This window comes from Lampetra fluviatilis, chromosome 20 (assembly GCF_964198595.1).
Source record: "Lampetra fluviatilis chromosome 20, kcLamFluv1.1, whole genome shotgun sequence".
NCBI lineage: Eukaryota > Metazoa > Chordata > Hyperoartia > Petromyzontiformes > Petromyzontidae > Lampetra > Lampetra fluviatilis.
Window position 1 is genome coordinate 4,357,599 of NC_136294.1, and position 66,241 is coordinate 4,423,839.

At 49.2% G+C, this 66,241-nt stretch overlaps 2 protein-coding genes across 2 annotated transcripts; one reads left to right on the forward strand and one right to left on the reverse strand.

Annotated features, from left to right (window-relative positions):
• Positions 1-23,826: 23,826 nt before the first annotated feature.
• MYOC (myocilin) lies at positions 23,827-38,079 on the reverse strand. Its single transcript, XM_078865714.1, has 4 exons — positions 37,395-38,079; positions 33,472-33,648; positions 32,106-32,303; positions 23,827-27,536 (listed from the first exon to the last, which is right to left on the reverse strand). The coding sequence occupies exons 1-4, from the start codon at positions 38,077-38,079 to the stop codon at positions 26,953-26,955; spliced, it is 1,644 nt and encodes a 547-aa protein (XP_078721840.1). The 3' UTR covers positions 23,827-26,952.
• Positions 38,080-48,341: 10,262 nt separating this feature from the next.
• On the forward strand, positions 48,342-60,725 carry LOC144937743 (allograft inflammatory factor 1-like). Its single transcript, XM_078865182.1, has 6 exons — positions 48,342-48,810; positions 49,878-49,939; positions 52,969-53,035; positions 53,165-53,206; positions 54,236-54,398; positions 59,105-60,725. Exons 1-6 carry the CDS (start codon positions 48,765-48,767, stop codon positions 59,190-59,192), a joined length of 468 nt encoding a protein of 155 aa, XP_078721308.1. The 5' UTR covers positions 48,342-48,764; the 3' UTR covers positions 59,193-60,725.
• The last annotated feature ends 5,516 nt before the right edge of the window (positions 60,726-66,241 follow it).

Below are 66,241 nucleotides of genomic sequence, written 5' to 3' on the forward strand. Positions count from 1 at the left end.
ATCCCACTCCACTGAATCCCACTGACAGTGAATCCCACTCCACTGAATCCCACTGACAGTGAATCCCACTCCACTGAATCCCACTGACAGTGAATCCCACTCCACTGAGTCCCACTGCGCTGCGCGTCACAACACGGTCCACAAAGCCCGTGCTTTGTCTCTCACCTCGGCACGGCCATCCTCGCCACCGACGCCCTCCCACGCAAACCTCCTCCCGACCTCATGGTCCCCATCTATCCATGCCCCCCACCCCCCACACCCCCACGGAGAAAATAATAATTCCCTGTTATCCTTGACAATTTTCTTACAAGTCTCGGCGAGGCTTGCAACTCAATAACGAATGGGTACGAATGTAAGCGTGCTTTTTTATTTGCAGAACTGCCGGTCAAAGCGTACGCTTATACAATATACTGTGTATATATGTACGTCGTCACCGCAGGGCATCCGTATTTCGCTTTGAAGTTTGCGATGGGGAGATGCCATAGTCGCACACCAGCGCTGTCGATAGGTCGGGGCGTAAAGTGTGCGCGCGTGTGCGTGTGTGCGTAAGTGTGTGTGTGTGTGTGCGTAAGTGTGTGTGTGCGTATGTGGGTGCCTTCCATCGGATGACATTAGCTGAGAGCGGCTATTTTTGGAAAACAACCAATGGAAAGGGCTCACACAATGATCGTCACACAGGGCTCGAGCTTGCTGCCCGGATTGTAAAATAGAAAGCGAGCAGCGGCATGGCGTATGAATGTAAAGTACCAGTCGGGGGATACACGGGGAGGGGGAGGGAGGAAAGATGCAAGTGCAGAGTCAATTGAAAAAAGTCCACCCACGCTCAGCTTACAAAGACAAAGATTCCCCTATAGCCTTAACATACTGGTGGGGCAAGTGCTGTTGGCAAGCACCTATGAAGGCCAGAACGGCGCACAAGGGGGTAGGTGGCCAACACCACACCCGGCCGCCTTTGTCTCCCTGGTGGCGATGTTGACACATCGCGCCAGGCACTCATTTCAGGCTGAGTCGACCTAGGGGAGGCCCAGGACCGGTTCAGATAATCGTCACTGGTGTTGGCCGTCAGCGGGAATCGAACCGGGGTCGCCAGGCTCGTAGCGCTAACCGCTACACTACCGCTTCACAGTTTTACGCGCCCACCCTGCACACACTCTCGCTTTCTCTCACCCCAGTGCAGTTCGTGGCATTACGTTGGGCACTGCTCGTCTCAGTGCAAAGCCCCATCTGGTGGATCAGCCGTACAAGGGCAAGGAGTGTGATCAATTATTAAACGGTTGTCATTTTGTGCTATTAACACACGCGCGCGCACACGTACACATATACAAAGAACCCCGTCCAGTGGGCGAGCCTGAAGTAGACAAAGGGATGTACGGGACAGCTGTGAATCGGCCAGACGCACGGTGTCTCCCTTGAAAAGAGGCGAGTCCCACCAACGCATGCAATATTAAGCGACGTTACACATGACAATGGGGCGGGGGGGGGTTGTCTGAGTCGGAGGGAGGGAAGGGGGAGGGGTTGCAGCCGTGGTGTTAATGGGTTAGGGTGCAACCCAGAGGTCGACGGCTCGATTCAACGCACGTGAAATGACAGCGTAAGTTTGTTTACCTACTACTAAACTAGTTTTTATTTTACCAGGTAAGGCCTACTGAGCTATGTAGCTATTCTTCAGAAGCGACCACCTGGCCATCACATGATAGCTCAACGAAGTGCGCTCATCGTGTGGAAATGTAGAGCGGCCAAATCATTAGAATTACACGTTTCTAAATGTGGAGAAACAAATCGGAGGATCCGGAGAAAAATGCACGCGACCACGGGAGAAGAGACACGCACACTCCAAATATACAGCAGCAGGCGTCAGGGTCTGGATCAAACCCACGACCTCCTGCACACCAGGCGAGGTAGTTAACATCTCCTAGCCACCGTGATGATGATGTGAGAGAGACACGCAAACTCCAAATATACAGCAGCAGGCGTCAGGATCTGGATCAAACCCACGACCTCCTGCACACCGGGCGAGGTAGTTAACATCTCCTAGCCACCGTGATGATGATGTGAGAGAGAGAGACACGCAAACTCCAAATATACAGCAGCAGGCGTCAGGGTCTGGATCAAACCCACGACCTCCTGCACACCGGGCGAGGTAGTTAACATCTCCTAGCCACCGTGATGATGATGTGAAAGAGAGACACGCAAACTCCAAATATACAGCAGCAGGCGTCAGGGTCTGGATCAAACCCACGAACCTCCTGCACACCAAGCGAGGTAGTTAACATCTCCTAGCCACCGTGATGATGATGTGAGAGAGAGACACGCAAACTCCAAATATACAGCAGCAGGCGTCAGGGTCTGGATCAAACCCACGACCTCCTGCACACCGGGCGAGGTAGTTAACATCTCCTAGCCACCGTGATGATGATGTGAGAGAGACACGCAAACTCCAAATATACAGCAGCAGGCGTCAGGGTCTGGATCAAACCCACGACCTCCTGCACACCAGGCGAGGTAGTTAACATCTCCTAGCCACCGTGATGATGATGTGAAAGAGAGACACGCAAACTCCAAATATACAGCAGCAGGCGTCAGGGTCTGGATCAAACCCACGACCTCCTGTACACCAGGCAAGGTAGTTAACATCTCAAAGCCACCGCGATGATGATGTGAGAGAGAAACACACAAACTCCAAATATACAGCAGCAGGCGTCAGGGTCTGGATCAAACCCACGACCTCCTGCACACCAGGCGAGGTAGTTAACATCTCCTAACCACCGTGATCCCCACCTCACCCGTCCCGATCTCCCCCACCGCCGGCCTGTAAGTTAGTCTACATGTCGCGTATGGTGGGGTAAGATGCGGGTGGTCCCACCCTCGAACCAAAACGCCAGTCCTGCATAGAATAGTGGACCCATGTAGCGAGTCGGAGCGCGGCGGAGAGACCCCCCCTCGACCAGCAAGTGGCGTGGGCAAGCGATGGCGTGGCTGCACTTTCACCTTTACTTTTATACCTTAGGGAATGTGGGCAAAGTGGTCCGGCTTGGGCCATCACCATTCTGCCAACGATCCTGTGTTTACAGCAAAAGCAAGAGGCTCTTGGCTAATAAAATACATATATATAAACATTTGTATGGATTGCAATTCTCTTCTGCAAGGGACAACACCCCCCCTCGCCCCCCCGCCGCCGACTCGGGGAATCTTAAACAGTTTTCTTTATTCACACTCCGCTAGCGAAAGTGCCGCCACGTGAGGACACCGAAGATCCGCGCGCCGATTGCGCGCAGGGAAATTTATTCCGACCGCCGCTCACCGCCGCGAGTCGCCCTTTGTTGTGGGCCGGTGCGACCGTCACTCCTTTGGAACTGTCATCCATTGCATTCCCCACCACTACGGGGCAATATTTAACATTCGAATGAATTATGCATGTTTCGCTCTCTTGTATGACGAAGAAACAAAAACGAGACAGGTAGGGGGGGGGTGCAGGGGAGTAAAGCTGCGGGGCAGATTATGGGGAAATCGAGAGACAAAGTGAGAGATTTCTGAGACACTTGGCAAAGCGGAGCCAATGAATGCTCAGAACATGCAGTAGAGTCCGTAAATCAGAGGTTCGTTTTCTTTTTTGTATTAAATACGTTGGAATGAAATGCAACCTTTCTGAGACTCTTAGGTTTTTTCGGTGAAGTCACGTAGGTAAAAAATGAAATTAAAAGTTAATAAAAGTAATAATGGAAATAAAATAAAATAATAAATCACGACGTTTCGGAGGCAACACAAGTCTCCGTCATCAGGTGGGACCGTCACAGCTAAATTTACTGCATCACTTAATGCAGTCGTGATTTATTATTATATTTTATTTCCATTATTACTTTTATTAACTTTTAATTTTATTTTTTACCTACGTGACTTTACCGAAAAAACCTAAGAGTATGAATCCTTGCAGTCACGAAAAGCTTCAAATGTAGAATTTCTGAGACACTTGGCAAAGCCGAGCCAATGAATGCTCAGAACATGCAGTAGAGTCCGTAAATCAGAAGTTCGTTTTCTTTTTTGTATTAAATACGTTGGAATGAAATGCAACCTTTCTCCCGCCGTTTTGCTGCAGCTAAGAAAGCAGGAGGAGGGTGGCGAGATGGACGTTGAGAATATCTCGAAGGGACAACAGGAGGAGGAATGGATCAAGTTGTGGCGTTCGCGGGGGTCTAACTAATGTTCTTAAAAAGACAAGGGCGGCCAGACTTACGTGGTTTGGGCATGCGATGAGACGGGACAAAGACGACGAAGCAATCGAGTCACATAGAGATCCATCGCCTCGCATAGAGACCCATAGACTCACAGAGAGTTCCATCGACTCACAGAAATCCATAGACTCACATAGAGACCCATAGACTCACATAGAGATGCATGGGCTGTCACAGAGATCCATAGACTCACACAGAGACCCATAGACTCATACAGAGACCCATAGACTCACAGAGAGTTCCATCGACTCACAGAAATCCATAGACTCACATAGAGACCCATAGACTCACATAGAGATGCATGGGCTGTCACAGAGATCCATAGACTCACACAGAGACCCATAGACTCATACAGAGACCCATAGACTCATACAGAGACCCATAGACTCATAGAGACCCATAGACTCATACAGAGACCCACAGCCTGACACAGAGACCCACAAACTCTCACAGAGATCCATAGACTCACATAGAGACCCATATAACCTTACGTAGAAACCCATAGACTTACACAGAGACCCATAGACTCATACAGAGACCCACAGCCTGACACAGAGACCCACAAACTCACACAGAGACCCACATACACAGAGACCCACAGAGTCACACAGAGACCCACAGCCTGACACAGAGACCCACATACTCTCACAGAGACCCACAGACTCACACAGAGACCCACAGACTCGAACAGAGACCCATAAACTGACACAGAGACCCATATAACCTCACATAGAGACCCATAGACTCACACAGAGACCCATAGACTCATACAGAGACCCATAATATAACACAGAGAACCACAGACTCACAGAGACCCCACACACAGAGACCCATAATCTCACATAGAGACCCATAGACTCATACAGAGACCCATATACTCATACAGAGACCCACAGACTCACACAGAGACCCACAGACTGACACAGAGACCCACATACTCACAGAGAGACCCACAGACTCACACAGAGACCCACAGACTCACACAGAGACCCACAGACTCACACGGAGACCCACAGACTGACACAGAGACCCACAGACTCACACAGAGACCCACAGACTCACACAGAGACCCACAGACTGACGACACAGAGACCCACAGACTCACACAGAGACCCACATACTCACACAGAGACCCACAGACTGACGACACAGAGACCCACAGACTCACACAGAGACCCACATACTCACACAGAGACCCACAGACTGACGACACAGAGACCCACAGACTCACACAGAGACCCACAGACTGACGACACAGAGACCCACAGACTCACACAGAGACCCACATACTCACACAGAGACCAATACTATCGACTAGAATGGATATAGAGATGCCACTGCTGCAGGGCACAGGGAGCATAGAGGGCAGACGGAGGGTGATGTGGGAGGATTGCGGTGGAACAGGATACGAAGACAGGGGGCTGGGACTGTGGAAGAGGCACGGAATAGAAGGACATGGAGAAAGAACATCTGAGTAGCAGCCCATCGTGTGGGCGTAAGTGATCCCACGGGTGTGTATGCACGTCTGTAGATCGCAATACAATAACAATAGTGGGTGCCCATCATAGAGGAGGGTTTATATTCTTTGGTTTTTTCGGTAAAGTCACGTCGGTAAAAAATGTTTTCATAGAAGTAAAATAAAAATAAAAAATCACGACGTTTCGGAGGCAACACAAGCTTCTGTCTTCGGGTGGAACCGTCACAGCACGATAGCTGTATCACTTGATAGACGGAAGCTTGTGTTGCCTCCGAAACGTCGTGATTTTTATTTTATTTTTTAATTTACTTTTATTAATTTAAAAAAAATGTACCTACGTGACTTTACCGAAAAAACCTAAGAATATACATACCTGCATTTCCCATATCCCCTCCCTTTGATGCTGCTAATCCTGCATAATGCACGGGCATAAGTAGTACTAATCACATGCCTGCATTTCCCATATCCCCTCCCTTTGATGCTGCTATTCCTGCATAATGCACGGGCATGAGTAGTACTAATCACATACCTGCATTTCCCATAAATATGCTAAATTCCTCTTGGTATGAAAATTATTTTGTCAAGGCGCCCTTTCCCCCCCTTCCAACCCAGATTAAATATACGCTCCAAGCATGGTGCTGTTTCATTCAGACGCTATCTCCCCGACAGACCTGGTCTTCACCTGAGGACGGCTGCTTGCGTTGTGGCCGAAACGTCGTGAGAATTATTTTATGTTTTATTTTTATTATTTTATTATTTACATTCTACGTGACTTTACCGAAAGAACCAAGAAGATGAATCCCTGCAGTCACGAAAGCTTTAAATCGAAAAATGAATAAAGCGCTCTAACTAGCATTTATCGTAAAAAAAAAAATTCCATATTTTTTACCCCAGTAATTACCCTGTAATCGCGAAATTTGTATGGGATGAGGGTAAAAGGTAAGGTAAAGGTAGGCTCGTTCTTTTTTACCTTTTACCTTACCTGCTAAAGGGTAAAAGGAAGGGTAGCGCGATTGTATTGTGGTAAGGTAAAAAGTAGGGTAAAGTTTCTCTTGTTTTTTTACCGTTTAACTTTTACCTTACCTTGCCGAGGCCTAGGCTGATGTCAAGGTGCGTGTAAATGGGGCTGTTTTTAAAGGTTTAAAAAGTAGGCGTGGCACAAGCATCCGGGCCACTGCGCTCTGGGCGGGGCATTTGTGCCCTGGGGTCAGAAAACGAAAGGTGACAAGCGTGCTTCACCTTGATGTGCTTCACCTTGGTGAGACCTCCCCGAGGCACAAATCCGACTGTGGTGTTGCAGCGATTTCTAATATGAACAACTAAAAATGTTATATTGCCAGAAAGGGTGAAACCTATTGCTATATTTTGACACTGGCAAGAAAGGACCCCGAGCTATAAATTCAATGATAGTGGCGTTGCCTTTGTGCTGTTCGCCTTTTGGCGTTGTCCGGTCTAACACTTTGAAAACTAGGCTCTAAAGAAAGCTGTCTTTGGTGTGGACCAATCAGTTGCAAAGACAATGCCATATATTATTAGCGCATGTTTTTTGTTTGCATGTTCACCACAAGTATATGTGGTTAATGCAGACGGGATTCATTGAGAAAACGATTCTGCGTGGTGTTTTAACATCTGAACACAACTGTTTAATTGCCAAAAAGCCTATTGTTATAACGTCAAATGTTATCTTCATTAGATAATTCACGTTGAAAGAATCATCATATATATTTTAAACACAACAAAACTATTTAGAGAAAAGTATTTTTATTAGATAAATAATTTCTCATCTCCAGCTGCTTGGTGGGGTGGCGCCCCAAGGCCCCTTCGTGAACGAACCGCGCCTGATGCCGAGCTGGATATTTTTGGCCAAACCGAATCATGCCTTTGATAACATTCCTTTCGTTCGCATTTTCCGTCGTTAACAGACGGTCGCCACGTTCCATTCAAATGAGGACGTGAATGCACATTAAAAGGGCTAAATTAAGATGTGTTTGGCAGGAGCATATTGCGTTCGTATCGATGTCTAAGGCTTCTCGATAAAGCCGAGCAATTGGGAGAGTGAGAGATTTTTTTTTTACAAAAATTCCAATTAACGCTGTCGTGCGTTTATGCCACTTTGTCACCCAGCCGCCGCGTGCCGACAGCCTCCCTAGCAACGGTGAGACTTCACGAGCACTCGGGACTATTGCGTTGTTGTTTTTTTTTCTTCTTAAAAATATTTATTTTTGGCTTTACGTGCCATAATCTCTCCCGGCACTTGCACCGCCAGTGCTCTCGCCCGTTTGCGCGACCCCATCGGCTCTCCGACGCGTGGCTCTGCGGTTTGTGCGCCGACGGTGTCACCAAAACGTTTGGGCCCCACGCTGCTTTGGGCAGAATTTCAGTTCCCGAAGAAGCCACCGGCGCGCGCCGTGGATGGATGGGTGGGGAGATTCATCGTCGCCCATCCCGCAGTAGGAAGGTAACGTGGAGTTTCCACCACTGGCTGAAGGCTGTTAACCAGACATGAGCATCGTCTCAATGCTCAATTGAGCAAGGAATCACTTCTAGACTTTTTTTAAAGATAGTTGCGATACATCAGCCACGGATGATGTCTCTCTCCCGCAGCCTGTGTCGAGTATCGCCGCGTGACACCCAGCGTGATGACACCCACGTGATACCCACGTGACACCCAGCGTGTTGACACCCAGTGTGATGACACCCAGCGTGATGATACCCACGTGACACCCACGTGACACCCAGCGTGATGACACCCAGCGTGATGACACCCACGTGGTACCCACGTGACACCCAGCGTGCTAGTGGCACGTGCAGCGATGAGCCCCTCCTCGATCGTCGCTCGCTCAGCAGCTCCGTTGTGAACGACGCGCCCCCCCCCCAATCAGCTCCCACCCAGCACTCTCGCGAAAGAGCGAGTCTTAGTTTCCCTCTTCTACTTCCCCCGTCGTGTGGGTTTAGCGGCGCATCGTGCAAAGGCTGCATCGACTTTAGACATTCGGTCAAGGACGAAAGTCATCGGACGGCGCAATGAAGTCACGTCGTTCCCGGCTGATCACGATGATTCATTGGATGGGTGAGCGAATGTTCCCATGTGCAGGCATCGTTACATCTAAATAACGCATTCGTCATCTTTGCCATCGCCGTTATCATCATCAGCCAGGGTATTATCCACTGCTGGATCGAGGCCTCCCCAAGTCGTCACAATCGCGAGCTGCACGCCGGTGGTCCTCTCAGACAGGATCCATCCTTTGGCTGCCAGTCAGTTACCGTGCTCGGCCATTAGCCATCATTCGCGTCTAGCGACGCGTCCTGCCCAATCCTGAACGGTCCATGTGGCGTCTGTAATTCGCAATTGTTCCCTGATCCGTGCGTTCCTCCTTCCAATCATGGACCTGTCCACGCTTGTCTGAGTACATTTCATGTTTCTGCTCCATTTTCTTTGCCAAGTGGCCACGTTTCTGATCGATATGTCACGGCAGGTAACTGACTGAATGAAAGCCAATCGACTGACTGACAGTGAACTCTGTTAGATTCATCAATATGTTGTTATTCATTATCAGGGTTTTGAAAAACACTATAAAAAACATCAACTCGCTCAACTCCTTATGTTACCTTTTTTATCCCGATCTACCTTTCATAATTGTCATATCGGTTTCCAATTGTGTCCCTCCAGCAAATCTACATATGTATTAAACGAAAACATGTTTGTTTTTTTGTATTTACATATATAGTTTTTCCCCCCTGCAACGTTAATCACGACTCGACACCCAGGGTCACGAGACGGCACAACTCACTCGGTATCCCGCGCGAGAGCAGTGCGACCTTTTCCTTCCTGAGAACAGCCCCCCACAGAAGCGGACAGCACAGAACTACATCTGAGATCCCTTCCAGTGACATCCGGTCTACGCGGTAGCGTTGTGGTGTCGCAGCGCTCCCCCACCCACCCACCCACCCCCCATCTTCTTCCACCCACCACGTGGAAAAACATTGGACGCACGATGGTCAAAACCGATGTTTTAAGTCTGCTCGAATTTAGCCAAAGTCGAGAGTAGCGAAGTCTGCAGATTTCCAACGCAGCGAGACTGCCCCGAGGACAGGGAGAAGCGCTACGTGGGGAAGTGCGGCGGAAAAATGAAAATGCCATGAGCGGCGTCCGCTGCGTTGTGCGCGCAGTCATGGTGATGTTTTCCTTTTGTTTGGCACACGTATTATGCATTTATGTAATTCCCAGTTACAAAAACTATCTGCCTCCAGTTGTTGTCCTTTGTTTTGTTGTTTCAGACACACGCACACAGTACGAAGAAAAAGATCCCCCGTATAGCCTTAAGATACGTTTGGGGCAAGTGCTGTTAGCGAACAGCTAGGAAGTTCGGCAGGGTACACGTGGGGGTGGGTGGCCAGCACCACGCCCAACCGTCTTTGTCTCCCCAGTGGCGATGTTTACACACCGCACCGGCTACTCATTTGAGGCCGAGTCGACCGAGATGAGGCCCGGGACCGGTCGAGATAAATCGTCACCGCGTGTTGTCCACGGGCTGGAATCGAACGCTGGGTCGCCGGCTCCGGTAACGCGACGTGCCAAACTGCTGCGCCACCGCTCCACAAGTCCTTGTTGTTGTCGTTGTTGTTGCGTAGGGTGATGACGGGGAAGGGGGAGCTCAAGGTCTCCGATCCCGGGGGTTCCGCGTCTCCCCGCTCGCAACTCCGCTTCCGACGCAGCTGCGCAGTCACCGAGACAAACATCGCCGGCTCGCCGTGGGAGCGCGGAGGAGTTCCTCGGCTGTGCGCAGCGGCTCTGCCTGGCAGGAGCGAGGGTTGAGTCACCCACGCTGCGTCCCCCCCCCACACACACCCCCACACTCACGGGAAACAAAGCAAGCGTCACCATCCTCTCGAAACCACGCGTCAAACGTCCCGGCTAAAGTGAGATCTGGTGACTGCACGCCGTGAACGTTGTGCCGGTCTACGTGGTTCTTCTCGACCTGGGAAGCACGCAATGGCCCTGGGGGTGCGAGACGTCCTTCTTTCTGGGGCTGCGGGACATGGCTAGAAAAGTTTTTGTTGTTGAAGCTAAATCATAGAAGCATATTGAGCACGGGCAAGTAAGTGCAACTGCTTTGTTTCACAAAATACGTGTGTTTATTAACAGTGTTCATTTTTATTTTTCCGATTGAGAACCAAAGGGGCGCAAAAACTGCAGTGAAGGTGAAGAACCACTGGGCTAGATCCATGCGTCTTCACCACAACACGTTGCATTGCTCCCTGAATAGCGCTGCCTGGCTCAATAGATTCCTGTGACTACACTACAACAATTTGCGTTAAGCTCTTGAAACAGAATAAAGCGGTGCTTTTGCCTGGGTTTTCGCGATGTTTTTTTTCTGGTCTTACCGTGCCATGTTGCTCTGCGTGCACGTTGCTCCTGAATACACGGACACACGGCACCCACAGACTGTCCCCCCGTGTCTTCCCATTCATCATCATCATCATCACGATCCATGGGCAGATAGCCCTTAGTATGCGTCCACTGCATAGTTCGTCGTTTGTTTCCACTTTCCTCTCTTGTCTTGTGCCAATCCGCTCAAGCAGTGGTCCAAATCTTTCTGGCACCAATCTCTGATTGTCGTCATCAAGCCGTTCTCTGCGAGGTCTTCCTCTCTTTCCGTTTCCTTACATTTTTCCCGAACAACAATACTTGAAATGTTCCTGTTGTTGACCATCCTACACGTGTTTGTCCAAATAGTGGCAGTTTCCTACTCACCACTGCCGCCCGCATTCTATGTGCAACCTTTTTCTTACTTCTTCTTCAAGTTCACCGCAACGGAACTTCCCAAAGAGGGCGACTTTAATGGGATCGCGCGAACGTGACGACACGTCAATCAGAGCGCAGACTAATCAAAAAAGGAATTTAAACTAAAAGACATTGGCTTTGTGTAGCCTCTATCGATTGAAGTTTTTCAATGCCATTTCAAGATGTACAATGACTAAATAATAATAATGATCTTCTTGGTTCTTTCGGTAAAGTCACGAAAGAACCAAGAAGATGAATCCCTGCAGTCACGAAAGCTTTAAATCGAAATTTAATAATAATAATGATAAGTGTGGAACGCTCCGATTGATTTTCATTTGGAATTAAACCAAACCATTCCTTCCATTTTTGCCGTGAAAGACTAAGTGGCCGTCGAATGCATTTTTTTGCCAAACTCGATCTCATTGGCCACGTTCCAGAATGTCAACGTCTCCCATTCGTGATCAATACGATTGGCTTTCGCAACTGACAGTGAAGCCGAACAATGTCATTACAGGCAAAACCACGGCGAGTGAAAGGCCACATGCACTACTTGTATCATCATCAGCAGCAGCTGCGGCAGCAGCAACAGTAGCACATCATTATTATCATCATCATCAAGATGACGATAGCGCCGCTCCAGCTGGCTGATGACACCACCTGCTCCCATCGTTACCAACATACCACGACCCAGTGCCGGATTATCCTAGTAGCGCAAGTAGCTGCACATGTGTAGTGGGTTCACGGAGAGCGGAGACGACTCGTAGAGGCAACGCGTTTATTCCAATAAACGCGAACAGCAACAGTCACAGCCTTTACTAGGGCAACGGCCCTTTTCACCCACTGACTGGGGAGGTACGGCCTCTGGAGTAGCGTGCCCTAACACGGGGCTACGGACTCGAAGTCCTCCAGCTACAAGTGACCTACGCTGCCCCAAGGTACGGGTCTCGAACCACTGACCCACTCGGACCCGGCCCTTACAAGGACGTCGGGCCGGGGGGGGTTCCCAGGGTCTCACCACTGGTGGGGCTAGGCGTCCCAGGGTCTTAGGCTGGCTGGTCTTCTGGCTTCTGTCTTGGACTGGCCACGGACCCGTCCAGAGGTCCGGCTTTTATACACCGCCCAGGTGTGTCAGCCTCTGGCCACGCCTCCCTTCCAGAGAATTCCGGGGGGGGGGGGGGGTCTCGGGGGATCCTTGGACACCCCGCAGCCCCCTCCGGCTTTAGGGCTGGGGAATGTAGCGACCCCCATGCGGTGCAAGGTACTGCCCCTAATGGGCCCTGTCTGCCACTGCAGGTAAGTGCACGCAGCCCGTTTACAGCGCTACACGTGCTACGGGCCCCGCACTTTCAAGTGCCCCGCGCTAAATACTTTCAAGCTCTCAATTCCGGTTCAGTGATTCTGCACTTGCTCTCCTATACTGCCTTCAACTTTTATGAACGACTGGGTGTTTACGGTTAGCGATTTGTCATATTATCTGGCCGTATAGCGAATTAAAAAATACAATTACTTTACTATGCAAGTAAAAAATGTGGGTTTTAATATTTGTGTGTTTTTTTTTATTTAGGGCCCCTTTAAAGCATATGCTATAGGCCCCGCACTGGCTTCATCCGGCACTGCTACCACCTCTCGCACCTTCTGCACCTCTCTACTCACCCTCCGGCTTTCTCCTTCCCCGTTTGCCCCGAGTGTACCGCCCTCAGCTTGTGCTGTAAAGTGCCCTGGAAAGGACGCTCTATGAATCCTAAATAGAAGAGAATAGAATCACGTGCAAAGTTGGAGAAAAAAATTACCTCCAAATTAATGAAAATGGAATTACACGCAGCAAATCATCGCCCTTCCAGCACCTTACTGCGAAGACATGGCAGGACCCTCCTGAATAAAAGTCATGAGACTCAGAGGAGGCTTTCCTGGGATAAATAAGCGTGATAATAATAATAATAAAAACTGGCAATACAAATAAAACTATTTTATCCCTCCCCCCTCCCAAATAATTGAAATTTGCCCTGACGCTGTTACATCACTCGGAGGACAAAAATTCCGGATCAGAATCGTTTTTTTTTTATTTTTTTACGGAGGATGGCTTGCTTGGACACACATTTCTGGTGAAGAAAATGCCGACAGATTGTGTGTATTTGTCGTAAGCGCTTCGACGGTGCATTGTGGACGGAGAAAAAAGACGGGAATTGCTCATGTTCTTGTTCTTTCGGTAAAGTCACGTAGAAGGGAAATAATAAAATAATAAAAATAGAACATAATAAAATAAAACATTCTCACGACGTTTCGGCCACAACACAAGCAGCGGTCCTTCGTGAGAATTTTTATTTTATTATGTTTTCTTTTCATTAATTAATTATTTCCCTTCTACGCGACTTTACCGAAAGAACCAAGAAGGTAAATCCCTGCAGTCACGAAAGCTTTAAATCGAAATTGCTCATGTCACGAAGATTAAAAACAAAAAGGTAAGCTCTTCGCGCATCGCGCTTAATGGGCCGTGGGTTGCGTCAATGGCTGTCAAACTCTGCTGCAACCCGCAAATGGTATCATCATCACCATCATATTCCTGCCAGTTATGAGACGCAATAAGCTTACGCCCTCTGCCAAACAGGATTCATCATTCGGATGTGTTTGACCCCCAGTTTGGTTTTTTTGCATTATCATTCACAACTGTTTCACATCGGTCGTATACGCACGGTGGGAATTAACTACGTCAACATCGCACGTCCTGGTATCCCCAAAACTTTTGTGAAATATCAGGATTTTGTGCCCGACTTAAGATAATCTGGCCTTAAACTCGACTCGTGATTTCGGCAAAGAGCGTGCCTACCTGAGTAGTGGGTGGGGTTAGCAGAGAAGTGGGACCCGGTGTAACAGGCTAAAATAACCCCGGCCCCGAATAAACCCGGGTATAGTTTGGCCCAGGCCAGAGTATACCCGGGGGGATAAAGTGTCCTCGGCTAAACTATACCCCCCGGGGGTTTAAACTAGACTGGGCCAGACCATACCCCTCCAGGCCAGAAGATGCCCCATGTGAAAGTTCAAACGAATTTCAATCGATATCTAAAAAGCGTATAAATGGAAGTAAGACTCTCAATTTGATCAATTGAAGCATTTTTAGGGTTAGGGATAGGGTTAGGGTTAGGGATAGGGTTAAGGTTAGGGTTAAGGTAATGGTTAGGGATAGGGTTAGGGTTATTATTATTATTAAAGTTCTTCTGGTTGAAGCAATCAAAGTCTATGTGTTTACAGTTTAAAATAAAATGTTGGGAAATTTTAGTAATTCATGTGTATATCACTCAACACTATTTCTATCAAGGGGGTATGATTTGGCCTAGAGTATAAATTGGCCTAGGCCATAATATACCCGGGTATAATCTTGCCTAGGCCGTTTTAACCCCGGATATACTACGGCCAAGGGGTATACTACGGCCTGTTACACTGCGGCCTCTGAGCAGCAGGCCGGGCCTCTGAGCAGCAGGCCGACCGGGTCAACCTCCATAGAGGCTCTCTACAGCTGCCTCTAGTGGAGGCCCTTCCACGATCAGTGGCGTGAGCAAGCAATTGCAGGGCTGCACCTTTACCGACTGTGTACGTTCTGTGATTTGTTTACCAAAGCAGCAGATGCAATTGGCCGCAAATACAGGTGGTCAATTTTCAATTAGACTAAAACCGCAACCCATTGCTTATCTGGATCGGCCCGAGGCAGGCAGGAAGGGGATGTGAGGGAGGGTCGAACGTGCGAGCAAATATAACTATTGCGTGTATGTTGAACTTCTCTCGCACCGTACGTAGCCAACCGCGCCAATCGGAGGTGCGGGGTCTGTGTACCTTAGATCAGCTAATGCCGCGCACGAATGGATTATATTTGCGAATATGTATCCGTGTATGTGTGTGTCTCTGCCAGTGACGACTGTCAGTCCGTGGGGGGTTGGGGGGGGGCATGGGGCATGTCCACCGGGCGTTCCGTGCAGCGTTAAGCAATCGTCGCGGAATTTTTTTCTTTCTGTTTATGCTCGAGGGTTGTTCCATTGGCGCCAAGTTTCCCCCGCTGTGATCTCCCACGGGCACGCGGGCGACAGGCAGCACGCCACCTGGAACTCGCACCCACGTGTCACGACTCCTGTCAACGATGTTCGGCTAGGACACCCACCATCCGGCTAGGACACGTACCATTCGGCTAGGTCAGGTACCATTCAGCTAGGACACGCACCATTCGGGGGCAGGCAGGCAGACAAGCGGCGGGAAGGAAATAAACATTGATTTGTACATGCCCGGAAAACATCCTACAAAATGGGAATTTGAAGAAATGTATATATAAAAATTACAAATAAATTCCAGACAATCCGCCAATGGACGATGGCATCCCCACGTTGCGTCATTGCGGGAGTTGTTTTTGTCATACTTCACCCTGCTGGTCAGTGCAGATTGGAGGAGAAGGGGGCATGGTGGTTCTGGTATTCACTTGCCACGGGTGTCAGCCGTGGCCGGGAATCGAACTCAGAACACCGGGTTGTGAATTCGGATCACCTCGTTCGTAGCGGAGCGCGCGAACCGCCGTTAAAAATAAATACATACAAATAGACGCTTGCAATTAAATGAGGATGCAGCCATGCCTAAAGTTGTAATAGCTGTTGTCACCCAAACCTGACTGGGTGAAGATGATAGCAAAATTATATGATTTATAATTATTGGCCTCGAGCATGCGAAAGACAATTATTGGAATGGTAGCGCAGCTCAATGGATCATCACTACAGCCACATCTTCTTGGTTCTTTCGGTAAAGTCACGTAGAAGGGAAGTAATAAAATAATAAAAAATAAAACATAATAAAGACGGCTGCTTGCGTTGTAGCCGAAACGTCGTGAGGATTATTTTATTTTATTATGTTTTATTTTTATTATTTTATTGCTTCCCTTCTACGTGACTTTACCGAAAGAACCAAGAAGATGAATCCCTGCAGTCACGAAAGCTTTAAATCGAAAAATACAGCCACATCGGTTGAAATTATTCACGTGCAAAAGCGCAATGGAATTGCCCCCCCCCCCCCCCCCCCCCACTTGATGCGTTTTCTTTGATAAACTATCACAATCGGGTGGCAAGCTGGACTCTTGACCTCTCGTGTGTAGGCTCCACAAAGGCAGACCTGCAATTCAGAATCAATTTTGTTTGTGTGCCTGTGCGTCGGTGCATTTTCGCGGACGATAACGGCTTGTTGCGTGGTGACATTACTGCTGAATACAAACAACAACAAAAATTGATCGCGGTGGTGGATTCCATCTCGAGGTCGCAGAAGAGAACGGGCACCGCTCCGTTCTTTGTAGCCTATGGCACAGAAACCCACCGGGTTGGTGTCCGATCTCAGCAGCTAAGCAGAGATTTTTGGGCCTGGATTGTGGCCTCGTCGGATGGGCCACCACCGTGTACACAACAACTGTTGTAGGCCACTGCCGGGGGCTATGTTGTCAGAGGAGGGCTGTACAGCAAGCATTCGTTGTTGTTCTTCTTGGTTCTTTCGGTAAAGTCACATAGAATGTAAATAATAAAATAATAAAAAAATAAAACATAATAAAATAATTCTCACGACGTTTCGGCCACAACGCAAGCAGCCGTCCTCAGGTGAAGACCTAAACGTCGTGAGAATTGTATTTTATTATGTTTTATTTTCATTATTTTATTATTTCCCTTCTACGTGACTTTACCGAAAGAACCAAGAAGATGAATCCCTGCAGTCACGAAAGCTTTAAATCGAAATTCGTTGTTGTTGTTGTTGTTGTTTGCATGTACAGGTACTCCTCTACTTAGGAATAAACGACTTACGAACTTTCAAAGATACGAACAAACCTGTCCGTATGTCCAGTTGCCTGTTTGGATCGATAGCCATAAGTTCAACCACCGCGTAATAGATGGCATCTACATCTGCAGAACGTGACGAACCAGTAGCATCTGCATCTACAGGAGATTACACATTTTTTTATTCCCCGTGTTTAGTGTACACGCCGTACAACATGTTTGGAATCGGCAGGAGTAAAGTTGGACTTACGAACAAATCGAGTGACCAACAGACCTCTGGAACCTAACTCGTAGAAGAGTCCCTGTATGTCGAACTTCTTTCACACAGTACGTACCCAACCGCACTAATCGGAGGTGCGGGATTAGAATCGCACTCTGATCGTAAATTGTTGTACCGTACATCTACGTCTCCCCACCTTCACCAATCTACAGGCCATGGGGATGTACGGGCGAATAACGACACTTTCACAAAGCGAAATGATAATGGACAAAAAAAAAGACAGCGTCATTAGACCATCGCATGCACATATTTCGACAGATGAATGTTGCGGTACGTCAGTGACTGTGCGTGCACACGTGGAGCTCTTTTGCCATTCCACTGCTGGATGAGCCCCCCCCCCCCCCTACGCCATGCGGGGTCCACCGTGGCTATTTGACCATACTTCACCGCGCTGTTCAGGGTGGGGTTGGGTCATGAATGACAGTTCGATTGTGTTGCACTGCCCTCTGTTGCTCACCACCCTAGACTCCGCAGCAGCTGTAGCAACCTGCCATGCACGGCAACGATTGAGGGTAACAAACAAAAATAAAAATACGATTTGTGAACACGACACGGAACAGAACGGGAGGGGGGCTAGGCAATCAACATGTCCACATGCGGTTTGGTTTTCATTCATTTAGTCTGGAGGAGGGCATCTTTTTCGACAGGCACTGTCTAATTATATTACGCTGCCGGTGCGGACTGCAATGATGTGCCACTTATGAAAACTCGTGTGAAAAAAGGCGTGGAATTTATTTAACCCCCCCCCCCCCACCAGGCTTTCGCTTAAGCGTCATCAGAAACCGCACGCGTCGTCAAGTGGAAGGGACTGCACAGGAAAGCGTGTTGAAGGAACGATGAAGGTCATCGTATGGGGGGCACCGTGACATTTGCACAACGAGGTTATGCGTGTGCGTGTGCGCGTGCGCGTGTTGAACTTCTTTCGCACTGCACGTAGCCAACCGTGCAAATCGGGTGCATGGTTCGCCTGCACCGAGCCAACGTTTGCGTCCGCAGTCATTCAAGGTGCACGCAGACTCTGTTGTTAGCACTTTCCGATTACGCGAGTTGCGTTCTCGTATTAACGTGGGGGGTGGAGCGCTGAAACTGCGGGGAACTGAGTTAGATTATCTGGCTATGACAGAGGTCGCAACCGGGTACCCGATACCCGTATCCTACCCGATACCCGGCTACCCGTACCCGGCCGGGTACGGGTACGGGTAGGCGTTTGCGACCCTGGTGCGGCCGGGTACGGGTACGGGTAGGCCGTGAGTCACTGGTGAGTAACTGTTTGTCACTCATTTCGGGTAGGGAACGGGTAGGGAACGGGTACCCGTACCCGGCCTGGTACGGGTACGGGTACCTATTTGCGACCCTGATGCGGCCGGATACGGGTACGGGTAAGGAATCAAAACCCGTTTGCGACCTCTGGGCTATGGCGAACTTGAGTAGCGAGCGATATCTGAATCGGTGCTTGGTCCTCCCTCTCGCCTACCTGCGCTGGGCGGCGTGGTGAAACATGGTCAAGCAACCCACATGACCGACATGGTGGGTAGGGGTGGCCTTCACTCAGCAGTGGAATCACAAAGGACTGTATCAATGCTTGTGTATATGTTCATTTATTGAGGCACTCGTCACGCAAGCGAATTATTATTTGTATTTAAATATAAAAAAAATTGGCCATTTATGTGTGAAGGTCAAACAACAGCAAAAAATAAACGGTTGGGCCATCAACATTCACAAAGAAGTTGAACAAAAACTCGGAACCACAGACAAGGTCTGCAGGCCGGTCCTTCTCCCGGCAGTAAATCGCCTTTCTGCATGAGCGAGCGAGCGAGCAGCTTCGTAGTAGCGGACAATTTAAATAATTGGACAAATCCACTGGGGAATTCACCACGGGGTTTTGTTATTCTTTTTTTTACCGAGGCATAAAGTATTATATCTGGGCGCGCGTGGGCTTCCTAAGCCTCCGTGTAACAGCCACGAGATGCGATTGTAGAACTGTAAACAAGCTATCGATGTAAAATCTCTCTCCGTCTCCACGGTCGACGTCGCCCCTTGGCTTGCCATTCCTTGAATAGCCTCAGTCTCGACCACCGGACCCATCGAATCCTTTCCAGCAACAACAACAACAAAACCATGTCTTGCTCAAGCCCACTGACTTTTCTGGCTTGTCACAATCACGACATATGTTATCACGCGCGTGCCATCTAACCCAGTGGTCTCCTGCACTAAAGGCGGCCCCTGGTCAACTTTAGTGCAGCCCGTTGACGTGCGGCCCCCGACAATACACAAATATTTTTCGATTTAAAGCTTTCGTGACTGCAAGGATTCATCTTCTTGGTTCTTTCGGTAAAGTCACGTAGAATGTAAATAATAAAATAATAAAAATTAAACAATAAAATAATTCTCACGACGTTTCGGCCACAACGCAAGCAGCCGTCCTCAGGTGGAGAACAGGTCTGTCGAGTAGACAGAGTCTGAATGACACGCCCCAGGCTTGGAGCGTCTATTTAAGCTGGGATGGAGGGGCGAAGAGCGCCTTGACAAAATAATTTGCATATCAGTAGGAATTTAGCATATTTATGGGGTCAATCTTGATTTGAAGCTTTCGTGACTGCAGGAATCCATACTCTTTAGTTCTTTCAGTAAAGTCACGTATGCTGAGGCAGCAGACCATGCTTTCCCACCTGATGATGGACGCTTGTGTTGCGCCCGAAACGTCGTGATTTATTTTATTTTATACCTACGTGACTTTACCGAAAGAACCAAAGAGTATTCTTTGGGTCTTTCGGTAAAGTCACGTAGATAGGTTCAAAGAAAATAACAAACAAAAAAACTACGACTTTTCGATCGCAACACCGCTTAATGTTGAATATGAAATTGAATTCCGGCAGTCACAAAAGCTTTCAGTCAAGATTTAATACGCAAATAGTAACAAAATCCCCATCATCATCGTGATGCGGTCAAACCCCCCAATGGTTTCAAACGTGTGGGCGGCCCTCACTCCGATGATGTCTTATCGGCGAAAAGTGGTCCCGCTCTGAAGACGAGTGAATAACGCTGCTCTGACCCACGCGTTTCTCTTCTTACTGCACGCTGTAACTGCGAAACACGCGCATCCGTGCCGAGTATCGGGACGTGTCCAACATGCCCCCTGCAATAACGAATCATAATCTTCTTATCATCATAATCTTCCACCTGCTTTTGGTAACCAACACGGAAAAAGATCCCCGTGTAGCCTTAACAGACTGTTGGGGCAAGTGCTGTTAGCGACCGCCTATTAAAGGCCGCCACGGCGAAACAAGAGGGTGGGGTGGCCAGCACCACGCCCGACCGCCTTTGTCTCCCCGGTGGCGATGTCTACACACCGCGCCAGGTACTCATTTGAGGCCGAGTCGACCTAGGGGAGGCCCAGGACCGGTTCAATTTAATCGTCACCGGTGTTGGCCGTGAGCGTGAATCGAACTCGGTGTCGCCGGGTTCGTAGCGCAGTGTGCTTGACCAACACGCACACGCAGACGCCAATGGCTCGCGAGCGAACTTCAAACTCTGCCCACAAGGGGGCACATGCCGCATTGTTCGTTGACGGTCAAATTGTGACGAATGTTCTCTCTCTACCGGGCTCCAATAGGCAGCAACCCAACCGGCAAGAGAAGATGACTTGAGAAAATCTCGATTTGAAGTTTTCCTAATGAACTCCTCCATTGACTGCGGCAGAGTTTCTACTTTCAGCACTGCATCGCCTCTTTGCACACGTGACAGCTACGGACAGCACCGTTAGTCACGTAGGTAATAGTACCACTCATCGGCAAGTCCAATCGGCTACACACCCTCCTGTACCACGTCAGTCCATCATCTCTTCTCTAGCCCGTTGCGCGCCCGTGTAGCCCCCCTATAACCTGTCCGCGTTCCACACAGACACGGGCACACTCAAATGTGGATCCACGCTTGCAAGAAGCGTGCGTCTCTCTCCGATGGCGGTTGTGGGTTTTTCCGGGGAGAAGTCCCCACGTGCCACAATGACAACTCTCAACATTCCAACACCCTCTGTTCATCGGGAGAAATAAACTCGAAGGAGATTCCGAGCAGGCTGCAAGCAACCAAGGGTATCTTACACTATGAGACCTCCTTTACCAGTAGCAAAATATAGTAATAGGCGTCATCTGGTCCAACACCAATGGAGACGAGGCTCTAAGAAAAGCTGTCTCGGGTGTGGACCAATCAACTTCAAGGACAGTGCATACATTATCAGAGTTATGTTTTTTGTTTGCATTATGACTGCAGGTATTGTAGTTTATGCAAACATGACTCCTTGTAAAAAAGGTGTCAGTTTTGTTGCCAGATAGAGGGGTAAAACACCAATTATCATATTTTGCTACTGGCAAATGAGGTTCCAATGGTATTATCAGAGTTGTTTCTTTTTTTATTTGCATTTTGACTGCTTGTGTTGTGGTTATTGCAAACATGATCCCTTGGATAAAGGTGTCAATTTTTGTACCAGTTGAAAGGGTAAAACGCTATTAAAACTAAGGGTACTAATGATAATAATGATAACTGTAATTATTATGAACAGAGAACACGCAGGAGGCGTGTAATGTGATCAATTGTCAGTGTTCGTGATTTTATTTATTTTATTTTAATGATGGCTTTAGTGGCTCATTTCAGCAGGAATAGTCCATAATGCCGTTTTCAGGAATTATCTTGGCACCCACCCACATCCGTCTCGCGAGTATCATACGATTATTGCGGATTGACGTACCTCGAATACCCTACTGGCAATGCCTTACGCCGCGTTCTGGACAAAAAAAACATACCTGTCAACCCATACACGGTTTACCCCGTATTCTTGTGTAGAGAAATTGTGTGTTCAGGTTCATAATTGAGTTTCCAGGTTCCATACGGCGTATCGCCGTTTCAATACGGGCAAGAACATTTATTTTTGTCTATTTGTGTTTTGCCCTTGCGATGGGACTTTGTAGGATAAACGTTGATGTTTATAAGGGGCACGAGGTGACCAATACGGTCTGAATTGGTCTGTAATAAGGTAGGGCACTGAGAAGGGGTTGACAGCTATGTAATGGTGAGTGTCGTGGTGAGGGTAGTAGTGGCGATTGTCCGTCTGTGAATCCGCGGACGAGGACTACGGCGGAATGAAAATCACCAAATCAAGAGGAGGACTGCCACTGGCAAGGCAACACCCCGACGCTGCCCCAACCTCCACGTGCTGCTCCATCCAACTGGACCAACGTCGTTCCAAACGGCGTCAATGTTCACTGGGGAAACCCACGTGAGACTCGAGTACGTCCGACTGCGACGAGACAAAACGAACTCGTCGAGAATGAAGTATGCAGACCAAGGAAATGTGGTCACATTTTTAAACCCTTTATATTAAGTTCGCTTGCTTGCTTACGACCGTGCAAATCTTTCGGTCGTTTTTTAACCCACTTGCCGTGATCCAATCGAGCTGACATTTTCCACATAGACTCGTTGTGCGTGACAATGAATGTTCGTGAAATTTTTTTTCCAAAATTTTACACTTTTTAGGACAAAAATATTATATTTAATTACTAATTGCTTAATGGTGCAATGCAATCATCTGACCCATAGGTGGCAGCCATCTCAAGCCAGAGGACGAGATGACTCTAGCCGCCACGCATATAAAGGATTTATAGTGAAAAACTTTGTTTTTACGGGTTATAATTGTTAGAAGGCACTGCGAGATGCGTAACCGTGTATTTAAAAAAAAATATATATATAGACTAGCTTGTTTGTCCGTCCTAGGATGGAAGTTGTAATATTTTCGAAAAAATTGTCCAGAGTATAATTGTATCTTGTGTAAATTTAGTGGCAGGGAATCTTGCACGAAAGTATGTCATCAAACACTTCACTGCAGTTCGCTGTAGCATTGTATTAATGACAATGATTCTTGCACAAAACAAAGTCATAAAACACCTCACTTCATGTCACTGTAGCACTGTATATAACTGACCCTCAATTTGTTCAAAATTCACTGCTCTGATACTTGATTCTCTTCTGCTTTCGGTCGATACAATATCTGGAAAATCACCGAGCAATGTTAATTTTACCATAATATAGAACTATAAATTAGACTTACCTTTTGTCTCAAATGCTGAAGAACTCAATAAAAACACCAAATCCATTTTGTTGCTGCGTAGAATTATTTATTAAATTCACTTTCAATAAAGAAACGTCAAACTTAAAGCGAACTTGCGAAAAAATATATTTACGCTCGACGTTCTGCATGAGTTAAAAAATCCACCCGCTCATGAATATTAATGACGGGGGGAGGGGGGGGGCATTAGAAGTGACGTCACGCGCGTTACACACAAACCGACATTCTTGGCTGATTATAGTAGTAACTTTTACCGGGTTCACTATTCCACGCCCCTCACAACAACATTACATAACTAACAGTGGACCCACCTAATTGACTGTTTTAGTCAACGATGCCAAGGTGAATGACTAAACGAGATCCAGCGAGTTTAACACGGAGGCTTTCGCGACCAACATCATCCATAATAGAGGTTTTTGGGTTAGATCGCGTAAATATTCTCCCCCCCGCCCACATTGTGCAAAAGCATATCCGCGTGGTCAACACATCAACGCCTCTATGTAAGGAACGAAACAATAAGACTTCACAAATCTGGCTGTCGCCTGATGAAGCTAGTTGCAATTACTGGCGAAACGTCGTACTCATATTGTAAATGTTCCAGCTTGGCTCTCCAACACACCGGCGTGCTGTACTGGTGACGAATTAGCCACGTTCCGCTTACGTGACAACCCTTACTAGTTGGCTGTGTCGGGTGGTGGCAGGTTTAACGACACATTTATATATTTACGCGATCTCACCCAAAAACCTGTTATGGAAATCCAGCGACTAAAGGCTCAACTAAAATCCCACGTCAGGTTGCCGTGACTAGAATTTTTTTTTAAACAGCACAGTCTGACTAAATTAGCACCGCCGCTGAGTCACGACCGTGCATAACGCAAATGTCGACATCACACTTGGAGCGTATCACCGCATTCTCCTGATTATAAGGCGTTCCACACAGTCAGACGCACCCCGAATATGTGCTCGGTCAGACAAAGACTCCCCATATAGCCTTTGCAGACTGTTGGTGCAAGTGCTGTTTGCGAGCACCTATGAGCGTTCAGCGCCATGCCCGGCCGCCTTTGTCTCCTTGGTGGCAATGTTTTTTTTTTATTGTTTTTTACACATCGTACCAGGTACTCATTTGAGGCCGAGTCGACCTAGAGGAGGCCCAGGACCGGTTCACTGGTGTTGGCCGTGAGCGGGAATCGAACTCGGGGTCGCCGGGTTCGTAGTGCAGCGCGCTAGCCACCGAAGATGTTTGCTCTGATGGCCCTTATAATCGAGAGAATGCGGTATTGCTGTGTGATATATTGCGCAGCGGTGGCAATAGTGTTAGAGCGATCTGGGGAAACGGTCTCTGAGAAGAAGATTAACATTAAATGCAACTCCTGACCTAAAAAAAAACCCCCATCTGAAATGCATGAAAATTCACTTAACATTATAATATCTTTGTACGGTGCTCGAATCGTCTGGGGAAACACAGCAAATTGAATAAACTGACGACCATTGATGAATTGGCGAGGGCTGCAGTTGTACTTAGCTGAGCGAGCAGAAATGTTGGCTTTGGGTCCAACAACGTTGGTGCTCGATGTGAGTCTCGTGAACTGGACAACTCCCACTGCCGATGCCACCGAAAACGTCTTTGCCTGCGCTGTAGATGATCATCAACGCGGCCACGAAACTAGATTCACATCTCGGCGGCGCAGTCCATTTCCCGTTACCCTGCTGGATTTGCGCCAGGTGAGCCAAACTCAATTTTCGTGGCTAAAATTGGGTTTCGTGACAAAATTGGGTTTGAGGATTTTTAGGAGGGGTTTTTTGTGGTCGCCTTCTCTTTCTTGTGACTTAAATGGGCCTTGTAAAGATTCATGGTGCAGCCCTGAAATGCCTCGCTCACCCTCACTGCTAGCGGGAAGGGTCTCTCCACTCATGGGGCCTCTCGCAAAAGCCTTCGGGTGTATTTGGCCTACTCTAGCACGCCGGACAGACGCCTTGCAGAGCAAAAACAATGGGGTTTTTTTTCGTGGAGATTGTACGTAGAACTTCTTTCACACCGTACCTAGCCAACCGTATACAATCCGAGAATATCAGATGAGGTGGATGCTACTGGGTCTCGTCGAGTAGCATAAAGCATCACGTGAACTGAAGGTCATCCTCACAGCAGCGGCTTTTGGCAGGCCACCAAACAAAGAATGTGGTCACTTGCATCGCGCGCTTTCGGATGCGGTTCTGCGGCCGTCTGGAACGCTCTTCATTCCGATATCAAGAAGCCACTTGGAGCTGTGCACTTTTAAATCATCTCGATTGAAAACTCATTTCCTTAGAACTGATTTTTGTGTCTAGTTTGGTTTCCTTCCCCCGCACCTCCGATTGGCACGGTCGGCTGCGTGCGGTGCGAAAGAAGTTCAACGCGCGTACGCGCGTAACAACGCAAAGAAAGCGGAACAGAAGACATTGCCGACGGAGTTGAGATGACAGAGAGCTGTTTACGAAATGAAAGCCATTTGGCAGCTCGCCCAAGGAGGCAACCTGGCTCGAGGAACCCCGCGATTCCTTGCGAGCCTCGTAGGCCTCGTCCACGTAGCCGACAAACGCGAATTTGTCCCAAAGAGCCATGTCTCCGTGCGGGTCGGCCAGGGTTGTCCGCGATATGGCGATTCTACGACGTGTCCGTACGATGCAAGGTCCGCGAAAATCGTGTCGTCCGTTTTGAAGGATGACGTTGGCTAAATCGTGATTATCGTGATTTTTTTTTTAACGTTTGATTTCTTTTGCGCGACAATCTCTGAACCGTCGAACGCAGTATTTCATGTTGTGAATTAATATTGAGCTATTAATTTGGTGCTTTGCAAAATAACTTTTTGTTTCTTCGCGATCCTTTAACGGAATGGCAATTACATGACGTCATAACCGTCGTCGTTAATTCAATTATCGATCTACGTCGCGACCGAACGAATCAAAAACGTTGTGCGTCCGCTGTGAGCGTCACGGCTCTTCTGCTGCTGGTGACACCGAGCAGCAAAAGACCCACTGATGATATCGCGATAATCATCATTGCGTCGTCAACATTGATTAGGTCATCGTCACAGGCGCAGCGCTGCCAGTTGCTCGCCAGCAGTAGCGCCTCCCCCTTCCCTCGCCAGAGTGGTATTTGGCCTACTCTTCCACGACAACGAGGACGGTCTTTGGAACGGGTGTCGTACATCATGGCATTATTTATTTTATTTTATTTTGCATCTATACATATCGCGGCAACCCTAGCACGCGCCCGCAAAAATACGACGACAACGGGCGAACGTCAGGCGAACGTCAGGTTGTACGTGACCATGTTGTAGTTGTCCCAGGCGTAGAGGCGGCGCTCGCTCGGGTTGTACGCCAGCATGGCCAGGTACTGGTAGCGGTTGGTGAACGGCACGGCGATGGAGGCGAGCGACCGCGTGCGCGTGTCGAACACGTGGTTGAGCGCCGAGCGCCGCTGCGCGTAGCTGCTCAGCGTGTAGAGGCGGCCGCACGCCACGAACGCGTTGGCCACGGAGCTCTTGCGAACGCCGCGCACCTCGAAGCGCCTCGTCACCTTCAGCGACTGCGGGTCGAGGCTCGCCAGCACGATCTCGCCGCGGTCCGCCGCCGTGCTGTAGATGGCCCAGAGGCCCTCCTCGTCCACGGCGAGGTCGATGTCCGTGTAGCCGCCCCACGAGTAGGGGTAGTGGCCGTGGTAGCCGGCGCCTTCCAGGTCGCGTTCGGCCAGCACCGTCTCCGCGGTCATGTCGTAGCGCAGCAGGCGGCGCGAGTTCCTCCGCTGGTAGTAGAGGCAGTTGGATAGCACCACGGCGCCCGTGCTCGCTACGGCGTAAGGCAGAGCGTACACCTTGCGCGGGTAGCCTGCACGGGAGTGGGAGGAGGAGGATGCGAGATGTTAACTCCCTCGCCTGGTATACAGGAAGGTCGTTGGTTCGAGCCCGACCGTGACGCCTGCTGCTGTGTTTTAGAGTTTGCGTGTCTTCCCGTGGTCGCGTTGATTTCTTCTCCGGGTTTTCACTCCACGTTTAGAAATATGCGCTTAGAGTATTTGGCTGTTATACATTGCCACGTGATAGGCCACTTTTTTGAGATATCATTTGTGGGCAGGTCGCTTCTAAAAAAGAGCTGTATAGGTCAGTGGGCATTACCTGGTACAATTGTTTTTTTAAGTTCAGCTTTAGTTTAGTCTGCTGGGACAAGCTCAAATTGGTTTTGTTTAACTAGGTTGGGAACCCAAGAGACCGGGGGATATACAGTAACCTCATTTATAATAGTTACTGCACTGGGTCACCAAAGTGATGAAAGCGAAATGAATGCTATGACGTTTCAGCAATGGAGTAAAGAGAAATCGGAGGCAAAAATAACCCTGTGAATGGCAAGTGGGACATTTCCAAATATTGAAAATCTAAATATCACTCACTACACTCATTTCTTGAAACAAACAAACAGTTTGTTTTCTTAGATTTAGCTTACTGTGGGTAAGTCACGAGTGATTTCATCGTCATACAAAAGACAAAAAAACCCAATGACGTTCTACCGCCCTCTCTCGGCTGTTACTTCAAAACGGAACGGAGGGCCTACAGAAGATGAGGGCCCTAATGCCGTATTAGCCTGCGGGTTTAAATGGCTCTGGGTAAGCCGGGTGAAAATGATTCTGTTCAAGGGTCGAACACCCGACCAAGACACACCTGGGCAGAAAGTAAACGCCCGGTTAGCGCATTACTTAAATCACAACTGTGTCGTCTCGTCCACACGGCGTTTAACCACCACACTGCAGGTCACACCAACTCACTCACTCACTCACCACACTGCAGGTCACACCAACTCACTCACTCACCATACTGCAGGTCACACCAACTCACTCACTCACTCACCACACTGCAAGTCACACCAACTCACTCACTCACCACACTGCAGGTCACACCAACTCACTCACTCACTCACCACACTGCAGGTCACACCAACTCACTCACCCACTCACCACACTGCAGGTCACACCAACTCACTCACTCACTCACCACACTGCAGGTCACACCAACTCACTCACTCACCACACTGCAGGTCACACCAACTCACTCACTCACCACACTGCAGGTCACACCAACTCACTCACTCACCACACTGCAGGTCACACCAACCCACTCACCACACTGCAGATCACACCAACTCACTCACCACACTGCAGGTCACACCAACTCACTCACTCACCACACTGCAGGTCACACCAACTCACTCACTCACCACACTGCAGGTCACACCAACTCACTCACTCACCACACTGCAGATCACACCAACTCACTCACTCACCACACTGCAGGTCACACCAACTCACTCACTCACCACACTGCAGGTCACACCAACTCACTCACTCACCACACTGCAGGTCACACCAACTCACTCACTCACCACACTGCAGGTAACACCAACTCACTCACCACACTGCAGGTCACACCAACTCACTCACTCACCACACTGCAGGTCACACCAACTCACTCACCACACTGCAGATCACACCAACTCACTCACTCACCACACTGCAGGTCACACCAACTCACTCACTCACCACACTGCAGGTAACACCAACTCACTCACCACACTGCAGATCACACCAACTCACTCACTCTCTACACTGCAGATCACACCAACTCACTCACTCATCACACTGCAGGTCACACCAACTCACTCACTCACCACACTGCAGGTCACACCAACTCACTCACCACACTGCAGGTCACACCAACTCACTCATCACACTGCAGATCACACCAACTCACTCACTCACTACACTGCAGATCACACCAACTCACTCACTCACCACACTGCAGGTCACACCAACTCACTCACTCACCACACTGCAGGTCACACCAACTCACTCACCACACTGCAGGTCACACCAACTCACTCACTCACTACACTGCAGATCACACCAACTCACTCACTCACACTGCAGGTCACACCAACTCACTCACTCACTCACACTGCAGGTCACACCAACTCACTCACTCACTCACTACACTGCAGGTCACACCAACTCACTCACTCACCACACTGCAGGTCACACCAACTCACTCACTCACTCACACTGCAGGTCACACCAACTCACTCACTCACCACTCTGCAGGTCACACCAACTCACTCACTCACCACACTGCAGGTCACACCAACTCACTCACCACACTGCAGGTCACACCAACTCACTCACTCACCACACTGCAGGTCACACCAACTCGCTCACCACACTGCAGGTCACACCAACTCACTCACTCACCACACTGCAGGTCACACCAACTCACTCACCACACTGCAGGTCACACCAACTCACTCACTCACCACACTGCAGGTAACACCAACTCACTCACCACACTGCAGGTCACACCAACTCACTCACTCACCACACTACAGGTCACACCAACTCACTCACTCATCACACTGCAGGTCACACCAACTCACTCACTCACCACACTGCAGGTCACACCAACTCACTCACTCACTACACTACAGATCACACCAACTCACTCACTCATCACACTGCAGGTCACACCAACTCACTCACTCACTCACACTGCAGGTCACACCAACTCACTCACTCACTACACTGCAGGTCACACCAACTCACTCACTCATCACACTGCAGATCACACCAACTCACTCACTCACTACACTGCAGATCACACCAACTCACTCACTCATCACACTGCAGGTCACACCAACTCACTCACTCACTCACACTGCAGGTCACACCAACTCACTCACTCACTACACTGCAGGTCACACCAACTCACTCACTCATCACACTGCAGGTCACACCAACTCACTCACTCACTACACTGCAGGTCACACCAACTCACTCACTCACTACACTGCAGGTCACACCAACTCACTCACTCACACTGCAGATCACACCAACTCACTCACTCACTACACTGCAGGTCACACCAACTCACTCACTCATCACACTGCAGATCACACCAACTCACTCACTCACTACACTGCAGATCACACCAACTCACTCACTCATCACACTGCAGGTCACACCAACTCACTCACTCACTCACACTGCAGGTCACACCAACTCACTCACTCACTACACTGCAGATCACACCAACTCACTCACTCACACTGCAGGTCACACCAACTCTTCTTTGCTGCTTCTGCCCTCACTTTGGAAATCCCTCCCAGCGTCTACTTTTCCCCCAAGTTCTTACAGCAACAACAACAACCACCTCTTTCATTCCAACAGCTGCATCCGCTCGTCTCTTACACCCTCAATAGTGCTGCCCGTTGCTAGCCGCTTGGCGTTTTAACGCCTTTGGACCCAGTCGTACTCAACAACCATGAAATTCCCAACAACAACAACAGATGTGGCCAAATTCAGTCCGGGTTAACACAATTGTTTACGGGCCGCGTTAAGTTTTGTTAGCCGGCAATTATTCACAAAAGGCGTGGTGAAACAAAGACGGCCGTGGCCACCCAGCAAGCTTTATTCTACCGGCACCAAGGGCAACCTGTGCATGCGTACAGCTGGTGACTGTTGTGAACGCGCTCATCAATCACCCTGAACCCTCGAGAGAGTGAAACACGTGCGCTTATCCTCGACACGGGGCAACGGTGGTGTAGCGGCGAGCGCACCGCACTACCAACCCGGCCACCCGCTCACGTGACCAACAACGGCAACAACAGCAGCGTGCGAACATTTGATAAACGATACAGGGCCTCCCCTAGGTCGACACGGACTGAAATGAGTGCTGAGTGCGGTGTGTAAACATCAGCACTGGGGAGACAAAGGCGGTCGTGCGTGGTGCTGGCCACCCCACCCCCGTGTGTGTCTTCACTGCCTCTATCAGGTCATTCATTCTCTCCCTGCTGGCCTTGCTGCCCGGCGATTCTCCCTGCTGCTGCTGCTGCTCATCTAGAGCCGCGTCTCATATGTCCATCTTGGGGACTCCCGTCCGGGCATCCTTTCAGAAATAGGTTCACTTTCACTTGAATTTGCTTGTACATTACCAGTAGTAGATCCTTGTCTCTATTCCGCTTCCCGTGGTGCGCAACAGGTTTTTTTTTTTAAGCCTTTCGAGTGTTACAATTCACACATCGGCGAATGCGACGAAAACGCAAGCGACATTAAATTCACAGTGCCACCCACGCGCCTGATGGCTTGGCTCAGCAGTAGAGGGAGCGGCTCCTCACTCGGAATGTTGCGAGTTCAGATCGCGTTGTGTGTGTGTGTGTAGGGGGGGGGTTGACTCAGCCCATCATCCCTCCAGGGTCGATACAATAAGTACCACTTTGTCGCGGAAGTCAACAGTGGTTTCCCTATGGAGAGACTCACCCCCCCCAAACGAAGCAACGTGGAATGTCCACGACCCCACCGATTCCGAGAAATCACTCTCTTCGACCTCACCCTTGTTTGACCCCTGCCGGGTGACTGACCTTTGCGGAAGCCCTCGTCGTCCTCGTACTCGAACAGCTGACGCACGTTGGAGCCCACCGTGAAGAGGGCCCACACGAGCCCCGGCCTGAACGGCTCCACGGGCCTCGGGTCGCGCATCCACGCCCCGTACTTGCCGTCGAGGCCCTCCGCGGTGCGCCGCGTCTCCGGCTCGCTCACCCCGACCACCACGCCGCACCCTGCCGCTCAGCGTGGGGCAGCGGCACACAGACAAGGTCAATCAATCCACTGCTTCGTGAAGGACCCCGCTGCCCACGGGTTTGAGGATGCCCTTCACGGTGGCTAGGAGATGTTAACTACCTTGCCAGGTATGCAGGAGTCCGTGGGTTTGACCCCGACACTGACGCTTGCTGTATATGGAATTTGTGGTGTCTCTCTCATCATCATTATCACGGTGGCTAGGAGATGTTAACTACCTCGCCAGGTATGCAGGAGGCTGTGGGTTTGACCCCGACACTGACGCTTGCTGTATATGGAGTTTGTGGTGTCTCTCTCTCATCATTATCACGGTGGCTAGGAGATGTTAACTACCTCGCCAGGTATGCAGGAGGCCGTGGGGTTGACCCCGACACTGACGATTGCTGTATATGGAGTTTGTGGTGTCTCATCATCATCACGTTGACTAGGAGATGTTAACTACCTCGCCAGGTATGCAGGAGGCTGTGGGTTTGACCCCGACACTGACGCTTGCTGTATATTTGGAGTTTGCGTGTCTCTCTCTCTCTCATCATCATTACGGTGGCTAGGAGACGTTAACTACCTCGCCAGGTATGCAGGAGGCTGTGGGTTTGACCCCTAACCTGACGCCTGCTGTATATGGAGTTTGCGTGTCTCTCTCTCATCATTATCACCGTGGCTAGGAGATGTTAACTACCTCGCCAGGTATGCAGGAGGCCGTGGTTATGCGGATGGACAAGAGATATGCGAAAGAGGAGTTTTGTCTGCTTCTTTATTTTGGCCCCTTTATGCCTATGACGTCACTAAGCCTCACCCATAGCCCAGTGGCACACGTGGTAACAGAGGTGAGGTTTTTCAACCATTCTCGCGTTATCCGAATGATCGATTAATATGTTACTTAAATACATATTTAGTAGTCGTGAAGTTAGTTTTTAAAAACGCGTTTTTACCCAGGAAGAGGTTCGCAGTAGGGAGTGATTGATACAATATGGGCTTAGGTTGATTTATTTCAAACTTTATGTTTTTTGAGCCACCCGGCCAGGAATTGGGCCACATTTAGCCCACTTATCACCCAGACGACTGGAGGGCACACACTCAGTGTCACTACGTCCAACATCACCGAACGCCGCGAGGAACATTTTTTTGCAAATGTAAACGAGCGTCGCTAACCCGAGTTCTCCATCTGGCCGCTCTGCCGGTCCTGGGCGCCCTGCTGAATGAAATCGGGCACCGCCGTGGGCTCCACAGCCCAGACCCAGGGCTCGCTGGCTCCAGTGGCATGGGCTGCAAACGGCTGCACCTTCAAGTGGCCCGCACGCGCCTCCTCGTAACCCATCCTCTGCAGCACTACACGGGTGGGCGGGGATGGGATGATCGGGGTGTTAGGATTGTTCAGCCTCCGAGAGATTCAATTGCGTCTGCATCCAGAGGCGTCCCGAGGGTACAGCCAATCGGGGCGATCGCCCAGGGCCCCGCGCTTTTGGGGGGGGGGGGGGAGGAGGCGGGCGCGTTTCGATGTCACGTGTCGGAGGTAATACTGCCGCATTAGTTTGAAGGCGTCGGCAGGCACACACAGTGATTTTTTGCCCCGGGACCCGCTCCTCCATTTGGCGGCCCTGACTCCATCATCGATATTACCTCGCTTGTTTACCCAAGAAAGCCTCACTCATTCTCCTGATTCTTTTTTTTTTCAGAAGGATCCTGCCAAGTGTTTTTGCAGCAGCAGCAGCAGCAGCATGAGCAGCAGTAAAAGTAGCATTGTCATCGTCATCAACAGCAGCAGAGGCAGCGGAATCAATCTGAGCAACGACAGCAGCAGTTGCAGTGGTGTTGGCATCATCAGCATCATTGACATCGTCAGCATCATCAGCATCATCAGCATCATCAACATCATTGACATCATCAACATCATCAACATCATCAGCATCATCAGCATCATCAACATCATTGATATCATCAGCATCATCAACATCATCAACATCAATGACATCATCAACATCATCAACATCATCAGCATCATCAGCATCATCAGCATCATCAGCATCATCAACATCATTGACATCATCAGCATCATCAGCATCATCAACATCATCAACATCATCAACATCATTGACATCATTGACATCATCAGCATCATCAGCATCATCAGCATCATCAACATCATCAACATCATCGACATCATCAGCATCATCAGCAGCCTCAAGGGCAGCGGAAACAGACGCATAAACCACGGCGCCATGATCATCAGCACCATCATCATCAATAGCATCATCATCATCATCATCCCTGGCGGTTAGTAGCAATGGTATCAGCATAAGTAGCAGTATCTCCCATCAGCAGAATCATCAACAGCAACATAATCATCATCTTTAGCAGCATCAGCAGTACAGCACACACGTGTGCCTTATAATTGTTTTTTATTATCATTATTATTTCCTAGGCATAAGAGGACGCGTGGCCAAAAGCTGCACAAAGTCGATAAGGACGCGAGCAGCCGAAGTTAATTAGATTAAAATTAAACTAAAAACTAAACTTTTAATTTTTACCAGGTAAAGGCCCCACTGAGCTATATAGTTGTTTTTCAGAAGCGACCTGGTCACAAATGAAAACTCAACGAAGTGGCTCGTCACGTGGACATTTATGGCAGCCAAATACTCTAAACGCGTGATGTTGATTCGAAATGTGGAGGGAAAACCCGGAGTACCCGGGCAAAAATCCACGGACCACGGGGCTAAGAGACACGCAAACTCCAAATATACAGCAGGCGTCAGGGTCAGGATCGAGGCCACAATCTCCTGCAGACCAGGCGATGTAGTTAACGTCTCATACCATTGGAACCTCATTTGCCAGTAAAAAATATGATAATTGTCTTTTTTACACCTTCTATCTGGCAACAAAACTGACACCTTTTTACAAGGAGTCCTGTTTGCATAGACCGCAATACCTGCAGTCATAATACAAACAAAAGAACATAACTCTGATAATGTGCACTGTCCTTGAAGTTGATTGGTCCACACCCGAGACAGCTTTCCTTAGAGCCTAGTCTCACATGGGTTGGGACCAGATGACGCCAAAAGGCGCACAACTCAAAGACAATGCACCATCAGAGTATGAGAGCTCGCGGTAAGCATTTACACCATTGGAACCTCATTTGCAAGTAAAAAATATGACGTCTCATAGCCACCGTGGCGCCCCAAATTACCGTGACTCCCCGACTCACCGTACGTGCGGAGATACGTCACAATGGACCAGTTGTGACGTCTGTTGACCAGGTGAAAATGCGCTGAGACTTGGAGTCTCTTATTTCACGAGAAGTTTCAAGTATATATTACTAATATAATGAGCCAAGAATGTGTGTGTGTGTCCCGCGCGTGACGTCACTCCACGTTGAGCAGCCCCCTCATTAATAATCATGAGCGGGTGACGTCACTCCACATAGGGGGGGAGGCGCCTCCTCCCCCCTCCTCAGCGTCAACTGACAACCCTCCCTACAAAGGCAGAACCCTCACGTCACGCGATCTCCGTAACGCTGTTGAGACATCAAAGTAAAAAAGACGTCATGATGAACAAGGGATTATAACCTTAAAATTAAATAGGTCTGTGTCACCGCGGCCTTACAAATTACACACGAATTGATGCAATGAATATCACGTCGCCGTCTGCTTTTCGCTTGCAAGTTTCATATTTGCTGCAATACACCAGTCCTTGGACGGGCTATCGGCTAGTATATAATAATAATCATCATCAGCCATCGGTCACAACATTTAACGATTGTTTACGTTACTCTCCAGCACACCGGTGGTGCTGAAGCAGGACGGTGAGACACGTTCGTTCACCATGTGGCAACTTTATGAACTGTCTGTGCCGGGTGGAGGAGGGTTGTACAACGCAGCGTTTTATCCACACGGCGGTCCGATCCAAAACTCGGTCATGCATCATATTGTTTGGTCGCGAAAGTCTCCGTGTTCAATCACGCGTTTAGATGATTTGTCTGCGATACACTCCCACGTGATAATTATCCACGTCGTTAAGCTAGTATTGATGACCAGGTCGCTTCTGGAAAAGAACTAATAGGTCGATGGGCTTTACCTGCAAAACAAACAAAAAAATGTTACATTTTTGTTTATTTATTTTTAGTGATTTACTTACCTTTCCTATACTTTGCACTCATATCGGGGTTTTTTTTGCACTGTTTGTTGCTGTAACTTTCTGACCATGGTTGCAATTCCACAATCGATCTCGTCCACCTGCCATCATCACGTCAAGCGATGATCTCTATCCCAAGTCAATTTGCTTTTTTTTTTAGAATGAGTCGCGTATTATCCGTAATGACTTTCTTTTTTCTTGGGTTAGATCGCGTACATATGAATGTGTCATTAAACCCGCCACCACCCGACGCAGCCAATTAGTAAGGGTTGTTACGTAAACAAAACGTGGCAATTCGTTACTAGTTCAGTACACCGGTGTGTTGGAGAGTAAACCCCACAACATTTACAATTCGAGTGCATTATACTCGCGCTGCAAATTCAAATACAGTTCTAGAAGGGCTATAAAGTCCTGTACTCATACATTCTAATAATGCTTTAGAAGGGCCAAGTGATCTGACATTTGGCACAAATATTGTCGACGGCATCCTTTTTAAAACATAACAATCCGAAAACATTAACGAGACCTCGGAGGTTGATTGGTGGCGCAGCGCCATCCCGAGATCGAGGTCTACAAGTCTAATGCAGAACACTCACACGCAAAAGGCAAAGACAAAGATCCCCCGTATAGCCTTAACAGACTGTCGGGGCAAGTGCTGTTAGCGAGCACCTATGAAGGCCGGAACGGTACACGAGGGGGTGGGTGGCCAGCACCACGCCCGACCGCCTTTGTCTCCCCAGCGGCGATGTTTCCACACCGCACCAGGTACTCATTTCAAGCTGAGTCGACCTAGTCCTCCCAGGACCGATTCAGATAATCGTCACTGGTGTTGGCCGTGAGCGGGAATCGAACCCGGGTCAGCCAGGTTCATAGCGAGGGAGCGTGGAGTCCCTCACCTGGAGGCGCGTGAGGGTGGAGGAGCCGCGAGGGAGCGTGCAGCCCCTCACCTGTAGTCACGTGGGTGTCAGGGCCGCGTCTGAGATTGGACTTGGCTCTCAGCAGCGCCGCTTCTGCAGTCAGCACCACCACCCTCTTCTCCAGCTCGGCGTTCTCCCTCGCCAGCTGCAGCTTGTCCGCATGCAGCCGGTCCCTGTCCTTCTGCAAGCTCTCACTGTCCCTCTGCATGCGTTCCATCTGGTTCTGCATCACGTCCCTGTCCCTCTGCATCCTGTCCCTGTCGTTCTGCAAACTTTCCCTCTGGAACTCTCGCCGTTCTCCCCTGGCGTCCCTATGCCTGTCTCTCTCCCTGTCCTCCCTGTCTCTCTCCCTGTCCTCCCTCTCCCTATCTCTCTCCCCGTCCCTCTCTCCGTGGCTCCCATCGTGGTCGTCGGGACGGACACGGCCGATCACCGCCGACTCCAGACGGGATAGGCGCCTGAGGATGCCCGCGAGCTCAGCCGAGTCGGGAGCCGCTGCGCAGCGCACGTCCGGGGCGCTGGCCACCGCGAACGAGTAGACGCAGCGTCGTTCCGCGTCGGGCGAGTTCGCGGACGGCGTGGCGGCGGTGGCGGCGGCGGCGACGGCTTGTCCCTCTGTTTGGCAGCAGCAAGGGGCCGGCACAGTGGCGATGATCGTCACGATGAGAAGCACCGCAAAGTTCAGCGGGTCGTGGTGGTGGTGCTGGTTACCCATCACCGCTTGCTCGGTTCAAGCGTGGTTCCGGTCAAATGTCATGAGCTTCAGTATGCGATGCGTGCGTGTGTGTACGTGCGTCCACGTGGGCTGTGTGTGTGTGTGTGTCTTGTGTGAGTGCGTAACTTGAGCAGATGTGGTCTGTGCTCCTGCTGGTGCGGATGATGTTGATGATCTGCATCGCTTCTTAGAGTCTTCCCCCCCCCCCATCCCCCTCCCTCCCCCCTCTCCATATTTAAAGAGCTGCTCTGGCGATGGACAACGAAGTACACTTTTTATTTCGAATTTCCACCCCCAGGCATTGGATAGCAATAAATAATGAAATAAATAATAAAATGCTTCATGAAATAAATAATGAAATGGAGACGAAGCCAAAGAAGAAGAAGAAGGCTTCGAATGTTTCAAATGTTGGCACAAAGTCTGGCAGCGGGTTTGCTTCACTTGTTTATTGAATCGGGTTTTTTTTCTCTCTCTCTTCTGCATATGCGGATAGCTGCCCTCGAGTGCGTGAATGTGATGGGGGCATCTTCACTGCTGGATGGGTCACGAAAGGTGGGGGGGCGGAGGGAGGGGTTTGCCCCCCCCCACACCTCCAACCCAATATTACTTTACGGACAACATTACTTTAACTCATATTATTTTGTTCTTTCGGGAAAGTCACGTAGATGGAAAAAAAATGGAAAAAAACCCACGACGTTTCGATCGCAACACAAACAGTCGTCGTCATGACGACCGCTTGTGTTGCGATCGAAACATCGTGGTTTTTATTTTATTTATATCATTTTTTATGTTTTTATTCACTTTATCATTATCTTGCTATCTATCTGACTTTACCGAAAGAACCAAATACTATGAATTCCTGCAGTCACGAAAGTTTTAAAGTCAAAATTACTTTTAACTCGTCTCAGCCTTCCACAGAACCCTTCCCCCCACCCTTCTATCAGAAGCGAGAAGCAAATTCCATCTCACCTCCACACGTGTGCGGACCCCCTGCGAGACAGCGTTCTCCGTTCATGCGTTAGCGCCGTCCGTCAGCCACTCCAGCCCAGAGGTCGCAACCGAGTACCCGATACCCGTACTCTACCCGATACCCGGCTACCCGTACCTACCCGGTACCCGTTTGCGACCCTGGTGCGGCCGGGTACGGGTACGGGTAGGCCGTGAGTCACTGGTGAGTCTCCGTTTGTCATTCATTTCCCAACGTCTTGTCTCTTCTCACAATTCAAGATCCTAGAATCAACCCACCCGCGCCTGCAACATGGCTTCATCCTAGAGGTCGCAATCAGGTACCCGATACCCGTACCCTACCCGATACCCGGCCGGGTACGGGTAGCCGGGTATGGTACGGGTACCCGATTGCGACCCTGGTGTGGCCGGGTACGGGTAAGGAATCAAAACCCGTTTGCGACCTCTGCTCCAGCCTCACGCTTTTATTGATCTTTGGAGTCGATCCACTGTGAGAAAAGGGGTGGCAGGGGAGGGGTGCTGAAACCCCCGGCGAAATGGATCAAAAGGTGTTGAGCAAAATATTCAAGAGATCCCCCAAAAAAACCCGAGAGCGCGTAGGACGACTTGCGATCTTGCTCCGACCGCCAGCCGGCGGCTTCCACAGCGGTGCGAATTAAACACTTCCAAAAGACGAGCGCAGAACGAATGGGAAGCGTCGCGTTTCATCCGTGAGGTTAGCGTGATTTTTCATCCCCCCTCCCCCTTTGATTTGTGCACGCGTGTAGCACGGGTAAGGGGGGGGGTCGTGCTAGAGAACGGCCCGCGGAAGGTGATATGACTGAACCAATTCCGAGGTCCCTTAAGCCTGAAATTCAAGCGATTTCTTAGCCGCGCTGTGTTAAGACATGTGTGGGGAAGAGATCATTTCAGGTCACATCGTGTGCTGCGAGGGGCATCATGCATATCCCGTTAAATTAATCCACTAATTGGTTACGTCCCCCCCCCCCCCACACACACACACACTGTGTGCGGGTCGTAGGGGTTATTTGACCATACTTCACCATACTTGGTTGGTGAAGACAGAGAGCATTGGATGTGGAGGTGTGGAAGTGCAGTACAGTACAACACTGGAATTTACTGAACTGCTGTCCACTACGCAGCTCTGCAGTCTAAAGCCTATAACACCTGGTATGCATGGTGGTCGCTCATCCAAGCAGAGTGCAGTTCAATCCGAGATCGCAATCCGATATCTCAATCCGAGATCGGGCACGTTTCGGGTCACTTGGTCCCAGGCTAAGCGAGAGAGGAGGAGTTAAGGTCCAGAAAAACACATGTCATGTTATTATATGGGTAGATTTTTGTTTAGCAGTATTTTTCAGTCATTGGTTATACCCGGACTGAGACCATCAGCTCCCTTGCACGCCAGATCTCCGGTTCAATCGCGGGGGGTCTCCGTGTCTCACTCAAAAGTATGTTCCACACAAGCGTCGTTCGTTGCTTCGGGTGTTTGCCCATCTTATTTGGGGGGGGGGGGGTGTTATTTATTTTTTCTTTTACTGTTAATGGAAACTTCAGGGTCCAGAGATTTTCCATGCATTCATTTCCTTCTGAAACCTACAGGGACTAGAATAATATTTGCAATGATCATTAGTCACAACCCTCTGTCAATCTATTGTTGAATGAAGGCCGGCCTCCCCACGCCCTGTCAATCATGGGGGGGGGGAGGGGGGGAGTGGTTAACCATACTTCACCAAGCTGGTCAGTGCGCGTTGGTGAAGCCATGGATGGGGGGACCATTATTTACCAGTCCCAGATGTCACTCAACAATGTATGCCAACAGGGGCTGAGTGTGAAGCGCAAACTTAGTACATACTGAATAGATGATATGTCAACGTGAAAACATGTAATGTGATGTTGTTGCCTGTGATCTGCCGAACTCAACAGGCATTGTTTCTGTAACTGATCCTTATCTCCCGTAATGTGCTACCGTCCACCGTACAGCTTCGTGTTTGTTATGTTGAAGTCCAAAGCATCCGAACCAAAAACATTTTGTTTTCCAATTCTACTCAACTATTTGTTTTATTTTTACCTGATAAGGTCCACTGAGCTGTATAGCTCTTTTTCACAAGCGACCTGACCACAAATGATAACTCAACCAAGTGGCTTATCACGTGGAAATGTATAGCAGTCAACTACTCTTAAACGCAAATTTATAAATGTGGGTGGGGGGGGAGGAAACCGGAAGAACCGCAGAAAATCCACTTGACCACGGGGAGAAAGACACCGCAAACTACAAATATATACAGCAGACGTCAGGGATCGACATCGAACCAACGACCTCCTGTATACCGGGCGAAGTAGTTAACATCTCGACACCGCGACGCCTATGACCAAATCACCCGAAATGCACCCAACCTCGACAAATCTCCAAAAACAAAGCCGGGATGAGCCAGGATAGTGCTGGAATTGGACCACTGACCAAGCATTCCGGGTCGCTATAATAGGACGGTTATGGCATTGCGTGATGGTCGTCAGAAAGCGGTGCGGCAAATTCCATGGCTTGTACGGTACTTCTGTGCTCCCTCGCATATGCTCCCACGCCTTCACCAACCCATGCTGACCAGCGTGATGAAGTATGGTCCGATGGCCTCAACGACCAGATCGCCGTGCGGGGGTGCTCACCCGGCACTGGATTGAGATGGAGCTACAGTAACGTCATTGCGTCCGAGAAATATTTCATGTTCATATTTTAAAGCGCTTAATTTGCTGATTCTGGGTTGGCAGTGCTGCAAAGGCACAAGCGACGTTTCTTAAATTGAATTCTTAGCAGGCCCGATGGTCGTCAACTCGTATCTACTCCATCTCTCCGGCCTCCGTGTGTCTACTATGAAGGAGGGGCATCGCTCGAAACCTCGCCAATTATATATTTTCCCCTTTTAAAGCCACACACTTGTATTTTATTATTTGTATATACTGTATGTTAATAGGAACGTATACTGTACATATAAAAAAAACAACCTAATTCAATTACTGATGAAAACAACTGCCCACACGGCTCACCATTACTCACACACGTGCGTGGCGTTAAAGTGATTTTGTGGTGCGGAATTGGCATCGTGCTGCGGCGTTCCAGCGCGATTAGCGCACGCGCTTAACAACGCGAGCCAAACCCAATCGAGGCTCCCTTAACGGACAGGCTTGGCCAGCGTGCTGCCCTTAAAATCCTGCAATTTAAATTTATTTGCAAACACAGGCGGCCAACTTCAAGGGTGTATATGTACGTTAACTGTGTGTTAGCCGACTCTCTGCATTGCATTGCATTACATTTCCAAAAAATTGCTAAGTTTGTTTTTCTCAATACCAGACTTGCTGGGTCTTTCCTCCACACAGCTCTCTCATTGACATGCTCATTTATCTGCTCCAGCAGTCCCACACCTCTCTCTCTCTGATCCCCCCCCCCTCTCTCTCTATTTAAGACCACGACACAGAGGCATTGGGTCTCTGTGTGTCTATGTTGTGTGTCTCTCTCTGTGTGTCTCTGTGTTGTCTCTCTCTCTCTGTGTGTTTGTGTGTCTGTCTGTGTGTCTGTGTTTTGTCTCTCTCTCAAATGTAGTTCTACCTGATGACGACTGCTTGTGTTGCAGTCGAAACGTCGTACTCTATTATTTTATTGATTTTCTTTCTACGTGCCTTTACCGAAAGAGCCAAAGACGTGTATATGTTGTTCATCAGTCGACGAAGCGCCACCCGTTCTCAATGCAGCAATGACTGAAGGCCTCCCCCACGCCAGTGTCGCTCACAGGATGATTGTTTTTATTTTTCAGGCCAGTCTCCCCCACTTAGGTCAGTGCGGGCTCGGGAAGGGGGTGAGGGCAGGATCCATTTTGATATCGCCCCGCCACTCGATGTTGGCCGTGGCCGGGCATCCAACTCTGATCCGCTGGGTTTAGGGCGCGTCCATAAATGACGTCACGCGATTTTGGACGATTTCCCCCCCCCCCCTCTCGTCACACGGCGTCACAAAAATTCAAACCCCCCCTCAAATATGACGTCACAAAGCTCTGACCCCCCCCCCCAAAACCATATTTCCATTTTGAAAATAAAACATGCTTCAAATCGCTTTAAACTGTTGTCATTGTAGTGCGCATTTAATGTGGCGATGCACTCTAATGTTGTAGGAGTATTGTTATAACAATTAGTGATGTTATAACAATTATATATTTATTTAAAGTTGCGCATTTTGATGTGACGTCACATTTCTCACCCTCCCCCCCGCTCGTCACACATCGTCACAAATGTCTGAACCCCCCCCCCACCCAGGTGCGTGACGTCATTTATGGACGGCCCCTTCTCGCGCGACGGGCTATAACCGCTGTCACTACACTGAACTTTATTTGACCAGGTAAGGACGACTCAGCTACGCAGCTCTTTTTCAGAAGCGACCTGGCCGCAAATTATAGCTCAACGAAGTGGCTCGTCGCGTGGAAATGTCTCGCAGCCAAACACTCTGAGCGCGTGTTAATAAATGTCCCCCGCTCCACGCCCACACGTATTTAAACCAACCAATGTCTGCAGCAGAGCTGCCTTATTGCCACATATCTGATTACACTGGTCAACAACAAAAAAAACATGTATTTCTGGCCTGGACTTTTGCAGCTGTTTTAGACTAATTTCAGGGTGCTGATTCCAAATCTCATCTCAGATTTGCTCTATCACATCTCATTTTTATGCTATCGGCATACCCCATTTTCATTGATTTTACCCGAAATTAACTCTGTCACTTATGATTGCAAGTTGTTGCGAGTCAGTGACTGCTTTAGTGTTAAAATATGGTGCTGTATTTTTAGGATAGTGTGTTTATAATATCATTTTATGTAGATATCCACATTTATTTAATATTTTTCTTCTGCAGTTTTTATTGAAAATGCAATATTTGATATCTCAAAAACCTGATGTGATAGACCAAAACTGATACCATATTTGGAATCAGCACCCCAAAATTACCTTGAAACCGTTGGAATACCTTATGCCAAAAAAGTCTGTTGACCAGTGTTATCAATTAAGTACTTTATTGATGTGTAAAATACCCGCTTGGATGGGCGGCCGCCGTGCGTAACAGGTGCTATAGGCTTCGAGGCAACGTAGCAGGCAGCAAAGGGCAGTGTCGCAGTGTTCATCCGACATCACCAACCGGCACGGACCAGCGTGGTGAAATATGGTCAAATAACACCCCCCCCCCCCCCCCCAGAATCCGGGCCCTCATCCAGCAGTGGATTGACAGAATGACTGCGTTCGTGCATTCGAACGTGAGTGCTGCACTGGCTGCAGTGCTACGTAAGAAGAAGGGGGCTGAACCACGCAAGAACCGCAGAGCTCGGGGTACGTTTGTTTGCCCCCATTCTGCACGTAGCGTGATCAGGTGACGCCTGCGGCCACCAGAGGGCGCTACATTAAACACATAGAATACACGTGAAAATATATACAGACACAGACACAATTTCAACCGAGAGGATGGTTATAGATTCAGCAACCATTGGAAAGATGTCATCAACCACTTAGGGTCATGACTTGACTTGTGTTTTCTTGTCAATCAATCTCCACCGTCAGCAGTGTGGTGTGTGGAGCGGGGTGCAGTCTTTTCCTGGCGGCCCTTTGCTGCATTGGCATTGCTGCTGCATTGGCATTGTCGCTACATTGGCATTGCTGCTGCATTGGCATTGCTGCCCCGCCCATGCTGTTGGTGCTGCTCATACACTTGGGCTACAACCATCTCCAAACCTTTATAAACAGTTTGCCTTTAGAGGCTGACTCTTTTGCCTGATGACGACCGCTTGTGTTGCGATCGAAACGTCGTGGTATTTTTTATCACTTTATTTTTATTATTTCTATCTACGTGACTTTACCGAAAGAACCAAATAATAATAGCCATTTTATTTAATTTTTAGGTATAAGCAATTACGAAATAACACTTACTACCCAGGAACAAAAATTGTGTTCCATAGTGTTATAATCGATTATTTATTCGAATCGCCCACTATTCGGTTGACTCGCCGAATCGTTACATCTTTACAATTCTAAGACAATGATCGCCTGTATTCGGAAAAGCCTCACTGAGTCTCAGGAGGCTGAGGTTTTTCTGGAGAGTCCTTGTTACATTGATGTGTTTGGCCATTTGCTTTAAACATGCGAAAATTTGGCTTCGTGTGGAGCTGAAGCCACAGTGTCTGGGGCAAACCCAACACGCAAGCGAGTGAACAACGCTGAAAGCAAAACTCCGCACAGCTGCATTCAAGAAGAATCTAGCTGATGTTCTCCATAGCACATTTGTAATCAGTGGTGGTGGTGCTGGTGATGATCTATCAATGTTTCTGGAACTCAGGCGTGCCGGTTCTGTTGGTGGTTATGGTGGTGCTGCTGGTGCTGGTGATGATTGATCAATGTTGCTGGAACTCAGGCGTGCCGGTTCTAGTGGTGGTTGTGGTGGTGGTGCTGGTGATGACTGATCAATGTTTCTGGATTTCAGGCGTGCCGGTTCTGGTTGCGGTTATGGTGCTGCTGGTGGTGCTGGTGATGATTGATCAATGTTGCTGGAACTCAGGCGTGCCGGCACGATTATGTGCGGCGATATATTTTTAAAAATAGCTTGGACACACACTTCTCTAATTCACTGGGTCTGCTGGTCACGAATCACAGCTGTAGCAGGGTCGCGGCTGTCACGTCTTGTCCCCGCAGCTGCTGTATCTCTCCGCAGAAACAAAAACACCTTCACCATACCGGCCAACAACACCCTCCGATCTCGAAGGTTCCCAGAAGCTAAGCCACCGTTTCGCCTGCGCGGCACTTGGATTGGGGTTCCCCGACAGCACCACCACCGCGGGTTGACCAGGTGTTGCGATTTACGGACAGAAGATGGCAGTGTTTGAGTGACACCGATGGTTGTGGACAGAATTCTGTTTGATTCGTTGCTGTACTTTCTTTTTTTGTGTGGTGGGGGTGGGCTTTTGTCATCGTTTTAGAGACCCATGTCGCGGACACTTGCAAATGAGACTCATCCTGGTGTCACGAGTTATTTGGCTTAGCACATCACCTTGAATGTTGGAGCCCCCTCGTGTGACGCGCGGTAAGTCTTCTCTGGGTTCAACAAAAGATGGAAAATCGGCCCACAGCATCCCAGTATGGCAGGACCCTCCATGAAGCGGTCTTGAGACTCTGTTGAACGACTGACGTTCAATGCAACCAGTTACTAATGGGGTAGCGCTTCCCACCCACCAGACGATATTGCATTGTATGTAAGTATGTTGAACTTTTTCTACGCCGTACGTAGCCGACGGTGCTAATCGGAGGTGCGGGGGAAGGACAAACAAACGAAACACCAAACGCATTTCTCAATAAATTAGTTTTAAATTTAGATTTAAGAGTGCATCGCTCCAGTGGCTTCCTAATATCGGTAGGAAGATCATTTAGCGCCTCCATGGGAAACGTGAACCCATCGCGTTACAGCGTTATAACTAAACTCACAGCATATTGCCAAGCGACTGCTCATCTTGTTTTAATTAATGTAGCGCCTTGACCGTGGAATCCGACCAGCCGTGTCGGTAATGGGGGTTGTTTGATGCACACTTCACAACACGCTGGTCAGCGCGAGTTGGTGAACGCGTGAGTCGCAAGGCGGCTCGGACCGGTTCCCTCGCCACTGATGTGAGACGTTATCGGGAACGGAACTCAGGTCCGAAGAGGTGAGAGAGGGGAGAGGGGCAGCAGGACCCGCGACTTCGTTTAAGACGGAGCCGCAGTCACGCGAGGCCTAGAAACCTCCCACCCCGAGCGATATCTCTGCGTCACTGCCCAAGCGTCTTAGCCGCGCTAATCGGGTACTAGAGTGGCAGCAGCGCTGCGTTTCTAAAAATAGAGCGCGCCTCAGTCGCTTCTGTCACCGACAGGAGTGACAGGAGTGAGTGCATCGCGCGTGTGTGTGCGCGTTTGTTAATTGCTGCACCCTCCCACCCTCCCCCCTGAAGTCGAATGTCCCATTCGGCTCCTTCAAAATGCGTAGAGAGAAATAAGCAGTGCTCCTGCTATCAGAGTTGTGTTTTTTGTTTGCATTCCGACCGCAGGTATTGTGGTCAATGCAAACATGACTCCTTGTAAAAAAGGTGTCAGTTTTGTTGCCAGAGAAAAGGGTAAAAAAACAATTATCAGTGCTCCTGCTGTTTGTTTCACCTAATTACGGTTGCTTGTGTTGCGATCGAAACGTCGTGATCTGTTAATTTTCTATCTACGTGACTTTACCGAAAGAACCAAAGAGTATAGAAATTTTAAAAAAGGAAACACTGAGAGGCGACTTTCTTGGCATGACGTTGAAAGCCGGGCAGAGTGAACGCGCCGATGAGAGAACACATGCAGGTTTTAAAATATAATTCAAACTGTTCGATTTAAAGTTTTCGTGACTGCAGGGATTCATATTCTTGGTCACGTAGAAGGGAAATAATAAAATACTAAAAAGAAAACAATTACATTCTCACGACGTTTCGATTGCAACACAAGCAATCATCATCAGGTGTGAAAACCACAAATTTTCTTGCCGTGGTTTTCACACCTGATGACGATTGCTTGTGTTGCAATCAAAACGTCGTGAGAATTTTATTGTTTTATTTGTATTATTTTATTATTTCCCTTCTACCTGACTTCACCGAAGCAACCAAGAATATCGTTCAAACTGTTGAGTCAAGCTGGGGCTTGGGGGGCAGGACGCTAGGCGACCAGAAGGGTTGATGGGCCGGAGTTCTCGAGGCGCGTGACGGCAGTGACTCTTCCGAGAGGAGGACACCCTCCGGGGTCACGAGGCGAGGCGATGCGAGGTCAAGGCGTGTGCAGGACCGAGAGGGTGCACGCTCCGCTCGTGAGTTAAAGTTCAGGATCAGCTATCGTGCTGTGACGGTTCCACCTGAAGACGGAAGCTTGTGTTGCCTCCGAAACGTCGTGATTTTTATTTTATTTGTATTTTACTTTTATTAATTGTAATTTTTTTACCTACGTGACTTTACCGAAAACACCTAAGAATAAGAGCCGGCTTTGTTGGTGCGGCGGTGGAGGTGGGTGTTGGGGGTGGGCTTCATCCAGCAGTGGATTGACCACGACTGCTGATACGATGCTACCGGTGCTGCTGATAACGACTCCGATTTGGCTGCTCGTAATGGCAAAGTTGCCAAGGCGGGACCCGAGAGAGAGAGGGGTCGCAAATTTGCGCACTCCCCTCGGCACGCGCGCGTGTCCCGTGCAACAGGGAGCGCTGCGGAGAGCGAGAGGGAGGGGTCGTGGTGGTGGTGATGGTGGTGATGATGGCGATGGTGGTGGTTGTTAGAAGGGCGGGGGGGGGAGAGAGAATGCGCTCATTGTTGAGTTAGCGCTCCAACGTCGAGCGCACAAAGACTCGGGCGCGCTACAATGCGCGCTTTTATAGCGGCCTCGCCACTCCGCTTGCTCTCGACGTCAGGCGACGGAAGTTGCGAGGGGGCCACTTCGCTCGATTTGGCCACGGCAGAAGCGAAGTAAAGCAAAGCGCCACCACACCTCCCTCCCCGATCACACCCCCCTCCCCCCAGCCCCCACCGCCGGAGTCTAAGTCTCCGTAATCTTCGCGAGCTGCGCTCCTCCTCGGTCCGTACCGCCGACTTCGAGAGGCCGAGCGAGCGAGCGAGCAGATCATCATCATCAGCAGCAGCAGCAGGCAGCCAGCAATGGCTCCAGGGACGGCGGCCGAGAAATCGAAGCACGACTACCAAGGTGAGTGATGAGACAGCCTCCCATCGTCGTCGTCGTGAATTGGCAGCAAAGGCGGTGCGTGAGATTTCCCTCTGCGCTTTCAAATCCGTTGCGTCACGGCTACTTGCGAAGAAGCCGCGCCTTGTCAGTTTGATTGTCATGATTGATGATGATGATGATGATTTCAAATGCTGATGATTGTGCTTTTTGCGGTTGTGGCGCTAGTTGCTGCTGTTGCTTCATTGCTGTTCTCTCTGCCGCAGATTGTTTACGTGTGGCGGTTGTAATAATTAAGTCGTAATGAATTATTATTATAATTCAAAGTTACAAGCCCGTGCTACCACGCACGCTAATCCGGTCTTTCTTTCCCGTGTTACGCGCTGCTGACCGCCGCCACCGATGCGACGCGTCGCGTGCCCTGTGGAATGCCCTGTACACCACCCTCGTCAAGCCGAGACCGTGACGATAAAAAAAAACAACAACTCCCTGCCACGACCACGGAACATGACTGCTACAAAGTAGTGCGCTATGAAGGAGGGCCATTGCCCAAAACGTCGCCTTTGCTGTTACAAAGGAGTTTGGCCGAACACAATTTGAAGGACACGTTTCGTCTGCTTAGTTATTTGCTTATGTCTGTCCGTCGGTGTGTCTGTGACTCGGGGGGGGGGGGGGTCACGATAACTTTCGTAAGGATCCAATATCAACAAAATTGTCCTCTATGATGCAGCTGCCTTGCGTGGTGGTGGCGTCTCCTGGTTCTCTGCCATCTTTCGCCGTAAGTTACCTTGTTCCATACTCTTTGGTTCTTTCGGTAAAGTCACGTAGGTAGAAAAATAATAGATCACGACGTTTCGATCGCAAAACAAGCAATCGTCATCAGGTGGGACAACCACAGCAAGTGTTGCTGTGGTCATCAGCTGTCCCACCTGATGACGATTGCTTGTGTTGCGATCGAAACGTCGTGTGATCTATTATTTTTCTACCTACGTGACTTTACCGAAAGAACCAACGAGTATGGATTCCTGCAGTCACGAAAGCTTCAATTGAAGATCGTCATTTGTTTTGTTTCGCCACCGGTCTCTTTCTAGGCGGGAAAGCTTTCGGGAAGTTGAAGGCGGCACAGGACGATCGACTGGAGGTCATCAACAAGGTCATTGCGCTTCTGCTCGACCGAACCATCCGCCGCCGCCGTAGCGGAACGTCTGTGATGACGACGCAACGTAGTTCTGCCGATGATCTAACCGCGTTGTAAGGTAATAGGCGCAGGACCCTGCGATAGGGGACCTCCGCTTCGAGTCGGCTCTCTCGAGAGAGAGGCGCCTCCCTCCCCAGTCGGGTATTTGACCTACTCATCCACGTAAACCACTCATGAGACAGCGACACGCGTGGGAAGGTGGGCGAACGCCATTGAACTCACCACCAGTTGAGCAGTACAACGTGATTGTGGGCATTTCCAGGAATTAATCAATGGCTCATTACCATTTGACCACTGTTTCCACCCAGCCGCCCTCCACCCCCCGCCATGCAAACTGCCTTCCACTCCAGTGGACACCATTGTCCTTTCTCCCTTATGAATTCCCTTGGCTTACCAATGAATAGGGAGATCACCACCTTCCGATGCTGCTCATACGGTCTGGGAATTGTCTTGACAGGTTCGCTCGCTGTCACTAATCGCTACTGCCGCAGAATCCTGCAAATAATTACTTCTAAACGTGTTTTAAGCCAGCGCACGGCATCTACCTCATATATAAGGATAATTTACAGACATTTGTCAATCCACTGCTGGATGAATCCCTCCCCCCCCCCCCCACGCCGTATCGGCCGTGGGAGTTTGACCATACTTCACCAAGCTGGCCAGCGTGGGTTACTGAAGGGGGCTGTGTTTCACAACCGATTGAGATATCACCCGCTACTGCGATTAGCTGTGGCCGGGAATCGAACGCAGGTGCCCAATATCATAGCTGCAGCGTTGCCAACCACTGTGCCACCGCTCCATATCATACATATAAACTAAACTACTTTTTGTATTTTACCAGGTAAGGCCCACTGAGCTATACAGCTCTTGTTCAGAAGCCACATGGCCACACATCATAGCCCAAGGAAGCGGCTTATCACGTGTACATTTTTATCAGCCGAATACTCGAATCGCCTGTGAATTCTAAATGTGGAGGGAAAATAATCGGAGGACCTGGAGAAAAATCCACGCGACCACGGAGAGAGAGACATGCAAACTCCAAATGTACAGACGTCTGAATCTGGATCGAACCCACGACCTCCTGTATACCAGGCGAGGTAGTTAACATCTCCTATCCACTGTGATGATGATGAGAGAGACACGCAACCTCCAAATCTACAGCAGGCGTCAGAATATGGATCGAACCCACTACCTCCTGTATACCAGGCGAGGTAGTTAACATCTCGCTCCCGCGGTGCCACTAATTTGCATTAGTTGTTCTAATTCAGTACTTAAAGTAATTAAGCCTGAGCTCATCGCCTTTGTGCACTGCCATGTCATCACTCCACAGCGTCTACAGATATCTGAATAAGATTGACACAGCATAAACACATTCCTGCGGAGGGAGCTGGTAGGAACGTTGGGTTGCTCGGTCAATGGCCAGGGTCAACGGCAGCGTGGTGTATTCCGCAAATATGCCCGACTGTGAGGGCGGGCACAAGCCGGCGTGAGTAGGTTAAACGTTGAGTTTTATAATGGCACCACGAGGTGACCAGCCCCTCCCCACCCAAACCCACCCCTCCCACTTGCCACCCAGCCCCAACCTCCCCACTCAGCCCCTTCCCACCCAGCCCCTCCACACCCTCCCCACCAAGCCCCTCCCCACCCTCCCCTCCCCACCCAGCCCCACCCTCCCCACCCAGCCCCTCCCCACCCTCCCCTCCCCACCCAGCCCCTCCCTCCCCACCTAGCCCCTCCCTGCACGACGGACGGACAGACACAATAATCCCACGTGGGCTGGTGTAACCAGAAGGTTCCTACCAGTGCAACATGTTGTAGCTGTTTGCATAACTTAACAATCGGGTTCCTTTTCATTGCGGCCCATCCGTATATAACAGGAGGGTTGCCCTTGTGTGTGTGTGCATGCGCGTGTTTGTGTGGGTGCTGGCGACCCACCCCCTCGTGAACCGTTCCGGCCTTCATAGGTGCTCACTAACAGCACTTACCCCAACAGTCTGTTCAGGCTATACGGGGGATCTTTGTCTTTGTGTGAAAGTACAGTAAATGAGTTTGTCTTCCACGAATTTGGAAACACAGCGGGTAGAAGGGACAATTGGATGTTCACTGTCACCAGTGGGGGACTGTGACTTGAAATCGGCCCAGGTGTTTGTAAGCGAACACACCGGGATACCCAAATTGCCGTGTGCGATCTCATTGACCGCATTTGGGGCTGTGTCCATAAAAAAACTAAACGAGTGGCTGGTTAGGAGGAAGAATCTTTTGGGGCTGCCCGAATATTGAGAGCGTACACAAGCAATGAAGCGTACACATTAGAGGTAATCAAATATTTAAAAATAAATATTTTTTTTATTTCTCTCTGATCACACTTGCAATTCTCCCACACAGACCGGCCCCACCGGCCATTTGCCCCGGCGACTGCTGCCCTATGGCCATAGTCCGGGCCTCACTGTCACCTTAGAACTTTAGACAGGCCACATCTCCCGTGCCCCCTGTTGGGCCCTCAAAACACGCCTCGCGGGTTTCCCTTTGGCGACTCAACGTGGGCCCCCCGTGGCTCCTTGCCACCAAAACTTAATTTACGAAAAGAAAATCCTTCCCATGCCCTCCGTTGATCTCGCCAGAGCGGTTGTGCAACAGGTTTCAATTAGAGTGCTTTTAATGATTACACGGCGGTCGGTAGCGGTGCGGCAGAGTTGGGTTTCACACGCGCGTCCTAATCGTGCCAAGTGCGAGTCGCTGGTCGTTGGTGAAGTGACTGTGAAAGGCCCGGCACGGGAAGAACCTCACTCACATGAATAAAAAAAAACAACACAACATGTTCAACTTTGCATAGGCAATGCATTCGTTGGGGATGCTAATGCGGATCATCTACTGTAGGCCTATTACTTAAACGCTTTAATCGGTTGCCTTACGCTGCAGATTATGTAAAGGTGGCCCCGTCTATTTTGGCTGGAACGCGTGTGCGTGTGCATGCCTCCACTTAGGAATTCCTGGAAGATGAATTTTACCAAGATGTGGACGACCTCGCCGAAAAGCTGGAGTCCTACAAAGGTGCGTGTCAAGATGTTTGTTGTAAAGTCACCGTTCGCTTACACACGTCGCGTCTCCTCGGCGGGAATAACCATATTCTGATGTCCATGCTTTTGTTTTTTTCTCTCTCTCTCTTTCTCTAAATATCAGAAAAATTTCTCGACTTCGACTTGAACGATGAAGAAGAAATTGGTGAGGAGCTTGGCATTTAAATTACGTGAACTCTTTGACTCACTCGTGTTGATGTTGCATTCCTGGCATGTGCACATATATATACAACTACCCCCACAACATTAATGCCAGAGCTGTGACGACACACATCCCACCCTCCCACGCTCCGGGGAAATTGATATCCCCCCGCCACCACCACCACCACCCCTCTATTGGATAGCTCGCCACGCAGTCGCCATGCAGCCATTGACTCTCATCTGCCCAGTGGATCTCAGCACAGTCGCGCTATCAATGGCACGCTTTGTACCGTGCCACTGCTTAAACAGTGAACACGGGCGTAGGGGTGGAATGATTAACTCCGGCATATACGCTTATGCAATAGAAATCGTGGGGAGCGGTCGCGTAGTGGTTATCGCGGCCGCGCCACGAACCCAGAGACCCGCGTTCGACTCTCGCTCACGGCCAACATCAGTGACGAATATCTGAACCGCTCGTGGGCTTCCCCTAGGTGGATTCAGTCTAAAATGAGAACCTGGTATGGTGTGTAAAACATCGACCACTGGGGGAGACAAAGGCCACCCCCTCCTGTGCCGTGCCGCCCTTTATAAGTGCTCGCTAACCGCACCTGCCCCAACAGTCTGTTAAAGGCAATACCTGGTGGTGTGGGGGGGGGGAAATCTTTGTCTTTTGCTTCACGCGTATGTCCTTTCACGTCACTCCCTGCCAACATTTCAACTCATCGTCCTCTGTGTATCCAGCAGACATCTCTAATGAGATTAACAACAAAACAGTAGGAGGCGACCGCGAGATGGACGGGTCAATGATTTAAAAAATCGAGCTGGCAGACACCATTCCACGTCCGAAATGAAGATTCCCGCGCACAAGCGGAGCCCCGCGGGGGCCTCCAGCAACATTCGCCCGCGACGCGGCTAAACTGGCGACGCGCGTGGCTCCATCGATTGACCCCGGCACATGCCATGCGAGGCCGGAGGCTGACGCGGTGGTGTTGTTGGTGGCCCCCGGCGTTCTCTCCCGTGCTCCCGAGCGCAGACCTGATGGCGCTGAAGAAGATGCTGGAGCGCGTGGGCACGCCGCGCACGCACCTCGAGCTGAAGAAGATCATCGCCGAGGTGACGACGGGCAACAGCGACTGCATCGGCTACCGCGACTTCCTGGCGCTGATGCTGGGCAAGCGGTCGGCCGTTCTCAAACTGTAAGCGTGCCAAGTAGCGGCGGCAGAGGATGCCTTGAATGTCGTCGTTATGTCATCATCGTCGTCATCACCATCGTCTTCGACATCATCTTCAAGATCGCCGTCGTCTTCGCCAGACTATCAATACCGCCGATTGTATTGCCATCGTCATCTCTGACATCAATGTCGTCTTCACCGTCATCATCATCGCTTTTATTTCCATCATCATCGATCATCGTGGGCGGCAGCGCGTTCGCCGCTTGTTGCTGCAGAGGTTCGCGGTTTGAATTCAGCGGCCGCCCTGGTTATTACTGCGAGTGTATCGACCGAAATATGTTAAAGATCATCTGAAGTCGTTCGCAAAATTAGGCCATCGTGTGCCAAAGTCAGGGTCCAAATTTTGCCAGATTTGAAAATGACCCATAAATTATCAAATTGTGAGAACATGCAAACTGCAAATATACAGCAGGCTTCAGGGTCGGGATCGAACCCACCGCCTCCTGCATACCAGGCGAGGGAGTGAACATCTCATCGCCACCGCTGCACCCCAGCCGTGTAATGATTTACTCCCTACAGCATTTCCACGAATTGTCTCAATTTGAGGTCACGATTGGATTTCAGGAGTAAAAAAAAATCTGGCATAATACATTTCTTCTTTTTTTCCCATTCCGCGTGTAGTTCTGTTTGCTCCATTAGCCTGAAAACGTGAAAAAAAGCAGCAAGTTGTTTTGCAAATATTTCCACTCCACATGATGCGTAAACATCAATCCTCGTGTAAATCTGGCACGCATGTCGTAAGCGTACGACTATCAATTCGAATCCGCGAATCGATGCATCACATACGATCCCAACAACCACCGCCATTTGAATCATCGAACAATCGAGGGTCGTTAAATCGACGTCCCTCACGTCGATTCTCCCAGGGGAACACAGATTTACTGTTCCTGCGTGGGTGGGTGGTGGGCACGGGGCGAATGTTTTCACCGCATTTTGCGACGCGTTTGGAAACATTCCCCTCTCCGAATCACGCCGAGACGCACGCGTCAACGTTTTTCTGCAGAGAGACTTCTTAATGTAGCTCGCAGATGTCGGAGCACTCGGCACGCCGCCTTTCTCAAACTTGGGGCGACATTTGTTTCACACAGGAGCAGAGCCTGCACCGCCACGCATCGCTGCCGCTGATGGTGATGATGATGATAATGCCGTGGCTTTGGTCAGATGGTGCGCACCCACGCGGCCCCTTGCCACACGCGTGTGTGCGTGTGCGCGCACGCGTGGTGTGTGTGCGTGCCTGCGGGTATACGGTTGGCTGATTTATGATTTCCTGCGTGTGCCTGGCTGTGCTAGTCGCTGGGCTCGACATGGTTTCGCCTATTGAATTAGCTTCGCGCGAGCACAGATGTATATCATGAGCCTGCCTTCAATGATTCACTTTAGTCGTTTCATGCCACACTTTAGTTGCGTGCGGAATGTGGTCGGTGGCAAGCGCATTCCACTGCTGGATGAAAGCCTCCCCTATACCGCGCGGGTCACTTGACCATAGAAGGGAAGTAATAAAATAATACAAAATAAAACATAATAATATAATACTCACGACGTTTCGGCCACAACGCAAAAAGCCGTCCTCAGGTGAAGACCAGGTCTGTCTCCCCGACAGACCTGGCCTTCACCTTCTACGCGACTTTACCGAAAGAACCAAGAAGATGAATCCCTGCAGTCACGAAAGCTTTGAATCGAAATTTCACTTGACCATACTTCCCCGCTTTGATCAGTGCCGGCTGGAAGTGGGGAGCATAGACCTAAACGCGCGGGAGTGCAGTGCGACAAAATGATGTTGCCGCACTGCCCAACGCATAGCCGCACAGAAGCCTATAGCACCCTATCGATGCGGTGGAGGTCACACATCCGAACACCGCCCAGGCTGAACCCCCTGCTTAGCTTCTGAGGTCTGTTGAGACGGGAGATGATTGGGTCATCGGCAACGGTGACGTAGCCACCGACGTTCTGGCGTGGGTGTCGACAAACAGCTTGGAGCGGTAAAGATTGACGCATTGATCTCCGCCCCCCCCCCCCCGCATTGACCGTCACTCACAAGCACGTACACAAGCCAAGCCACTTGCACGTTCAACCGAACTAACAACGTCACACGGGGATGCTGCCGTGGTGAAATGTCTGTCCAGCGCGCGTGGGCACACAACGGCCCGGCAGTTCGTCGATGGGCAGGTCGCGTGCGGTGAGGTCAAGTCTGGGTGCTTCCGTCTGTGCCAGAGTGGAAGAGAAGGCCAAAAAATGACCCTATTACCTTAGAACTTTCGTGACCGCAGGAAGTCATATTCTATGGTTCTTTCGGTAAAGTCACGTAGATAGAAAAAATAAAACAATAAGATGACAAGAAAATTAAATTAAAATAAACTAAATAAAAATGTTAAAAAACATCACGACGTTTCAATCGCATGGACCGCTTGTGTTGCGATCGAAACGTCGTGATGTTTTTTTAAAATTTTTATTTAGTTTATTTTAATTTAAATTTTTTGTCATCTTATTGTTTTATTTTTTCTATCTACGTGACTTTACCGAAAGAACCGTGGAGCCGACCCAATAATAATAACCACCTCTATTTTATAAAGCGCCGAGGTATTTCAAAGCGCCGTACATAAAAATTAAACTGGGCTCACAAATAAAGATCAAATGTAAGCAAAATAGGAAGCTAAAAATACCAACACCAATGTCAGTGCCTACTCTCGAAATTCCAATCAAATGAAGAACCACTAAAAAAAATCCATCCACGTGGGCACTGGCACGTGTGCATAGAGAGAGTGGGGGGCAGGGGGGGGGGGCACTTGCTAGCACCGCCTCTCGTTCCGCGGGCCCTCTCTGCCCGCAGTGGTGTGGGGGGCGAGCCGAACTATTGCTGCAGGGCTGCCCCCTTTACGTTTACGTGGCCACGAGTGCCACCGTGGGTCGTGGGGATAACGGCGGTTGAGCGGCGTAATTGGGATTCATCGCAGCAGCTCCCCCCCCCCCCCCATCTGAAAGCGTTGCCTCGATGGGAAACGTCGCCTCCGTGCCGGTTGGCCCCCGTGAACTCGGCAGGCTGCCGCCGCGCGATAAGTCCGGCAAGAAAAAAACGCTGAGGCCACCTCCTTGTGAGCGAACGCGAAGCGCTGAAATGTCTTATCTCGTGCTTGAAAGGTTAAAAAACTAAATTAACTGAAGAGCTAAACGGGAATAATAATTGACTTAGAGCTTTCGTGACTGCAGGAATTCATATTCTTTGGGCTTTTCGGTATATTTTTTCCTGCCTCAGCAGCTCTCCCGCTATATTTTTTCACCTGATGACGATTGCTTGTGTTGCGATCGAAACGTCGTGATATTTTTATATTTTTTTGAATTTTCTATCTACGTGGCTTTACCGAAAGACCCAAAGAATGGGAATAATAATGTGGCCCCTTTCGTTTAAAAAATGCGAAAAATGTGCAGCGTGCCTTAACGTCGTCTGTCTCTTTGGCATGGTGCTCTTTTGAAAAAAAAAATCTAACAATAATAAAGATAACATTAAAATAACAGGGGGAGCAGGGGGAATTGAGGCTACAGGGCCACATTTGAAGTCATCCACCGCCGATGTTAGCCGTGGCCAGGAATCTAACTCGCGTCGCTGTTGTTCTGATGGCAGCGCGCTCACCGCCGCACCACTACTACACCATTAAAATGTACAAATGTGCACGTGCACATTGCAACAAATGCTGAGTCGACTGCTACAGCGGCGCGACCTTCAATCCAGCCAACCAAGCGACCTTCATTCCCCTTGCCCGCCGTGCACATCGCCTATCTACAAAGAGGCATTGCCATTGCACCACGGACGGGTCGACGTGAATGTTTGGTAAACGAATTTGGGCTGGTTTACTTCGGAGCCGTTCAAGGACGTGGTTAGTTGGAGCCGGCTGGACCGGGTCTCGACGCGTCGTGGCGCGTGCCAGCCCGTGTTACCCCCTCCCTGAAAACCGCCTGACCCAACACGAAGGGCATTCGAGTGTGCGACACTCACGCTGGCAGGCAACCCGCTCCGACGTTTCCCCGCTCTTCCCTTCCCTCGGGCCGCCGCGGTAGCCAAGAAAGCCAAGCCTGCAACAGTCGTCGGAATTGTCCCACCGCAGGAGAACGGGTTGTATCCGTCTTTTTTGGGGGGGGCCATAGGGTGACGCAGGAGCCAAGACCGAACGCTTGGCGCAAGTGTCCCTTCGAGCGTGAACTTTTATCGTACGCCTCCGCTCGTCAGTTTCGCAAAAAAAAAAACGTGGCTATTTAAACCATGAGGTGTACCAACAAAACACGATCAAAGGCAAAGATCCCCCCCCCCCCCCCCGTATAGCCTTAACAGGCTGTTGGGGCAAGGTGCCGTTCGCGAGCACCTATGAAGGTCGGAACGGTACACGAGGGGGTGGGTGGCCAGCACCACGCCCGACCGCCTTTGTCTCTCCAGTGGCGATGTTTACACACCGCACCAGGTACTCATTTCAGGCTGAGTCGACCAACGGGGAGGCCCAGGACCGGTTCAGATAGTCGTCACCGGTGTTGGCCGTGAGCGGGAATCGAACCCGGGTCGTTGGGTTCGTAGCGCAGCGTCGCGCTAACTGCTACACCACCGCTCCCCAGCACCACACACACGCACACACAAACACGTGCGTGCAGCGAGCGCACTAACGTCTCTGGTGCGTGCCCGTTTGCAGGATCATGCTGTTCGAGGGGAAGGGATGCGGTGAAAATTCCAAGCCGAGCGGTCCTCCTCCGAAGCGAGACTTGGCAAGCCTGCCCTAGAGCCCACCATGGATGCGCCCTGCGATCGCTCGTTTGGGGGTGGTTTGGGGGGGGGGGGTTAGATCGGGGAAATATAAAATGTGTCGTTAACACGCCACCAAACCGACACACGGCCAATTGGTGAGATTTGTCACGTCGACAAAGCGTGCCGATCAGTTACCACTTCGGCACAGCGGGCGTGTAAGCACTCACAACAGTTACAGTTTGAGTACGACGTTTTGGCTGGTGGGTGATCACAACCAGCTTCATCGAGCGATTAGCCAGAATTGCGAATGAGTCTTCCTGTTTCGAGGTCTTAAATAGAGGGGTGAAGGTGATGCCTATTAGGGAGGGTGGGGGACTTTAAGCGTGCGAGCAGCCGACGCTGGCACGCCCCGTAATATTTGTCTCTGCAGTCACCGGTTACGCTCATCGGGTTTTCTGTGCCCCATTGCAACGCACCACGGAACACGTGGCCGCGATTGTTTTCAACGGCGGAAAAACATTTCCTCCGCCAACAAGCGGTGAATAATGTTGTTAGCAGTCCCCTTCGAGCGCACAGGAAATGCGATAAATTTAACGGGGAGAAAAGCTGGAGAAAATATCGCCGTTTTTTTTATGTGTTTCTTTTTTCAACCTTAGCTTCTTTCTATAAAGCATCAATAATTATTATTTCCATTAGTGAAAAGCAATGTTATAACGTAATTATATTTTAACGATGTAGTAAATATATGAGTTCTGTGATTACGGTAAGCTAGACGCTATCGCCTATTTTTACATCAGCTGTTCTAAAAGATTTCAATGGGACCAATCCGTGGCAGCGTGGAGCACGTTTTGATATCCGCTCAGCAGAATTTTTTTCGGCGGAGTTTTAATTTTCCACACGTGCGGAGAGGCATTTACACCGCTGCGACTACACCGCCGCTCTAAAGCAAAACGAAAATTGTTCCTGTACGGGACTTTGGGCGATTCCGCAGATTTCTCAGGCGATGGGTGAACGATAAACGCGAGACTTCAGCGCGTGTGCGTGAAAACGCTCGCGAAAGTCCGTGGTGAAGGTGAGCGACTGGACGCCTACAATCCCAGGGGCTCTTGAGATCAAACGCGGAGTCCCCGATACGTACATCTGCTGTGGAGGCGCTGACCACGGGCAGTGGTGGGGAACATTGACAATACGCACACTGTGTTGGGATTCAGTCCTTGCTGGTAATTGATATCCTTCCCAACAGTTCAATCAGCAAACGGGCCGTGACTGGAGCAGGCCCTGCACCTACCCAGCAGTAATGTCGCGGTCAGCAGTGTACATAGTTTTTGCTATTAACATGGTATGGCAAGGCCCAACTATGACATGGAGGGTCTAGGGTGGGTTCAGGTCACATTTTCAAGAAGAAGTCGACACTATGGAAAAATCTATATTTAAAAAAATGCGTTTTAGTTGTATCGATCGCGTGAAACATTTACTCTTAAAGACTACTTTTAGATGGTTTGATGATATGATAAGTAAACTGTTTATTATAAGCCCGTACCGCTGTGACTGTTTGACCTCGATTGTGTTAGTAGTGCTGTGTAAATAAAGAAAGTATTTAATTATGCTGTTGTGTGTCTGAGAAAGAGTACTCGGTCTGAGTTTAAAATGCAGCAATGTTTTTTTTTATAATGAAATAACAATTACATCAGTGTTCAACATCAAGCTTGGAGAATACAAATTTTTACAATTAATCAGCATGGCCAATCGTACAATAACATTACACATTTATCAGGTCTTTCCCAACTCTAAATGTATGTTTTTTTTAATGTACCCAGTGTTAAATAATTATGCTAAATCAGTATTTATAATGTTGTGTTTAAATAATAACTTATACAGCCCCTTTGTTAATCCCCTTCCGGATGAATGCCTCTTCCTACACGATGTTGGGACGTGGTGGTTGTTTGACCATACTTCACCATGCTGGTCACTGGGACTTGGAGACCATAGGCGCATTCATTATATATATACTTTGGACCAATGTGTAAAAATAAAATAAGTCGACGCTCTTCTGTATTAATTCTAGATTTGAAACTTTCGTGACTGCAATGATTCATACTCTTAGTTCTTTCGGTAAAGTCACGTAGGTAACAAATGAAATTAAAATTAATAAAAATAAAAACAATAAAATCACGACGTTTCGGAGGCAACACAAGCTTCCGTCTTCAGGTGAAACTGTCACAGCAATATATCTGTATCAAGTGAAGAGAAGTCCCAAGAGGTACGACCTTATATACTAGTATATAATTTTAATTAAATTTTTTACCCACGTGACTTTACCGAAAGAACTAAGAGTATGCTCTTCTGTATCTCCAAAAAATGGTTTGTTTGAGTCTCGTGGCACGCTGGCCTTCGAGATTAACGAAAAACCACATTGCGCAGCTGTTTCACGGATAACGCCGAGGAAAGTTGCTATATGGGGAGATAATGTGTGCCGTGCACCGTGGAGTGAATCGTCGGCAAAGTCTGCCACGCGTCCTTCGGCGAGGAGATTGGAGGTTCTCTTCTGCGAGCTTCAGCGGTGAAGACTCTGTGTGTCCGGGAAAGCTTCACTGAGACTCGAGGCCTTTCTTCGGCTGCATTCAGATGTTTTGGTGAATTTCATCAATTGGGCTTTGGGGCCGTCCATAAATTACGTCACGCGATTTTGGACGATTTTTGACCCCCCCCCCCACTTCTTCGTCACACGACGTCACAAAAAGTCAGACCCCCCCTCAAATATGACGTCACAAAGCTCTGCCCCCCCCCCCCCGAAAAAAAGAAAACATGCTTCAAATCGCTTTAAACTATTGTCATTGTAGTGCGTATTTAATGTGGCGCTGAACTCTGATGTTGTCAGAGAAAACATTTATTATAAAGTCTATTTAATTAAGTGGAACGTGTTGTCTATAATTACTTAAAGTTGTGCATTTTGATGTGACGTCACATTTCTCCCCCCCCCCCCTCGTCACACATCGTCACAAATGTCTAACCCCCCCAGGTGCGTGACGTCATTTATGGACGGCCCCTTTGGCGATTGAGACGAGACCAGAATTCCCACGTGACGAGATAACACTCTGAAGGCTCCGCACCGATGACTTCGATGCACTTGCCTGATTACGGTGGCGAGACGCTAACCACCTCGCCTGGTATGCAGGAGGTCGTGGGTTCAATCACGACCCTGAAGCCTGCTGTATATTTCGAGTTTGCGTGTCTATCTCCCCGTGGTCGCGTGGATTTTCTCCACGTCCTCCGGGTTTTCCCCTCCAGATTTAGAAACATGCGTTTTAAGCAAATTTCGCTGCGAGGATGTCCATAGCTTAACACTTCATTGAGCTATCATTTGTGATAGCCAGGTCGTTTCTTTCAAAAATATATAACGACATAGCTTAGTGGGCCCTGACCTGGTAAAATCAAAATTGTTAATTCTCATGGCCACTGTGCAGCCTAAAGAGAACTTGAAAGTTTCACAAACCGCTGCCTTCAAAGTGCTGGAGCACATCCGTGTGCTGCCGCGCCCGGACCCTGTTGTCAATACGATAACGTCTCTCTGCAAAGCGCAGTATCGGACGAGCAGAGAGTTTAATGATCAAGCTCCGCAGAATAGTCATCCTTGCACACTCTCATTTTTTACAAAGTACTGTATGTATGTTGAACTTCTTTCGCACCGTACATCTCTAAGCACGCTAGTCGGAGGTGCGCGGGACGAACAACAAAACTAAACACAAAAAGCGGTTCTCAAGAAATGACTTTAAAATCTGAGTGCAGAGCTCCAGTGGCTTCCTAATATTGGAAGGGAAGAGCGTTCCAGACGGCCGCAGAAGCACATCTGAAAGGGCGAGCGATGCGGTGACCGCCGCCTTTGTTCGAAGGCTTAGCCAAAAGCCACTGCTGTTGCGAGGATGACCCAGTGACCTGCAGCTTTTGATGGTCGCAGCAAAATTTGTCTGGCTCGCTAACAACCCTGGGGGGGAGGGGCATGTTTTTGTCTGTCCGTTGAAAGTAAAACAGTGGCAGCTACACCCTCATAAATCATTGTGGAGAGAGGGAAAAAAAAACACTTTCGCGTCTTTTTTCATTATTATTTAAAGCCGCCACACCTTGTGATTAACAGAAAACGGATTTCTTATGAAGACGCGCCCTTCCTTCAAGAGGTGGCTAGGTGCCGTCTCTGGTCCAGAATGCTGCGAGCACGGCTGAGATCCTGGGTTCGTGATCCCGGGAAGCCACGACAAGGGTTGTTGACTTCTTTAAGATACAAAAAATAATCATTTGGACGTATCATGTGAACAGAACAGAGATTAGAGCTATGTTTTTTTTTATATATATAATGTAATTAGGCACTGATAAAACGGATTCCAGACATAAAAAACTGCATTTCAAATGTAATTGTTTAAATGTACTGAATTTTACCTACGAGTGCAATTTTATTGCCTTATGTCGTAGTTAGTTTTTTTAATATTGTATCTATATTGAGAGTAATGTTGTCATTATTTTCATGAGCTTTTACTGGATAACGATATCACTATTATTGTGAGCATAGTTTTTATGGACTGCGATCCGGGATATTTGGATATTAAAGATTCTCTATGAAAACAAATATTATTATTACATAAAGTATAAAAAAGGCTGCAAAGTTGGGTAAACGTGGGAAAAACAAGTCACATAAAATACGTTTGCTGAACAACTAGGTGATTGGAGGGGCACAACTGAAGGCCGCAGGATCATATGTATGCAGTAAGTTTTCGTTTAATACGTTTGATGAAAGTGCCGCATTAAGTGTAAAATGCGTTAAGCGAAAACAAATAACGTAACGATAACGTTCGGCGAGGTATTATGTACAACCACTACGCACACCACACAGTGAGACGGCGGGACAAAGAACTGACGGTACACCGCCACGTTACTGTATCATTCCGCGTACTGCATCACTCTGCCGCTCAGCTGCAAAGCTCAAGAAAGTAGTCCGCCAGTCGGCCGCTCAGACACAGCATTATAACGGTGTCGCGTTCAGCACGACGTAGGGCGTTCCCGCGTTATAACGGTGCCGCGTTCCGCATTGCGCGAAAAGCGTTCCCCGATGGAAGAACGACATCATCGCGAAAAACGCGTTGTTGTGTGAACGCCACACGTTAAGCGAGGACTTCCCGTATGCTGTACGGTACCTCGGGCAATTGCTGAGGGCGTTACTTCAGTTTACACCGCATGTTGTTTGGCACGATGTCCGACGTTTCGCTCCACGTGCTGGGAACCTCCTCAACGAGCAGAAAACCCACGCAAAAGGGATGGGAGTGCTTTCGGGCAAAAACATTGAATTGATAAATGAAAAGCGAGAGACCAACGTGCCTGAGGAGTAACGTTTGACGTGTGAATCAGAAACATGGGGGGGACGCTGGCACCGTCAATGAAATAAAGTTGAAAAGTGTGCAAAGAAGAAAGGAGAGAGAGAGATGCATGCTTGAAATTACACGGGCAGAAGGAAGACTTCGCTGTGAGCCAGAGAAGAACTACAACCTGGAGACAACGCATCGAGCGATGAGAAAAGTGGGCGCACGGCGTGAGGACAGACGGTGAACCAATGGACACGAATGCTGACGGAATGGCAGCCGAGGGAGAGAACTCACGCGATTGGATCACCACCGCATCGATGGAGCGGCGAGACCCGTTCATGTGCAGCAGCGAGTGGCGATGATGGCAACGCAAGACAGCGAGGGGATTTCCAATTGGCTGGGGTGGCCTTCATCCAGCAGTGGATAGATGATGGTTGTTGATTATGACGATGCACAGCACGTGATTTATTTATTCACGAAAATATCACCGAGTGATAGAATGGTTTGGTCGGAGGGCCCTGCATGGGGATGTTTTGCCAATTCCTTTTCTAAGAGAGTGGGGAAAACACATGCCACACCAGACGGGTTCACGAACCCATTGGCTGTACCGCCATCTTCTGGCTAACTCGTAGACTGGATGGTTTTGGAGTTTCACAAATATCGACGCGATGGACCAACGCTACCAATTAGTCACTTCGGACGTAACGGGATTTCTCAATTGTCACTGCAAGGGAAGGAAGACATCAACGTCTTTGGATGACTGGCCTTCTGTGGGGGAATTTCCTATATTTCCAGGGACTGAAATAGTCTTGGTGGTTGAGGGTTGGTGGCGAGTGATATCAGATGATGGGAATTCCTGGGATGCAACGAATACGCGACTGAACATTTTGAAATGCATTCCGGGAGTTAATATTTATAACGTCTGATTGAAGTATAATGAGTTTTCTGCGTGTGAACAGTCATTTATATGTATGAAAAATAAAAATAGGTTTTACCCTTTCTGGCAATAACACTTTTGCAAGGAATCAAGTTTACATTAACCACATGTATTCTTATGGTGAACATGCAAATACACATGCTCTGATAATTGTCTAATCAAAAAGGTATATATTTAGTGTTTGAACATCTTACCACCAGTTCTATTGCAAAGAAAGGCTCGAACCTAATCTTATTTTTCATAATTCATAGGGTTCACCAGCTGACCGAAAATTACTTTAAATAGGCCGGCTGCAATGCAGAGGGTTGTGAATGTAAATATGCCGTTTTGAACACAACATGCCTGCACAGTCTGTGTTGTGTCTTGCATTCCTGCATGTGTGAATGGGGGGCTACGTGGAATGGCAACTGCTGCTTTAGAAAAAAAAACATTAAGCCACGTACAAACAAATACACTAAACGAGTCGACAAGCACACACAGCAGCCCAATTGTGACCAACAGCAATGATTCCTTCACCCGCGTTGAAGACTCAAATCCTTCGGCGACTGATTTGATCCATCCATACTGAAGGAACACAAGACTTCTCCCCCCCCCCATCACCACGCTGCTCGTCTTTGGAATTGCCTCCCATTGTCTATTTTCCAAAGTTATCAACAACCTTTGCATAATTGCAAGAAACCAAATTTAATTCTCATCTGTTAACAACAACAAAAGTCGGAAGCGATTTCCTGCTTCACACGAGCGTTGAGGCATCGGTGCTCATCTCGTGCTTACAGCCCCGAGCCAGTGTTGGAAATTC

Coding starts and splice junctions, on each gene's coding strand:
- MYOC (XM_078865714.1), bottom strand. CDS start 38,079: ATGGGTAACCAGCACCACCACCACGACCCGCTGAACTTTGCGGTGCTT. Junction 33,649..37,394: donor TGACACCCACGTGACTACAG/GTGAGGGGCTGC, acceptor CCACCCGTGTAG/TGCTGCAGAGGATGGGTTAC. Junction 27,537..32,105: donor CGACGAGGGCTTCCGCAAAG/GTCAGTCACCCG, acceptor ACTCCCGTGCAG/GCTACCCGCGCAAGGTGTAC.
- LOC144937743 (XM_078865182.1), top strand. CDS start 48,765: ATGGCTCCAGGGACGGCGGCCGAGAAATCGAAGCACGACTACCAAG. Junction 49,940..52,968: donor GACTGGAGGTCATCAACAAG/GTCATTGCGCTT, acceptor GCCTCCACTTAG/GAATTCCTGGAAGATGAATT. Junction 54,399..59,104: donor CGGTCGGCCGTTCTCAAACT/GTAAGCGTGCCA, acceptor GCCCGTTTGCAG/GATCATGCTGTTCGAGGGGA.